Here is a 72,089-nt window from a genome sequence, read left to right as displayed (position 1 = left end):
GTGGCTTTCTATTGCGTCTATTTTTTTCCAATGTCAGCAAGGTATAAGTTAAAAAGGCTGGGAGCGAGGACGCAGCCTTGTTTAAGTCCGTCCTGTGTTTCGATTATGTTGGTCAGGCTGCTGCCATTTCCTTGTTTGACCCTGGCCCATGTCTCGCTGTATAGTTTTGATATTGCGTTTATTAGATATTCCGGCGTCCCCCACTCTCTTAACTTGCTTCCCAGCCTAGGCCTGCTTACATGGTCGAAAGCCGATTTTATGTCGACGAAACAGGCGTATAGGTTGTATTTTCTTTTTTTGGCATTGTCAGTTAGTAGTTGTCCCCATCCCCGTTCTAAATCCGATCTGAAACCTATTCATGAAACATGTTTTCAGTACAGAAATCAGTACTAATTTACATATCCACAATGTTCTATTCATTAATCTTTGGGTAAAAGTCTCCTCCCGCAGTTGCCATGTCTCTTGGGAAAGGAGTTCTCCACCATTCAGGTGGATAACTCCAGATGCTGAAGTCTCCATTTTTTGTGTAAATGTGGAGGAGTAAAAGGGGTGGCTGGAAAAAGTAGAAATCCACTATAAAATGGTAGAAATAAATATAAATCATATAAATACATAGGAAGGCATATGTAAATAGTAAAGCATACCCACAAAAAAGTATAAACTACTTGTTGTTCACAAACGTTGAAACTCACATCTACTCCGACTGTACTACTGAACAAACATGCATAGATCTAATCCAGCCAAGCCTTGAGTGAGTTATACACACACATGGCCAATCACTGGTGCTGCATCAAAAATGGCAAGTTATATTGAAATGTTGATATGTTGCATGAACTAGAACAATTTTTTTATTTATAAAAGATACACAAGCACACAATAGCAAATGTAGCTATAATCAGTAGAGAAAAGCTATTGTAACAAGGCTTCTTTCACTTCCATCACACCTGCTATTGGAAGGGGTTGGGGTCAAGAACAGTCATAACACCACAGCAACTATGAACAGGTCAAACTCACTACACCATCACCACTCTCAGATAGACTGCACCTACAAGAAGGCAACACAGAACTAAACCCGTTTTTAATAATGTTTTTGAATATCTTTATTACCATGCCACTGATTTTGAGGAACAATTAAATGTTTTCCTTTGCTGGCAAATTAAAGGCTCCATGGCAGCAGCAGAGCAGGAATCTGGCCGTGGACATTGGAACCAGCAACAAATAATTCCCAATGAGGAACCTGAATAAGCAGCAGGGCCAGCATTAAGAGGAAGACCCACCTCAAGTTTTCTGTCAGCTTCTTGATAGTACTGAAAACACAGCCCTACAAGAAGCTTGGACAGTGCTAAGGATCCTGCACTTGCTGCTCTCTGTGGCTCCTCATTGGCCTCAGGGATGCACTGATATGCACCCTGATTGCCCTAATTTAGCAGATATACCATACTGTCTGAGGTACGCACAGTATGTCTGATAAATAAAATGGATTGTGCCTCTATGGGGGGGATCATGGTTGAACTACTTTCCACCAAGAAGGCATCAATGGTGCAACGAAGCCCCTCCAAAGCCTGCAGCAGAAGGGAATCCTCACAGTTTAGAGGACCCCCTAAAGACTTATGATATCTGAAATTATATAGAGTGGTTAGTCATAGTTAATGTAGTGTGGCAATTGATGCTAGAAGAATGTGACTGGAGGCGTGAAACATATAGTAAATTGAAGGTGGTGTCTAAATTATAAATATAACTTCTAACTAGTGGTGCGTAAATTAGAAATATGTTATAACTATAACTGTATACTTTTCTCCTGTATGCACAGTTTAAGTTGGATTTGTATCCGAAGAATAAATAAAGTGTTCCTAACTATAACTTAGCTTTACCCTTTGTTTTTTTACATTAATTATTTATATATTTATATATGCATACATATATGCACACACACTACACACACATAATAAATATATATATGTATATATATATATATATACACACATATATATATATATAATAAATAAAAACAAAGTGTTAGTGCAGGTGGCAATATTTTTAAAAATATTTATAAATTCAATGAATATATTTAAAACAATTTATTGGTAGACATTTAATTTGATGATTTAACATGCTCTAACTTTTTTTATTAGTTCTAATTATAAATGAATACTTAAAATTAATTTACATTTATATTTTCGATTAACAAATTCCTAATATCTATAATCATTTTTCAATTGTTTTATTGTGGGGAGATCTTCACTACGGTAGCAGAGATCTTCACCTATTTGTGCAATGCTACTAGAAGTAACTTTACACTCCTAAATTCTGTTGTAGGAGGCTCCATCCCCTGATTTAAGGAGGTGGAGGTATGTAAATCTACACTCCGAAATAGTGAATAGCAAAAAAGTATAGAATCACACCAAGGTGTAGCAGTTAATATATACAGGAGTAAATATGCATGTGTATAATTAACTTTTATGAACAGGCCCTATATTCTAAATGAAGTCTATCATGTCAGACTAACTTCATAGACAGTGTGAAACAAATGCCTTTGACATTTTGACGAAGTAATACATATCATGTAATATACATAAAATGTACACTACAATTATCAGCCATCGCATATTCAAAATATAACCATTTATGGTGTTCCAATCGGTCATCAAGTCCTGATCTTTAAATTGTGTATTTTCAGTCTGCCATCATAAGGGGGTGTAATGGTGACATAGCTTGGCATTTCAAGGCATCCCATGTGCTATGTTGACATTTCTGTTTCTACATCATAGACAATTGTGATGCTTTATTGTGAATTAGTACATGCCTTAGCGTCACCTTTGCTAACTAGAGTCATACATTGTTAAAAGTGGCATGTGGGAATTATAACTTTTGATGACAAATGGGAGTGAGTTACATAACATCATAATTTTTTGTCTCATTTAATAATCTACTATTGAAAGGTGTACATTAAGTAGTGGGCATACACACTCATAAGTTTTTTCTTTTCTTATCTGTCCTACTCACAGACAGCTAAGGCCAAAGCAAAGACTGGTTGTACTAGAGATGATGGTGAAGAAGAACCTCAGCTGCTAGGTGGCCGCAGGAGAGGGTACCATCATGACACAGGAGGAAGCATCCACCAGCAGGTAGGGAGCCCTCATCTCCCTGAAAAGGATATCATGGTTATGTTCTTAATCTTTTCTGTGCTTGTGGAGATGCATTTAGATGTATGTGAGTGCTAAATAATCCACAGCATCCAATGCAATCTATTGCATTATTCTAATACATCCATATTCATAGCCAGGCACACACAAGAAGGCATGCATTGTGGTGGAAGGTAATGCAAGTGATATTTATAAAAGTGTTTATATCTATATCAATAATGGTGGAATAGGTTGTGATGTGTGAGAGTAAATCAACAAGCGGTAGGTAAATCTTTCTTGGTGGTCATTGGAGCTGTCCATATCAAGGGGGGGAGGTGGTGCCTGGGTACCCTGGTATGCAATTCACAGCCAACATGAGGTAGAGCCATGGATGTGGAGTAGGAGCATGTGTATTTGTGGGGGTGCAGGCGGGTTATTTGCAGAGCTTGTGGGAGAGGTAGACCTTGTAGATTTTTGTTTTTCACCAATCAACTTGGCCTTGCATGACACTGCAGCTTGACATAGGCAGCTGTGTGATATGGTCTCTATCTGCATGGCAAGGCAAGATGACTTGCATCCTCCACCCTCTACACAATGAGCTGTTGCCAGAGCAACTTCAACGTGTCTCAGAGACTTTTCTCAATATTCTTCCAAATACGAGTTTGCCTCTCAGTCAAACTTGGAAACTATTGCTAGTGCCTTTTAGTGTTGTGCAGAACCTTCTCTATTAAACAAATATCTCCTCAAAAGAGAATTTGCCAATGCCAACCCCACCCCCCACCCCCTATGTGTGTGTCAAGCAGGGCACATTACATAGAGGGTTGACACCAGAGAGGTTCTGGGAAGGAAATTGTTGAGTATGGGAGAAGTCCTTCTCACCAGGAGTTTCCTCTCACTCAAATGATTAAGAGAAGACCACAATTGCACCTGCGTTGGACTGTAGAGAAGGATAGTCAACTGAGGTAGCAATAGGCCGAGGAAAGGTTTGAAAGGAGTCCTGCGTTGGTGGAACAAGCATCCCTGGCTTTGTAACTGTTGCCTGGGGCCTTGAAATCCAGAAGCGATACCTGGGAAGGAAACTGCATGTAGGTCTTTTTCAAGATTTCTCCTGGGAGGGAACAATAATCTCCTCCTCTTTAGATGTACAGGCCACAGAAATAGCAGCTTGTCAGAATGTAGGAGTGCATGCTGTACTCCACTTGTGTATGGTATAACATCACAGTCAAGCTCTGAGTCCCTAGGTTTGACATTACAGAGTGTGTATTTTCCTAAATCAGAGATGTTGTACAACTAATAGATGACTCTCTAACAGAGATATATGATATATTAAAATATTATACAATGTTAGTTGGTCAATATTGCCTTACCTGCTACTGCCACAGATGACATTGTGGATAGACCCTAGATGTCAGCTGCGGAAAGAGTGTGGTCAACGTGGACCAACGTCAAGTTGGTGGACCTGTTCGCTGATCCATCAGATGTGACTGTGGTACTGTAGATAACTATGATTTGTGACACAAATGGCTCAAAAAAGATAGATATATGACATGTAACTTTTATTGAGAAAGTAGTCACTGGACAAATGTTTATTAGAATTGATAATGGGTTCAAATAAATTACAAATGGATTGTTATAGTAGTATATGCATTGTGGTCACAGACTTACAAAGCTGGATGAGACACACATGTGTGTGTCTGTAATTAGGCCTGGATAAAATTCAGCCTAATTTTGGGAATTATATTTTTCGCTAATTACAAGAAATTCCCAAAATTACTGCACTATGCTACTTTGCATAATTCTGCAGCGATTGCAGTAAAAATGTACTGCAAATACAGGGGAACAACATAACTTGGGTGGGCAATACATTCTGCTTCATTGGCGGAGTTTTGGCCACTCCACATTATGCATGTATTGCAGAGTTCTGGCCAAATTTCGCCAACCACTGCTTTGCAGCATTTTTCTCACGCACATCTCGCAAACTGTGGGTGCGAGCGAGATTTGGCATCCCCTAAAGTGATTTCCCTAACGCGGGCGGTTGTGACCATTTTTGGTCAAAAAGCAGCCGCTCAAATATAAAATCTACTGGATTGGCAGCAAAATCAATTTGAGAAGCAGTGCCCTCTTGCACACCAGGTGGTGCTGTTCCGGCTGATTTTTCAGCACAGAACGAGCTCCTGGCACCAAAAATCAGCATGAGCAGAGTGATGTGCCTAATTCTGCCCGTTCACAGAACTCTGCAGAATCTCGCTGTGTTTTCATGTAACTCTGAACAATCCTGCTGAGTGAAAGTTCGCGAGTTCCACCCACCCTTAAATGGAATGCGAGTGGCTGTTGCTTGCAGGGCTTTTGTTTAAATGTGTCCTTGCATCAAAAATTGATGCAAGAGCATATGTTGTGCTGAAATATAGAGTGAAATGACAGATCTGCATTTTGCGTATTTCAGTTTAATTTCCTGTAATTTTGCAAAAGCAAATTGCACCAATTTCTCACTCCACCAATTTACTTACCAGCACAACAAATGTATTTAGTGACTTAAGGACAGAGACATTAGGAAGTTTACCCATCAGAAATTGTACTACACCTCAAATTTAGGCAAATAAATCAACTCATTAAAACTTCAATCAATCAATCAATCATCGAATTTGTATAGCGCGCTACTCACCCGCTAGGGTCTCAAGGCGCTGGGGGGTGGGGGGGGAGGTGCTACTGCTCGAACAGCCAGGTCTTGAGTTGTTTCCTGAAGGAGAGATGGTCCTGGGTCCACTGTAGGTGGGTGGGTAGGGAGTTCCATGTCTTGGCCGCCAGGTAGGAGAAGGATCTTCCTCCGGCGGTTGTTCTGCGAATACGTGGGACGGTGGCAAGGGCGAGGCTGGCGGAGGGGAGCTGGCGGATGGGTGTGTAGAATGTCAGGCGGCTGTTGAGGTACTTCGGTCCCATGTCGTGGAGAGCCTTGTGTGCATGGGTGAGGAGTCTGAACGTGATCCTCTTGCTGACGGGGAGCCAGTGCAGGTCTCTCAGATGAGCAGAGATGTGGCTGTGACGGGGATGTCCAGGATGAGTCGTGCGGAAGCGTTCTGTATCCGTTGGAGTCTTTTCTGTAGTTTGGCTGTGGTTCCCGCGTAGAGGGTGTTCCCGTAATCCAGTCGGCTGGTGACGAGGGCCTGGGTGACCGTCTTCCTGGTTTCGGTAGGGATCCGCCGGAAGATCTTTCGGAGCATGCGCAGTGTGTTGAAACAGGATGATGAGACGGCGTTGACTTGCTTGGTCATCGTGAGGGAGGAGTCCAGGATGAAGCCCAGGTTGCGTGCATGGTCCGTTGGCTTGGGGGCGGCCCCCAGGGCGGGGGGCCACCAGGAGTCGTCCCAGGCCGAAGGGGATGGTCCCAGGATGAGGACTTCCATCTTGTCTGAGTTCAGTTTCAGACGGCTGACCTTTATCCATTCCGCGACGTCTTTCATTCCTTCCTGGAGGCTGGCTCTGGCGGGGTCGTTGGCGAGGGAGAAGATCAGCTGGGTGTCGTCGGCATAGGATATGATGTTTAGGTTGTGTTGGCGTGCGATGGCTGCGAGGGGGCTCATGTAGACGTTGAAGAGGGTGGGGCTGAGCGAGGAACCTTGCGGGACGCCGCAGATGACTTCGGTGGCCGCGGATCGGAACGGGGGAGGCGGACTCTCTGGGTTCTTCCGGTGAGGAACGAGATGATCCACTTCAGGGCCGTTCCTTGGAATCCGGTGTTGCTGAGGCGCTGTATTAGGGTGCGGTGGCATACGGTATCGAAGGCTGCTGAGAGGTCCAGGAGGATGAGGGCAGCTGTTTACCCATTGTCGAGCAGGGACCTGATGTCGTCGGTGGCTGTGATGAGGGCGGTCTCGTTGCTGTGGTTTGCTAGGAAACCCGACTGTGAGGGGTCGAGGGATCCGTTTGTCTCGAGGAAGGCGGAGAGTTGTTTGTTGACGGTCTTCTTGATGACTTTGGCAGGAAAAGGGAGGAGCGAGATGGGGCGGAAGTTCATGAGGTCCATGGGGTCCGCGGTGGGTTTCTTCAGGAGGGCGCTGAGCTCGGCATGTTTCCAGCTCTCCGGGAAGGTGGCGGCTGCGAAGGAGCTGTTAATGATGTCCCGGAGTTGGGGTGCGATGATGGAGTCGGCTTTGTTGAAGATGTGGTGTGGACAGGGGTCGGTAGGGGAGCCGGAGTGGATGGTGTTCATCGTGTGGGTGGTGTCTTCGGTGCTGACATGGGTCCAGGTGCAGAGGGTGGTGGTGGGGGTCGCTGGCTCGGTGGTTAGGTGCGAGGTCTGTGTGCCGAAGCTGTTGTGTATGTCGGCGATCTTGCGGTGAAAGAACGAGGCGAGAGAGTCGCAGAGGTCTTGCGAGGGTGTGATGTCATTGTTGCAGGCGCTGGGGTTGGAGAGCTCTTTAACGATGCAGAAGAGTTCCTTGCTGTTGTGGGTGTTGTTGTCTAGACGTTCTTTGAATGTTGTCCTTTTGGTGCTGCGGATCAGCTGGTGGTGTTTGCGGATGGCGTTCATGAGGGCTGTCATGTTTTCTGTTGTCTGGTCGTGGCGCCAGGCTTTCTCGAGGGTGCGGCAGGTCTTCTTGGAGTTTTTGAGGTCGTTGGTGAACCACAAGGTTTTCTTGCTGCCAGGTCTGCTGGGTGGGTTCTTTAATGGTGCAAGTTCATCGGCGCAGTTGGTGAGCCACTGAGTGAGGTTGCGGGCTGCTTCGTTGGGGTCTCTCGTGTTGGTGGGGGGGTGCTGGCTGAGGGAGGTGGTGAGTTGGTCGGTGGTGATTTTGGTCCAGCTTCTGCGGGAAACCTGTTGCGGGTGGTGGTGGGTCGTGGTTCTCCTGAAGTTGAAGTGGACGCAGCTGTGATCTGTCCAGTGAAGTCCGGTGGAGTGGCTGAAGGAGATGTGCTTGCTGGAGGAGAAGATGGGGTCTAGCATGTGGCCGGCGTAGTGGGTGGGGGTGTCCACCAGTTGCTTGAGTCCAAGGTTGGCGAGGTTGTCCAGCAGGGTGGTGGTGTTGCTGTCATTGTTGTTCTCTAGGTGGAAGTTGAGGTCCCCTTGTAGGATGTAGTCTGAGGAGGTGATGGCATGCTGGCTGACGAAGTCTGTGATGGCTTCGCTGAATTGTGTGCGTGGTCCCGGTGGTCTGTAGATGAGAGTGCCTCTGAGTATGGTCTTGGGGTCGGTGTGTATCTGGAAGTGAAGGTGCTTGGCGGCGGTGAGGGTGTCGTCGGAGTTGGTCGCGATTCGGATGGTGTTTTTGTGGACGATGGCGATGCCTTCTCCGGTCTGGATGACGCGGTCCTTCCGGGTGATCTTGTAGCCATCCGGGATGGCTATGACAATGTCGGGGGCTGAGGAGGCGTTCATCCAGGTTTCCGTGAGGAAGGCGACGTCCGGTGCTGTTGTTTTGAGGAGGTTCCAGAGTTCGACAGCGTGTCTGTGGACGGATCGGGTGTTGAGCAGGATGCACTTGAGGTGATTGTTGCTGGTGCCTGACCTGGTGGGTGCGGTGTAGGTCCGGAGGCAGGTGAATTTGCAGGCTTGGCAGGTGAAGGGTCCGTGGGTGCTTTTCGGGTTGGCTTGGTAGCAGGCGGGGTTTCGGCCGGCGTTGAGTGCGTGGAGGGTGGCGGCGTCGTAAGTCCGTCGGGTGGGTTTGCATCGGAGAGGGCCAGGGGTCCTGGCGTGGGTGCGGTCCAGGTGCGTACGGGCGCAGATGGGCTTGGGTTAGGCGTGCGGCCTCCATATGAGGCGAAGTGGGAGCGAGGAGCAGCTGGGAGGCGGGAGCGGGGTGTCCAATGGGCTGGGGTACAGAAAAAAAGGGGGCGGGCCGCGAGGGAGCAGCAGCGGGAAGCGGGGGTCAGGGGGGCACACCAGAGAGCAGGGGTACAGAAAATAAACGAGGGAAACAGTAAAACAGTAAAACACCTAATAACAAAAAGACAAAATCACAAATCAAGTCCCTAGTGGGCAGCAGTGGGGAAAAGGACAAGGAGGCGGCAGGGGGACACCGAGGCCAAGGGCGGACCTGCAGCGCTGAGGTCAGAGATGCGTTCTCAGCTGTGGAGCCGTGTGGCGTGGGGGGTGTCCTGGGTCAGGACACACTCACCTGCGCCGTGCGGCCTCCATATGAGGCCAAGTGGGAGGGAGGAGCAGCTGGGAGGCGGGAGCGGGGCGTCCAATGGGCTGGGGTACAGAAAAAAAGGGGGGGCCGCAAGGGAGCAGCGGCGGGAAGCGGGGGTAAGGGGGGGCACACCAGAGGGCAGGGGTACAGAAAATAAATGAGGGAAACAGTAAAACAGTAAAACGCCTAAAAATAGAAAGACACAATCACAAATCAAGTCCCAAGTGGGCAGCAGCTGGGAAAAGGACAAGGAGGCGGCAGGGAGACACCGAGGCCAGGGGCGGACATGCGGCGCTGAGGTCAGAGATGCGCTCTCAGCTGTGGAGCCGTGCGGCATGGGGGGTGTCCTGATTGATTGATTGATTGAAATCCCAGATTGAGTGATATTTGAAAACCCTTCACAGATAGGATCTACAGGTAAGCAACTGCTCTATTTATAAAATTAACCTGATGATGCGAGGAGAAATCTGATTATCTCAAACTCAATTCAGATATAGACTAATGTGCATAAAATCCTTAACCAAGATGGCTTTCTGCACTCATAAGCACCTATCTGGAACAAAGACAACATTTGCATAGTGGGTCAGATGATAAACTGAATACGTTGGGAACAAAAGGGAATACTTATTTTAGACCATGGGTATTCACAAAACATTTTCCCAGGGGGCACCAAGTATGGTCTGTGGTGTACCTGAGAGCCACACTGATACCAGCAGGGTGGCGGGGAAGAAAAGCATGTGCATGTAGTGGCTGAAATGCGCAATGAAAAACTAGAAAACCTGGGATCAATTTCGGCTTTCCCTACTTTACTAAATTGTGTGATCCTAGGCAATTGTTTCTTTTTCACTTCACCTTCTTTTTCTTCTCTTGTGTTTGATTTAATGAACTGTGCTGTTGTCCATTTATAATAGCAACCCAGACCACCCAGAGGGTGCACATGGCACTTGACTTGCCTCTTAGTTCAATATTGGGATTGTTGTCATAGTCGCGGAAGCATGAATGTTTCGAAATTCATTTTTTTAAGACTATCATTTTTTTTTAAAACTCTCAACGCAGTGATGTAATCAGAGGCACTAAAGTGAAAAGGTTCTGCATGTTAACGAAATAAAAGTTTTTCCATTCTTAAGAAACTTTATCATAGTTTCACACATTTGTTCACACATTTGTTGTAAAATGTCTTTAAAAAATTAAGGTGTTTTTAAAGTTAAGTGGTGCAGGACTTCCATTCTGAATGTTAGTGTTGAGTCAAAGTAAACAGCATACCAGTGCTGCTGTTCACCAAGGAGACGTTCTTCACCATGTCCTGTAATGTTCAACTATAAAGTCCTTCCAGGAATTAATCTCAGAAAATCCCTTGGATAATGCATATCACCTAAGATACCACCAAGTACGAAGTTGTCTAGTGAACACATGTAAAAAGGAGAAGTCAGCTGTAAAAGATTTTCTGATACATAACTATTTGCATAAATGGGGTAACTAAAAGAAAATAGCATCCAGGATCTGTGAAATACTGATCGAGGAAAAATTCTCCCCAAAAAATATTTCAAGTTCTTCAATTGAAATGGCAACATCATGGGCAAACTGAACTAATAGATCAGGATTGGTTGGGCCTATTATCCACTCATGATAGCATTCTCTATGAGGCAAGGTCAAAATTCAGCTACTTACGGGTATCAATGACCTGTACTGGTTGCCATATAAACTTTTCAGAGCCAAAATATCCATATATGCAATGTGTTACAGATGCTTGCAAAATGAAGGTAATACGACTCATATCCTATGGACCTCTTGAGAAATACAAGAATCTGGAGAGGAAACTTTCCCCCGCCATTACAGTCATAACATTCTTGGAATTACTAATGGCAAGTAGCGATAACTCGAGTGGTTTTAGCAATAGAAAAATTCTGCATACTACACTGTTGGAAGTCAACGTATCCACCATCTATGAAGAACTGGAAAGAGGCAATTATTGCCTCAAGTGAAAGCCTGATATACAAGTTCAATGACCAATTAGACATCTTAATGGAGGTCTGGGGCTCATTCCTTATCTAATACTAGATTTTTTTCCAGGCCCTGCCTGGTGTAGATGGTTCATTTTATTCTTTGCTTTTGTCACTGTCAGAAGCAGTCTGTAATGACTGGTAGGTACCAGCTGGATAGGATTGGAATTATCAATATCATTTTACAAAGAAGCCAAAACCTGCCTTGAGATATTACCATATGCTACAGCACAGGCCTGACATATACATGCATTTACTATCTCAAAAGTATTTGATTACTTTGAAAAATAGTCTGTTTTATTTTCTACATTTTGCTTAAAATTAAATAAAATGATTGAAATAGAAAATGTATTTGACACATGATGAGAATGAGGTGTACTGTGTTATAAAATAATATGTTAAATATTCTGACACTTATGCAGAGACAAATATGGTTTTAATCTGGCTGAAGACTTACCAGGTTATGTCATCAATCGGTTGTCTGTTACCAGTTCACATTGGTGCACTGGTTGGAGCAGGAGAGTAGGTGTGGGCAGGTGGCAGATGGGAGACAACACTGACTTTCACAGTAAAAGAAGCCTTGACATTGATGAGCACATTTGAGGCCTATTCAATTTCAACAGAAGTAAGTTTTGCTTACATTTTGTCTCAACATATATAATGAAAATTCACTAATGGCTGTGTTGAGGTACGACAAACAAAAAACATTTTCTGTAGTGCGGTTCTGACATTGATAGCAGTGTGGCATATCTGTGTAGGTGGTAGAATGCATTTAGATGCAGGATCAGGTTGTCCCCTGCCACAGTAGGGGTTACACTTACTTTATATACTAAAGGGGGGTGGTAAATATAAGAGTGAGTGACATGTGTAAGATGTGTGCCTATATGTGATGGGTAGGGCAGTGTGACGTGAAAAGAGAGAGGGGCTAAAGTTCTGATTTTGGGATATCTGAAAACAGACTGGTCAGGGTGCATGGTGGCAGTGGCGTAACAAAACCTGAGGCGGCCCTCCTGTGAAGTACATGGAGGCCACCCCTGGCCCACCACCTATCACTTTGCCCCACTGCCAAAGAATCTGGTATATTTTTAATTGAAACCTCCAACATTTAATGAAATGCCTCTATATCGTGTTGCTCAAAGTTTTAATGAGAAAGCGAGAAACACTCTTAACATATAAGCTATGCCATTTATAACATTATTGTCAGGATCAAATTATTTAACTGAGACAGCAATAAGAACAATGCCAAGGAGTGGCCCTATAGTCTCAGGAACTGTTTACCACTGAAGAACAAAGAACAACTACATAGGATCTGAATTAGAATTGACATTGATGGAAAATAACTTCAAAATTTGAAAGACAAACCCAAACCTGCATTTTCAAAGACTTGACTAACAATATACACAAGGAGTACACAAGATATAGCTCAGTATCCTCCCAGCTCCAAGAGAAAAAGACTGAGGTGAATTATCTGCAAGCCCCACACACACTCGTCTGTCAGGGGTAGTGCATGATAATAACTACTCCATAGTCTTTATCATGTCTATAGTTTAAATAATGCTAATTATAAGATGTAAGGCACACATATTACAGACAAGTGCAAACATCACCATAAATAACACATCATGTAGAATAAAAATCAAACCATATTAGCAAGTATCCTAAAACAGAACCTATAGTAATTGTAGTGGGTAAACCAACAGAAAAAGTGCAAATACTTTTTTAATGCACAATAAAATAATCACCAGTGCAGCAATATACAAACATCAAGTGTGTTCTGTAAAACAATCCCCTTTTCTTCTTGCATCAAGGTGAAAATACTTTCAAGGTACATCATAAAACCAAGTCCAACAGTATGGAATAATAAAGCAAAGTTAGTCAAACAAATACCCCTTTGATTTGTGCATGAAGGCACAAATATTTCAAAGTAACCTGTCAAACAAAAACAGGTGCGACAGCTTACAAAAATCAAACCAGGTTAATCAAACTATGGCCCTTTGGTTTGTGCTTGAAGGTGAAAATATTTCAAAGTGACTGTTAAAACAATAACAAATACAGCAGGAGGCAGCAGCATCCAAAAATAAACCCAGTTTAGTCAACCTATGCCCCTTTGGTTTGTGCATGAAGTCGCAAATATTTCAAAGTGACTGGTAACACAATAACAAGTTCAGCAACACTAAAATCAAACCCTTATACAAACAATTCCCTTTTTGAAGGCACAAATAATTCTAAGTAACTGGTGAAACAATAACGAGTTCAGCAGCATTGAAAACCAGATGTGATGAAAACTTTATTTTTTAGTTTTGTTTGCCCACATAAAAGTGGTAGATTTAAGAGAATCCGAGATGCAAGGGGCACCCAGTCAGCATATGAAAGCCAGAATAATGCACACGTTTACAAATTTAAAGGGGAGCTCCAACAATACCGTCACTCTAACATCTGAAAATATATCTTAGTGAGCATTTAATTCAAGGGCACCTCAAATACTATGAATTGTCAAAGAGTGAAAATATCACACTGCAAATCTATGGCTTGACATGTAGTAGAGCCATCCATGATAACCACTATGAAGTCATGGTTTACAAACAAACTCAGCAATGAAATAAATACAAACACATAAGTATATGTATGGTTTCAAGAAAACACTGTGAGAAAACTCTATATTGGCTCCAGGGGGAGGGTGAGTTCACAATGCAGAGGCATTAAGAAGAACAGTTTCATTGGTCTGCCAAACAACACACAGCAACAGCATTTATACCTCTACCTGCAGGTTTTACTTGTGGCAAGGCTGAACATCACAAACAGCTCCACTAAAATACATACAGAGGCAAAGAGAGAATATTCCTTATAGCCCACACACTGCATCTTTAGACAAAGATCACCCAGTGTACACCAAACGACCAAGCTACAGCACAGAAACACTTTGCACAATGAGTTAGTAGGGTGATACAGAGAGAACCTCACATAGTACTATAAATAACAAAGGCAAAATCCAATGCACTTTTTTCGAAGGCTGGGATGGGAAACCCAAAAACATGAACTGCAAAAGCATTAAATAATTTCTCCTGCTGAGCAGATACGCCCAGGTAACACCATCCTCAGCCAAGGCACAAGTTATGGACGCCATGTTCTGCCTTTAATAAGACAGACTAGATGAAGCACAATGTCTGGAGGGACATCTTCAGTATTTTGGGGGCTCTTTGCCAAATGTATTTTGGGGCCCCTGTTTGGAACAGATTTACATTTATGATACAATTTCAGCTATTTCACACCCTCTTTGGCCATGCCACAGACAGTGCACATGCACACTAGTCCAAATTCTAAATGTGTTTACATCTGATAGTCAGGATCAGTGGCCAGTGTTTTTTCAGGATTGTACCGAAGCAGTAGCTATTTAATATTACTGCAAATAATCTCTGTGACACCCATTTCACATATGCGAGGCCCTGTTTTTATCTAAAAGATTTTTTTATGGATGGTGTATGAAACATAAATACATTTCTCTGGAAAATGCCTGTAAGAGACTCTCACACTCTCCTACATTCAGAATAAATTCAAGGAAAACGGTATTTAAAACGTATTCAAGGTCATCAAGGTAAGACTCTGTGACTCTGTAGAACAGAGCTGGCTTTATTAAGGGGCCCCCTGGAAGGCTGGGCTTTGGGCTGGAGTTAACTTTGCACATGCCTGAAAATGTCTGATTGTATGTCTGCAGTATAAACTATAAGCTCCTGTACAGAAATCGGCCCAGGAAGAGGGATCGCTCCACAATCTGTTCCCCTTGTACACAGTTCCATTCAGAAACCTGATGCCTAATACAGGAGTTGAACTGACCCGAGGTATGGACGTCTCTATTCTTCAGTTGTTTGTATTCAAGTCATGACAGTTGTATCCACTCACTGCTATCTTTCATTCAGTAGCAATATTAGTATCAAGTTGTTGAAAGTTTGACCCCCTCAGTTACGAAAGAACACCGCCCACCCCCGCAAGTATCCAGAATAAAATTTAAACTGGCCTGCATAAATTTCAAACCCATGCATTTTGCACAACCTGACTACTCACACTCCACCTTGAAAATGTCAAAGGGAAGAAAGCTTCCGAAGAGCAATGACGAAGTTAGACTGGAGTCTAGAATGTTTCAAATGCGCATTCCTACTCAAGCGCATTTCCTTCCATCCCCGCCCTCATTTGTTTCCCTCTTCCACTCCCACTTCCTTTATCGTGCCTTCTCTCTGGTAATTTCACCCTGCCTGCAATCTCATTTGCCATGTATAATCCCTTGTCCATCTTCAACTTTCACTGTGCCATGCATTCTCTCATTCATCACCTTTTTGTCCCCCCCGACCCCACCAAAACGTGCATTCCCACATCCCACCAGCTTCAAAATAACCCAATTCTGCCTACGATGGTTATCACTGGCCACTCTCAGCAGTGGTAGGGCCAGGCGCAGCGTAGACGCTGGGTCAGTCCAGTCGTGCAGTTTCCAATTCCACTGAGCAGTGTGCGCATGGACAACCCTCCTGTGCCCCACCCTGAAGACCAGCGTGCGTGGTGGACACCGTGCAGCAGTGGAGTACAGATGACGCTGTGTGCATGCCTTGCACGAATGTGAACATGTGGCCCTGCTGAGTGACCTGCAGAAACTTCGTCTCCAGACCCAGGGGCATATTAAATTAATAATGGCCTGCCCACCCAGGCACTCAGCTATATGCATACAGCAAGTGCGATGCCCAGGCATGGTAGCAGGCAATTAATAAGTGCAGAGACTGCGCGCAGAGCTTCAGTTCTCATGGCAGTGCTGCTAATAATAACATTTCAACTGATTGGCCCCCGCTTCATCTGCATTGTCCCCCAACCCAGTCCCAGAATCGGAAGTTCTGATCTCAGCTCAGTCTCAGCCAGTTTGTATGTATGGTGAGGGGGGCCCCCTGGACCTCAGGGCCCTCACCTCACAGCTCTGGGGCTGCAGGGTGATTTTATGCCAGTTCATAGTGAAGCGGATAGGTTCATCGAGGAGGGAGTGAAACAGAGACGGGACCCGGATCCGCGTACAGGAAAAACGTTACTACCTGTGTCTTGAAAATAGTTTACTTCATCCCCCATGCTCAGCACCTCTACTCTCATAGCATTGATAGAGTCTGTTAGCACTTGCCACATGGCTACCTTCTTCAGTCCACTGAGTGTGTATGGAGGCCGATAGTGTAGATCCCTGTGGTGATCTACAGCAAAGGTAAATACAAGTCTGTCTCCTTGTGAGTGAAATTCCTCATCTCCATTTGTGGGTGAGCTGCATCCTAAGGCTGTGGTGGGTCTAAGGATCTCTGGAAGTCAGCAAATTCACACAGTCCCAGAGGAAAAAGCAAAACCTTGGGAGTGGCTGTATTGTTATATGCTTGGTGGTTGTAAAGCTACAAGTAGAAATGCTATGGTCATAACTTCAGTCATAGGAGTCTCTACCGCTGGTTTAAGGGGGTGATCTTTCCACTGGGAAATGGTGAATACCATGTGACAGAGATTCTGCAAAGGCATTGCTATTGTGGTCCATGACCAGAGATCTCCAAAAGTATATGTACATACTTAAAATTGTTGATTGCTACATGATTGTGAACAAATACATGGGGGAACAATACATTTCAGTACTGCAGTCCTCCCAACAAAAATTGTCATGGGCTTGCAAGCCTTATTGTTCACAGTTCTGAAGATTGCTAACACTGAAAATAGCAAAAAAGAAATACACAATGGAAAATCAATAAGTACTATTACAGTAAGCCTGCAAGTGGAAGTTTTTAGGGTTTGGGGAAGCAAGTTAAACAGCCAGGAATATAAGTCTATATTCACGTTCAACATCAGTGGTAGGTTGATGTCCTAAAATTGGGGTGTCTCACAAACGTAAGCCCCTAAAGGCTATAAATCAGTGGCTCCACACTCAAGGGGCTACCAGTATAAATGATAAGAGGGCAGATCTCAGTCTGACCAGAGGACAATGTGGGACAAAATGCACACTCTGGGGCAACTTTTTTTGACTTGCCTGCCATGCAGATTACCGGGATGAATGGCTACTGCAGCAGCCAGGTTACAGGGCAATAAACGTGATAAACACCCTTTCTGGCAGAGAGGATTCTCTCCTTTTATGTTACCACTCGTCTCCCTCCCCCTTGTCGCAACAGCATCTTGTGAAAGCCCTTATACACTCTCTGGTGGAGGTAGACAGGGGTTCAATGTGCTGTCCCCATCCCTGTAATACATAGGCTAGCGCGTGGCTTCGAAGCCAGCACTTGGTTCCAAATACTGGAAGAACAAGGAAAAGGATCCACACAGGTTCAGTTTTTTGTTTACACATCCTGCCAATTGGACTCGACCTACTGTCAACCAAATACTGCCCAAATGTATAGTTCAAAAATCTGACCAACCAGATTGGGTCCGAAATCCTCTCATCCAAGGAGCTTTTGGTAATTGGATTGGCTGCCTTCTTCCCAAACTGTACTTCACTCTGATCCAGAATGTGGCCACTACCTATGTATAAAGTGCAGGTGCTGCCTTTAGCAGGATATCATCTTTTTCCAAGTATTAATAGGTTCGGGTTGAGCTCATGATACTCATTAATTACAGTTCTGCCACTAATCCCAGAAAACCACCCCATGTGGGCACGTCTTCCATTGTTATCGATTATTATTGCTAAAGCAATTCAAACTTGTCCAATCATACAAAAAAATAGACATGAATGGGGTCTCATCTGCCACAGGCCCCTCTGAATCAAAGGCCCCCATAAACAGTTGAGAAAATCAAAGATACATGGGAACAATCAGTGACAAAGGCCAATGGCAGAGATGTCACAGCTGAACAGGTGTTCAGGGACTTTTGTTCATACCCCTGACGTGCCGCACAATGCCACATCATTCTCTCTTAGTACACATTTTGTAGGTGCATGTCTAATTGCAGTCTGTCTGGGTTCCTTTTCATTCCCTGCTGTCGCCCTTTGATGTGTCATGTTAGTGAAAACTTCTCCTAGTCTACTAGTTTGCCAACAGTTTCTACCTCTGAATAATTATTTTAAATCACATGGCTAAATTGTCTATGCCCACGTTTCTTACTTTCTCTTACTCCCTGAATTAGTCACTTGTACACGTGCAGCACTAATTAGCCGGATGCTATGTTGAGGCATATTTCTAAATTAGAGGCGGAGGCCTCTAAGTGGTTTGTCAGACACTCCCCAGATTTTTGACAAACTCCCGATTCAATTACGTGTACAGTGCACGAAGTCTTCCATACTATACGCAATAGTACTGAGTGGTCCACCACCGTATGCTAGACATTCCTATTATTCTCCTATCTCCTCATTATAACTATCTAATTTCAATGGTTCTCTAACATTGCTTTACCACTCTATCTCTTTCACTCTCTTTCTCGTTCTCTCTTGTTCTGTATTAGGTCCGAAACTACAATTTGTATGTTCTCTCTTGTTTCTTTCTTCATTTTTTCTTAGTCTTGTAATAGCCAAGACACTTTGGGGACGTTGTTGTGGCGATAGGAGCTTTGCCTTATTTACAAGGCAGCGTTAAGCCACTTAACGTGGCTTAACTCTGGCTTGTAAATAAGGCACCCTTTCACTCTACTTAGCGTGAAAGGGGAGGGCAATGGGTGTTGCTGTGGGTGTTCCACCACAACACCCATTGATTTTGGCACTGCCCAATATTCACAGGAGCAGCGTAAATAGGAGTCAGTGCCAAAATTAAGACCACCATACATAGAAGTTACAAAACGGCATTCAAAGATTGTTTATATGCAGGAAGGTGGACCTTCCTGCACAAAACAATCTTACCCTGAACACAGGCACCCTTGCACTATGATGCAAGGGTGCATGCATTGGCGCTAGGCAGCTTAATTTAGCACCAGCACAGGGGGGAAACACGGGGCAGCATCATATTCTTGTAAATATGCCCCTTTGTTTTGCAAAACTGTTCCTGAAAAATACTTAAACATATATTCATGCACATAGGGGCTTTCAGTCAGTTGTCTTCATCAATCGGTCTGTTGTAGTGTCACTCACATTGTGCTTCTGCCCACAACAGAATACAACAGGGGTTAACGAGCTAGTCCGCTTAGGCCTCTGACTCCCCTGACTATGAGTGACAACATTTGGCCTGTGCACAATGTGCACATTTGGTTCAAATGTTGTCCCTTTCAGTGCCTCAGCTGTATGCTTTTTACAAAAAACGTTTTCTTGTTTCATTAACTTTTTAAAATCTGCACTAAAGAAGGGGGGTCTTCAGCAGGGACCCCAACCCTGTTCTCTTTGTAGTGTTGTTGAAGAGGCGTGGTTAACAGGTTCAATATGCGGACACACACTACAGTGCTCTCAGTCTCGCCACCCAGCAATTCAGCTCTCTACCTACTGCATCCACTGTCACCCTGGCCCTTAGGCCAGGTGGCGGAGATCGATCAGCCAACTGAGGGGGCCCAGCTGGGTTGAGATGGGCAGGGTGTCAGAACATCCAAAGTCCATGGAGAGCAGCTGGACCTCGTGGAACTGCAGCCCTTCCATGGACTCCACTAGACTTCTGAAGTACCTCTGACCCGCAGACTGTGCCTAGGGTTATTGCAGGTGTCCCCAGAGGAGAGCCCCCCTATAATGCCTTGCCGTGGATGAAGTGCACAGATGGGCTGGGGACCAGAAGAGCGCAATGTGACTCAAGTGCCCAACACTCCTATCTTGAAATTGCCTATTCCCTGATCAGAGTCTAGCCTGCCCCTGATTGGTCCACTGGGGCCTAGAGACTTTGCAGGCATCCCAAGACACTGGGGCGGCTTGCTCAGCAGCCGGTGAGCACTTCAGGGGCCCAGGAGGTGAGTCCCGCCTCCATGGAACATCCCTGCTGAAGATTCAAAGTCTGGACATGGGAGGTATGGGGGCCTATGCTCTGAGAGCCTTCCACCCTGAGGAGCAGAAAGAACCTTCACTGCCCTGTGGCATTAGTAGCGGAGGGTGCAGTGTCCCGTGCCCACTTCCTGCTGGTCTTTGGTGGGGCTCAGGAACCAATGGAGCTGGATTGCGTGCCTCACTAGTGAAGCTCACTGGACTGGCCCTCATCATAATTGTAATGCAGATGCGAGAGGCCTGTGGATGCTCATCAATCATCTCTCTGCTTTCATCTTGTGAGATGGGAGATTTTCATTATCCCCATCCCTTCCACCTTCGTGCTTGAAGCCTTGTACCCTGGAGTCTACTCCCTGGGGTCCCAAAGTCACTAGAGTGACGTGCGCTCATTGGAGACTTTTAGAGGCATGAAGTGACCCTACTGTCAGCATGCTTTTGGTATCAATCCATCATGGTGGGTTACAACTGCACTCAGATCTGGGTATCAGCTCCACCAGTCCAAGTGAGGAAGACTTATGAGTGTGGCACAGCTCATCGTGCTATCCCTACTGAGATCACAGGTGGCGATAAGTGGGCCCAGAGTTTGGATGGAAGCACTGAGTCTTGTTATAGACATAGAAAAATGACTAACTCTGACTCTTGAATCAAAAGGAGTTAGACTGGGCCCTACCACTGCTCTGCCTTTGGCCCACTGTGCTACCCAACCGTGGTTGACTGGACTCGTGCTTGCCTCCTAAACGCAGCTCTGTTCAAGCCCTCGGGGTCATCTTTGTAGCACTGACTGTGACTCTCTCCTCTCCACCTAGAACTACTACATCTTGGGACTGCCCTTTAATCACCCAGCATAGCTGGGCTGCATGTACTACTGCCGCCGGTATCCCTGGGTTCCTGGGAGAAGCAAGTGAGTCCAGTGCCCTCCAACTCACAGCTCTTATAAAACATCATACTCCCTCTCCATTGTGGCTTTCTTATGGGCCACTTCTCTAGGGTACTACGTATGAGACAAGTTCCACCTCACCAAAGACATGAAAGGTGATGGAATGCAATAAATATAACCCGTGGCAAACACTTGGGTTAGCATTCCAACCCACCCTTCTTTTGTCCACCATGCCACCACATATTAGACACAGCCATGTGCAAATCAGTCTTGTTCCTGCTCCAATAAGAACAGTCCAGCCTGAGCTGCAAAGCAAGGTCCTCTCTGAACTGGAACATAAGTAACTCAAGGCCAGTTTTGGCTTATTTGGGCCTCTTCGGGTGTAGCTTAGTTTCAGTGGCAGAGTGAGCAAAGCACCCAAGTCACAATGGGCAGAACAAAGCAACAAAGAGGAGTTTTCAGTCATAGCGGAGTGCCCCCAAAACCTCGCAAGAAGTCCCTTCAGGTTTTGCTGAGGACAAATTGACATCATTTTGGAGGATACCTGCTCAATGCGCATCACCCAAAGTGCTAATATTGATACCATTGCAATCTATGTATGCCTTCTATAAAGTATTCAAAAATTACTCTCTGAGAGGGTCTCCTAATATGAAAAGCCAATAATGAACCTGCAACAACAGACTGTGGATCAGCAACAGCAACTTCTAGATCTGGTGAACCCTGGGCACTACCTGGAGAGTAGAGGGCACGACGCCTAGTGGCACTCCCCACAGAGAAATATGAGAACGGTCGGATTGGCGAAAGGCTCTGAGCATAACATCCTGGGTGAGTTCTTTGAAACTTGGTTACAAACTTTCACTTCTCATCGCAATCTCACCCCTTTCTTATCTGTTGAAAGACCCCATCGTGTTGCAGCATGCAGCACTCTCCCCCGGGTCCCATCCACGCCCGATGATTGCCAAACTCCTGTAGTTTAAAGACTGACATAAAATCCTCCTAACATCGTGTTAGGCAGGCTGCCTTGAACCAGACAATCACCAGGTACTCTTTTACCTAACTACATCCTAGCCGTCCAGCATAAGCGTGCTTCATTCCTGAGCATCACAAAGAAAATTGGAGAAATGGGCATCAGTGGCGTCACTAGGGTTGGTGTCACCCGGTGCGGGTTACTCATGGTGTCACCCCCTCACGACTTACTGCATGGACCTCCTCCGCTCCGAGTCCACCAGTGGACACAGATGGCAAATAATGGGACCATACAGAATCCTTAGTAACGTTTGCAAATTTAGTTCCCATATTTACAAAGGCCAAAGTGAACCACCTGCAAGTGAAGTGACGAGTTCAAGGAAAGGCCTGGCCTGCTCCCTGTCTTGAGCAATGAATCATGCAGCCGGCCGTGTGCAACTACAAGCACAATGCACCGCCCGGGTCAGGAATATCCTTGGAGGCTGGAAGGGCGGGGCCGGACAGGGTTTTCTATTTATTTATGCGTTTTTATATAGCGCAACTTTACCCAAAGGCGTCAGAGCGCTTCACAATAGGAACAGTAATGAAACATGAGGAGAAAATTACAAGTGAACAAATTACAAAAGCAAATGTTAAGTTACAAGAGGCAAAAGTGACAACTGTGAGCAAACAAAACACATGAGGTTGCACACGGTGCATTACAGGAGGAAAAAGTGACATGTGTGCAGGTTACAAGTGCTTAAAAGATAAACTATGACTGAAGGCAGGTTTTGAATTTTCCAATCCCTGAATGTAAGAGCTTCACATCCACTGTCTGAATGCCAGATGCATTATCTACACGAGTAATTAAACTAATAACAGTGTATAAAAGCAATTACTAATGCGTATTTATTACTAAAGGAACACTTTTGTGAAAAATTTGAATAATGAAATACTGAGCAGAAAGCACTGTTTCTAAACTTATACCTTGCAGTTAGCATGCAATTCCTTAAAGATGGTTCATAATTCATTAAGGTATATTACAAGGATGGTAACCTGAGACCTATCTCACTCAAGAATGTCTGCAATGAAAGCAGTATCTCGCTGAGCTTCCTACGTAAAATCCAAATCTGTGACCTGCATGGTGCATGCTTCACTTTGCAGCTGGGACATTAACTCTTTATACTTTGTATGAGTCAGGCACAGGCCTGTAACTAGACTGCACACAGGTCTCGCCAGCAAGTTTATTCACCACCAAAGTTATCTTACAATGCTTTGGAATTTGTTGGGTACACAAAGACCTCTGCACCAGGTGTCTAATCCCAATAAACTATTTTAAAGTGAAGTCTGCTCGAGAGAAAACAAAGTACAATTAGAAGAGGTATAATACTGCAATATATGGTAGACACTCAAGCACAAGAAGAAACGTTACGTAGGCAATGGTAATGGTGGCACTTGTGCAAGTATCAAAAAGCAAACAAAATGCCATTACCGTAGTCCCCAGGGCAGGCCTATCGTGACTGCCCAATAAGGAAGAAAGCTTTGTTTAGCGGGCCTGGTGCACTGACTGCACTAGTAGACCCGCCCGAAGAGGGCCGTGTTTTTGTTTGTGCGAATGTGCCTGTGCGCCCAAGAAAAAAAAAGCATGTACTACTGAATCTGATTCATTTCATTTGTGTGCCACTGCACTGCCACATTTTTTTTTAACTTACTTAGTTCATGATCATAGCTGCCAAGGTTTCGGATTGCTATGTGTGACATTGTCAAGTTTTCAGAGTAATTATGAGTGACATTACAACAACTATGAGTGACACTTTCTCGCGAGCAAAATCAAGCAATGAAGCCAAGGAAAACATTTAAATATCAGAAATTACCCCCATTTGAACAACGAGAAACCCTAAGAAGATCCTAAAACTTCTGTAAATCACCAGAAATGGAAGGGGACTAATCAGGAACACAGACTCAGCATCAGAGGGCAGGCAGGCACAGAAGCTGCTAAGAAGATGATCGCATTGATCTGCTCATTCAGGACCTGCACTAGCCTAAAAAAAAGCAAAGTTTATAGCATAGCAAGTGCAACTAGGAGCTTATACCATCACTCTGTCTCAGGCATTATTGTTTGCAAATGCAATAAGGTAAAAAAAAAATGCTCGGAGTGCCAGCATAAAACCTGGAGCTGTTTTGCTCTAAATATGCGATAGTGCAAATAAATGAATAATTACAAATTGCACAAAGGTGTAAAGCAAAGTCCTAAAAACCGTTGGACATTATAATATACTGGTTTTGCACATATTTAAAGAAAGAATGTTTTGATATATGACACGTTATGGTCATTTACGTACTGAGCCCTTTCAAAAGAGAAAACAATTCCTTTTTTTTTAAATGTAGATTTTTTTAAAGATTGGCCATATAAATCTGTCACTGCAAATGGACTAGCTGTAACCTTGATTATTTTAACAATATATAGATGCAGACTAGAATGCAAACACGGCTCGTGGATGTTACAAGGGTAATTATGCTTGTGTGTTGAAGAACTTTGTTCTTCACCACCTGTGTTGCTGGACAGCCGGAAGAAAAACAATTAACAATTCATCCTACCTCAGGCACATTATGCCAACTCCTCACCACCACACCTCCATGTCCCCGTTTCTGGAAATCAATTATTAGCATGCTGCAGAGCATCAGTTTGGACTCCAGTCTGCTATCTTTACCACGTGGTCCCAGGCCCGGCCGACTTGAGCCTCCCCAAAAAAATGTGATAGGCCCCATTCCTGGATCGCTTCTCAGCTGCATATATTACATTAAGTAGAGAGTATACAACAGTATGACTCAGCTGACTCGACCCACCACAGTACAGAAACGTGCATTTATTTTCAGGGCACACAGAGGTCAAAGCCAGGCCTGCCTGTTATTATTTCAAAAATACTAGACCAGTTTAAGCTTTACTTTCCACTTTTTAACTAACCCTAAATTAATTACATTTTGACGAGCTGAGCCTTTACTGTGGTCGTTGAATCTACAACCATGACCTCTCCCTCCTTCCTTTACTCCTAAAAACTAGATAGTTAATTCATTTCTCCTGCTTTATGCGTGTGTGTTGGGGAGATTTCTTTGGTGCAAAAGTAAACCTTTTCGTGGTAACAACAGGGCTGGTAGTACATTGACTTCATCAAAAGCTGCAGCATTATGGAGCTAGCGCAAATGGCCTCAAGGAGAGGCCAGGCTGCAAAAGGAGCACTGTTAGGGGAAAGACAGCTTTCACATGTCAAATTATCATTTTGCTTGTGGGTCTCTGAAAATCCATGCACTAGAGCTGGGTGTCAATAGCTGCAATGTCATATCCTTCCGTGAACATTGTGTGTGGGCTGGAAACCGAGTCCGATGGTGCACAGTTCTGGTGTGTGTGTGTACATGTACAAGCCAGACTATGCAGTAAACCTCTGTGCGGATTCCTCCGGCCGTGTGCTTCTGTGGATCACACCAGACGCACGGCGCAGCCAGCCTGTCAGTCACAGAGCTAGTACATGGCGACTCTGCTGTAGTGAGGCAGGCGTTCGGGTCCGAGCTGCAAGAACAGGTCTGCATTAATGAAATGCGATCTCATGAGTCTGAAACAATTAAATGAGATCTCATAATTTTATTTGCAGCGTGCGTGCGCGCCTCGTGTTAAAGTTACACAGACTTGTTACCTAAGTCGTGCCAGCAGCACAGCACCTCTGAGCCTGGCGTAAAGTAAAGTGAGAAACAGACAGTAACTAAACTTACTTGTCACTCCGACAGACTCCCTGCAGACTCCCTGCAACGCCCGCGATGCCTCTGATGCAGCGCGCCCTAGGCCATGATCATGCTGAGAGTCACTCCAACAACGCTGGGACTAGGAGTAGTGTGGGTATAATTAATTAATTATGCGCAGCAGGCCAAGGCAGAGCTGCTTGACTCGAGTTGATTAGGTTTCCCCCGCAGCTTCTCTAGTGACCTAACTTCCTCCTGCAGTGCAGGACGGGTCGCGTGAGTGAGGTCACATTCGGATATTAATTCTTCTTTATTCTACGACGCACGCACGCACTCTCGTCTCCTCCCTGGCGGGTGCGCCGTGACACGTCAGAGCAGAAGCGCACAGCTGCGTGCGGGGGCTGTCCCAGGGCCGTCATTGGTAGCGGTAAACATTGACGGCCCTGGGACCCACCGCAGTGAGTGCACAGTACAGTAGTAGCACCAGTATTTTTATTTTTTATAAGAAGGTGCGCAACTACGCACGTCGCACACAGTGGCAGCTAACTAACTACATTGGTGTCACCCCAGATGGGGTGACACCCGGTGCGGCCCGCACCCCCCGCACCCCCCTAGTGACGCCTTAGTAATCTCTACTTTTCCCAGCGAAACACAATGTATTTTTGGGCCAGGCCGCATTCATCTTCAGAGAGACAGAGCATCCTGTGGCTGGGCGGAAAAATAGGGCACCTCTTCCATGGCTGATGTGCCTCATAAGTGGGAGATACAGTAGTCCTGGTGCTGCCGGGAGAGGCCAGGGAAGGCAGACCAGTGGGCCCATAGACCACGGCTGCACATAGAGTTTTTATTAGGTCGAGCAATTTATTGCTCTGAACTATTGGGTTGAAAACAACTGTTTGACCAAGAGGATTCCAAGCCGGATTCCTCCGAATCGAATGCATGTTGTCTAATGAACCGGGACGCTTCGCCAGGCGCGGGCTTGGCCTCAGTTACACCCCATCCCCATATGCTCCTTACCTCCCTCCCACTCGCTCGCTCCCCAGCCCCCCACCAGGCTCTTGAAGCGCGACGCGACGCATCCCCAGCGCTTCCCTTCCACTCGCTCACTCCGCTTGCAACAGTTCTATAGCTAGCCTAGACTAAAGTTCTGCTTTTTACCTATGATTAAACCAGAGATTGTGCGTGGCGTTTGTGTGCGGTACGCACTATTCTGGGGCTTGCTTGCATCGATAAAAAGTATGTGGAGCTCACTGAATGTGAGTTCCTTCAACAGTTCTGTGACCTTGCCTGCTGCCACGTCTATTCTCATTCTCTGCCACCCACTCCAAATGATTGGACACTTAGAGAAGCAAAGCACGAGTTTCCATCCTCTGGTTTCACTTCTCTCTCTTGCTATGTTTATTTTCTTCCCACTATCTCTTCTCTCCTTTCTGATCTCACTATCTCTTCTCTCCTTTCTACTCTCACTCTCCTCTTCCACCTCTCTTTCGTACTTGCTGTTTGCCTCACACATTCTCCTCTTCCCCCTCCCACGGCTCGCTCTTAGTTCCACTTCTCTTTCCTTTCTTTCCTTTCTTGTTTTTTTTACAATGTTTGGGTTCTTCACTTGTGGCACAAACATCGAGTGCTTCCCCCACTTCGACAGATGCATGCAGCGTTTGGAAAACACCCCTTCACCCCCCACACCCCCTTCAAGAAGTAGAACTCCGAAGGTAGCGCGAGGTGAGCGATTTGTCTGCCTTACACCGACCTGATTTCGAAGCGTGCACTCGCTAGTGCACACGGGGCACAAGCAGGCATCCATTTCAGTATAAAATGCGTTCAGTTAAAAAACAGCCGGGGTACACGGACACCAGCATTTGCTTTTCTGTCGACAAGTTTCCCACTCTTGTTTCAGTGTTTCATTGGTGGCTAGTGTTACTTATGTGTTTTCGTTTGCAGTGGAGTGATCACACAAGGATAAAAGACATTGCCATTTGGGGGGCGTGGCTAAGGCGCCAAGGAAGATGGCCGCAATCCCGGAGAGCTCCGTTGCGACGTGAGGTGACGGGAGCTTCACCGGGCGACTTCTCCCTTCTCCGACTGCCGGACCAGCGCTAGAGAGCGTCGGAAGGTGCGCGGCGCATTTTCGTGTGTCCTCCAGTCCGCGAGCAGCTCTACTTACCGGTATTTCTCTTTCTGCAGTTCCTGACGGCTCGCTCGTCCTGCGGCCGCCATTTTGCGAGATGTACCGCGTTTGCGAGATGTGACTTCCTGCAATTCCTTGACATGTTGAATTTTTTACTATTCTGCATTGGATTTTGGAAATTGGCTACTTTTATTTGAATATTCTTCAGCTTTTGACCTCTCATGCTGATTTAATAGCATGTTTAGTTCTCCCCTCAAGTTTCGGCCGCCATTTTGTTTTTGATGTTTTCCTCACTGTGCTCTCGAGGGATTATTATGCTTCTAATGGCCTCTTCCTGTTTCCTGTAGCCCTTGGTTTTGCTCCCTGCTGCTGTAATTCAGACCCAGGCGTCCTTGTTGAGTTGCTGCTGAGTTTTCAGGACCTTTTATTGATATTTCTCCTCACTTTAGCGGCTGACTTGTGCTGGGCTCTCCTTTTCCACATAGTGCATTTTTCAATTGACTCTTCACTACAATGGCTACATCCCGCTCAAACCGTAATGCTCCTCTTCAGCAACGCTCTGTCTCTCATGCGCCTTTGGCGGATAATAATCCTTTCAATGTGTTGCAGGACTCATTTGATGATTCACACTCTGATTCCGCTAGCATCAAAGGCTCTAGTACTCTTAAGTCGCGCTCCACAAAGCCACTTTCCAAAGCTGTCTCTCCATCTTCGAATCCCAACTCAGGAAAGAGGTCTAAAGCTAATCCTCCTTCTCCTACAAGTATGTCCAGCGCAATTTCTATGGAACTTCTTTTGGAGGAGATTCGAGCCCTTCGGCCTTACATGTCAGAGACCAACTCCCGCCTCCAGAGTCTTGAGGATAATTGGTCTCACACACAGCAGAGAGTGGTGGATATTGAGGATTCCCTGGCTTCAGCTCAAACGGTCATTGTCCAGGTTCCTACTATGCAGAAAGAGATTGCTTCTCTCAAGCAGCAGGTTGAGAATTTGGAAAATAGAAATAGGCGCAATAACCTACGTATTTATGGCCTTGCCGAAAATCTTGAGGGGTCCACTCCAATTTCATTTTTTCAATCTTTTCTTCCCACTCTCCTCAATATTCCACCTTCGCCTCCTTTGAATATTCAACGTGCTCACCGTCTGGGTCCAGTCTCTCATTCAGCAAATGTCTCCACTTCCGTAAAACCTAGAGGTGTCATACTGTACTTTCTAGAATATACTGACCTCCTTCGAGTCCTTCATGCTGCCAGACAAAAAGGAAAAATGTCATACCATGGCTCTAACCTGTTCTTTGCTCAGGACTATGCTAAAGCTACTGCAGACCGTCGTAAACGATTTTTGGACATGAGACCTGCTTTACGGGCCCTCAATGCCCGCTACGGACTCTTTCATCCTTGCATCTTTAGGGTCACTTATAATAACAAGACGACATCTTATGAAGATCCTGTTCGCTTGCAGCAGTTCCTGGATTCCTGTCACGCCGAAACGATGGACATTCCGCAACCATGATTTTTGTTGCCTTTCTTGTTTTTTCCTGTGATGTTCCCTCTATTTCCTAATGTTGGTTGTTCTGTGCAATTGTCATGTAGCTAATGTGTTTTATCTCCTATTTTGTTCTCATATTTGTTATTTTTTCTCTCCCCTATTCCTTTAGTTGCTGGTCTTGTGGTCCTTACGATTTGTTATCCGTTTATTCCTCCTCATTTGCCCGGTGGTTCCTTCCCTTGCCGCGTCTCCGTGGAGTCTTCGGTCCATTGTGCTCCCTTCCTTTATGGCTCCTCCATCCCCAGTTCTCTTGTATTTGTACGGTATGTGTTTTATTATCACATTGATTATTGTTTTTATCTTCTTTTTGTACTCACTTTTTCCTCTTTTTCCTCTCCTTCTCCTCCTTTCTCCTCTTTTCTTCTCTTCATTTTCTTCTTTCTTATATCTTCATATATTGCGTCTTCCCTTTTCTCTTTTCTCAGCTTTCAGCAGTTCCTTGCACTTCTTCTCCCTTTTTTTCATTTGCTGCACTGTTACTTTTATGCATGATTATTTATATATTTCGGATGTTTTTTAGACTTTTAAATGGCAATTAATATTATCTCTTGGAATGTTAAAGGTTTGGGGTCTCCTATCAAGAGACAACGTGTTCTTTCTCACTTAGCTCATTTGAAAGCAGATATAGTGTTGTTACAAGAAATACATGTCAAAGATGTTGAAGTTTCTAAACTACGACGTAATTGGGTGGGTCATGTCTTTGCTTCTCCGGGGACGGGAAAGCGTAATGGGGTTGCTATTTTGACTCATAAACGTTTGAATGTTCAACTTGTTCAACAAGATAATGATACGGAGGGCAGATGGGTTGTTACATCATTACTGGTCAACACAATTCCTCTCACCATTTTTAATGTATATGCCCCTACCATTCCTGATAAGTTGTTCTGGCCACAAATTCTCTCCTCCACGATGCAGTATACTGATGATTATTTTATTTTCGGTGGAGATTGTAACACGATTATGGATCCTTTCCTGGATCGTAGATCCCACTCCCGATTTTCCCCGTCTCCAATCCATACTCAATTCACCTCCTTTATTGACCAACGATCCCTGGTTGATTCATGGCGACTTTGTCACCCTACCCTACAAGAATACACGTATTTTTCTCCAGTCCATTCTTCCCAATCCCGTATAGATTATCTTTTTATTTCCAAAGCTCTCTCTCAACTCATTACTCACTCAGATATAGGTTCCATTTTAATCTCCGATCATGCCCCGGTTTCCCTTCAGCTTGATTTACTTCCTCCTAGTAAGGGGACTAAGCGATGGAGATTCAACAATTCCCTACTCCTCGACAGTACATTCTCTACCTCCTACCTTCAATTTGCCTCCCTTTTCTTTAAAGAGAACGAATCCCCTCAGACCTCCCCCCAACTGGTATGGGACACATTTAAGGCTGCCTCTAGAGATTTCATCATTTCCTATGTTGCCAAGAAGAGACGTCTACACACACAGTCTATTTCTACGCTTACCGCTCGTATTAAACATTTGGAACAAGTATATTACTCCTCCAAATCTCAATTTGATCTTAATAATCTTGTCTCCGCCAAATTATCCTTCAATAAGTTATCCACCGAATCTGCGAATTTAATTTTACTTAAAGCCAGTGCTAAGTACTATTCCTCTCAGAATAAAGCTGGTAATATGTTGGCGAATTATCTTAAAGTTAAGAAAGAACGCACCAAAATTGAATCGATTGTCTCTTCCACTAATACTATTCTTCATAAGGATGACGATATTCTGGGTGCATTTTCAAATTTTTATCAGAGTCTTTACACTCCTGAGTCTCCCCCTGTCCCCTCAGTCATTGATCATTACTTGTCTTCTATTCCTTCTCCTTCCGTGTCTGATGTAGATTTCTCCTCTTTAGAAAAAGACATTACGTCTATAGATATTTTAGAAGCCATTCGTGTCCTTAAAAGGGGGAAAGCTCCAGGTCCAGATGGTTTCTCTATTGAATTTTATTCTCATTTTTCTGCTTTTCTTGTTCCTAAGTTATTTCAATTATTTTCTTTCTTTATTTCTTCCCAAAAGTCTGCAGGTTCTTTTCAGGAAGCACTGATTTGCCTTCTCCCCAAGGATAATAAGGATCATACTTTATGTAAAAATTACAGGCCTATTTCTTTGATTAAACTTGATTATAAAATTTTTGCAAAAATTTTAGCTTTACGTTTAGACAAAATTTTACCTCAACTTATTGGTAAGGAACAGTGTGGATTTATCAAAGGTCGACATCTATCAGATAACACACGGTTATTTTTTGATGTCCTTACTAAATCGCACACTTCCCCTCATTCTTTGGCTGCTATAGCTTTAGATGCTGAAAAGGCTTTTGACAGAGTTAACTGGCCCTTCCTTTTATCCTCTCTTAAATGGTTTGGTTTTGGGTCGCAGTTCCTTTCTTACGTTTCTTTGTTATATTCTTTTCCTAGGTCTTTTATTTTTGCTAATGGCCTTGTTTCCTCTTCTTTTCCTCTATTTCGTGGAGTTCGTCAAGGCTGTCCTCTTTCACCCCTTCTTTTTATTCTTGCTTTAGAACCTTTCCTAACAAAAATCCGACTCAATGCAAATATTTCAGGTTTCTCGTATGGAGATAAACAAATAAAGTTGTCCGCCTATGCTGATGACATTCTTCTTTTTATTTCTAATCCTCAAGTTTCTGTTCCTGCGTTCCTCTCTGAAGTCTCTGATTTTGCAACCGTCTCAGGGTATAAACTAAATGTCGATAAATGCGAGATTCTTCCCCTTAACAAATTCTGTTTTCATGCAGATTTTTTGATATCTTCTTTTCATTGGAATCCCTCTAAGATTAAATATTTAGGCCTTTGGTTCGCCCCATCCATTAAAGAAACAGTGGCTCTTAATATTAAACATTTACATACTACTCTCACAGATTCTACGTCACGATGGCATCCGCTATTTTTATCTTGGTGGGGAAGGTTAGACTCAATTAAAATGATGCTGGTTCCTATTATTTTATTTTTTCTTTCTAATCTCCCTGTTAATATTCCAAAATCTTGTTTTAAATCTATTTATTCTATTTTATCCTGTTTTTTATGGCAAAATAAAAGAGCTAGAATGTCGTTTTCTAAACTTCGCCGCCCCAAACATTTGGGAGGTGTTAATTTTCCCGATTTTTCCTCTTACCATACTTCCTTTTTTCTTTCTCACTCAGTTTCCTTGCTGTCTCCTACTTTACTTGATGATACTTCTCTTCCCTTGTGGGTTGATGTTGAATCCACCTTTTTTCATCCCTTTTCGTTTAAAGAGTTTATTTCTTTGCCCCGTATCCCAAAGCAGTTGTCTCTACCTACTCTTACGACCTCCAGGAAACTTTTTCTTCCATTGTTTCAGACTACCCTTGATAGCCAATCGCGTTTTTTACAATCTCCTCTTTGGTATAATCCTCTTATTAAGATCAAAAATAGGACTCTTTTCTGGAAGGCATGGTATGATCAAGGGCTTTTTTGGGTGCATCAAGTTTTTCAACATGGTGCTTGTATCCCTTTCCCTATTCTTCAGCATCGTTTCTCTCTTCCTCCTTCCTTCCTCTCCAAATTCACTCTTTTGACTGCTGCGGTTCAACTAGGTTATGACTCCCTTCCCTCCTCTAACTCTTGTTCTTCCTCTTCTTCTCCTCTTACACTCTCTTTTCTCTTATCCTCATCTTCCGCTTCGCAGATTTATAAAAAATTACATGAATCGTCTCCTACCCGAGATAAATCAACCGTTGAACTAGCATGGGAATCAGATTTAGGTGAAACGTTCTCTACCTCCTTGTGGCAAAATATATGGAATAAAATACGGAAATCCTCTAGAGCAGCCAACACTACCCAAACTTTATTTTTTCTTTATAATCGTCTTATGCTCACTCCTGCACGATTACATAAAGTGGATTCCTCTATTCCCTCTATATGCTGGTCTTGTATGGAACCAAGATCGGATCTCAAACACATGCTTTTCCTCTGCCCCCTTGTTCGTGCATTTTGGTCCAAGGTTTGGAAACAAATTAATAATATTTTTTCTACTAATTTTCCTTTTTCCTCTACAAATGTTTTCCTGGGTAGCCTTTCCGACATATGGTCCTCCTCTCCCTTCAACACCTCTATTATTGATCTCCTTCTAGCGATAGCTTTCCAACAAATCACCAAAGCGTGGAAAGATACATCATCCATATCCTATCAGGCTTGGTGGTATGGTGTTTGTTTTAACCATAGATTAGATAGAGCTTATGTTTATCCTATTATAATTGCTATCAAACGTGATTTATTGTGGTTGCCTATCACCTCTTTCTTAGACTCCTCAGCTGCATCCTCTACACTTCATTCCCCTCGTACTGAGGAAGTGCCCAAACCCCCTTGAAATGTTTCTTGCTTGCTTTTTTATTACGTTCTCAACTCGTTTCATTGTTTCCTATAGTTAAAATGGTTACGCTTATTTTATAATGATGTACTTTGAATACTGCAATTGTATTTTCTTTGCTGTCTTTTTGCCTTTTTCCCTTTTTTCCTTCCCCTTCTCCCTTCCTTTCTTTCTTTCCCTCTCCCCCTTTTTCTCTCTTTCATTCCTCTTTCTCTTATAAAATTTATCTAGCTTGCTTGAGTTGTTTCATATCACATTTGTTATTTCTTGTACGAGCTGCATTCTTATACCCAATAAAATTCTCTTTAAACTAAAAAAAAAAGACATTGCCATTTACAACGCCAATAGCATTTGCTATACGTTGTCAAACTTCCCACGAAGTTGGAGCAGTCCTGCTGCTCAGTCAGTGCTTGTTTACTTAATTTCTACTCATTCGAAATTGGTGGCTGCAAACTTTGATTTGGCATATTTACAAGAAAATTAGCATTGAGGCTTGAGTAACAGTGTTTTGCAGTCCGACATACATTACATGTTTAAGTTGGTTGTACACTCCTAATGGCTGCTTGGGGTGCGTGCCTCTCCCCTTGCGTCAGGCTACCCCTACTCCAGCCCCCCTCATTTGCCTTTCCTCAGCCTGGGAGCGCGCATAGCAGCACCAGACTTCACGTGCACTTCATGTTATTCAGTCGTGTGAGACGCGTGTAGCCTCGCACCCATTTTCTCCCAAGGAATCCCTTCCGCTACCCCCCTCTACCTCACAAACCACCATTTGTCACAAAGGATTGCTCTCCCCCGCCCCCCTCTGCGCAGCTCGTTCCCTCCCACTCGCTCCCCTGCCGCCCCTCCCCCGCCCCCACACAGCAATGCCAAGAGCTTGTTGCTTCTGTTGAATTCTACTGTTTACCTCACAGCTGCATCCCTCATCTAAGTGCGCCCCACCCCGCTTCTCTTCTCTTTCACATGTAACATTCTGATACGTACACTTATCCTTACCTTTTCTCTTCCTTATTCGTCCTTCTCCCCTCGCCCGTCTCTTCTCTTTTATCTATACTGTTGCTATCTCTCTATGTTCATACGTAAACATTCTCCTTTGACTCTGTATTGCCATGCCCCTCTTTCTCCTCTCCCAACCTCTCCTCCCTCTTTTTCTACTTTTTATTCTCTCTCCACTTGTCACCCCCACTTTCTACCCTCTTGCTGCCTCTTTAACCTGACTGTTCTCTCTGCCTTCTTCCCCCTCCCTCCCGCTGTCTCCTTCGTCCCTGTCTCTCTTTCCTTCTCTCTTGCACTCTCCCTCTCGTCGGCGCTCTGTCTCTCTCTTTATCTCTCTGTACCTTCTCCCTTCCTCTCCCTCTGTCTCCCCTTGCTTTTCCTCTCCCTTCTCTCTTGCTGCTGAACCACCCCCTCTCCTCGGTCTCTCGGCTATGCTCCGTCTCCCTGCCTCTCTTGCCCCCCTGCCTGTCTCCTCTGCAGCCCGGCTGTCTTTGGCATGTTACATGTAAGGCACTAGGGGCCATATGTATGAAGGCTTTTTTGATTCGCAAAGGCCGGAATTCGGCAAATTCCGGCCTTTGCGAATCGCAAAAGGCCGTTTTGCATTTATTGATATGTATTAAACAATCGCATCATAAGGAATCGCATAAATTTGCGATTCCTTACTTTGCTATAGCATTCAAGGAATCGCATTTTGTATGAAGCATTTTACCATAGCGAATTAAGCTTAAGAAATCGCAATTTACCACCAATTTCAATTGGTGTTAATTTGCGATTTCTTTTAAAAATGCACAAATTGGCATTTTTTAATGTGGCATGTGACGCACATACATGCCCATAGGGCATGTATGTGCGCCATATGCACACACATGCTGATTTCAGGGGTGCAGCAGGGAGTCCTTGAGACACCCCTTCACCCTTGAAATCAATCTCATTTTGCAATTAGCAAATTGCGATTCGCAAAATGAAATGCATTTCACAATCATTCCTATGGGCCTCCTGGCCCATAGGAATGAATGGGAAATTATTTCTTATTTGCGAAGTCGCACCTTGCGAATTCAAAAATAAGGAAGATTAAGGAATCGCAAAAAAAATTCGATTTTTTTACATACATAGCGTTTTGAAAATTCTAAATAGCGATTCCTTAAAAATCGCTATTTAGAATTCGCAAAACGGAACTATGATACATATGGCCCTAAGAGAGCCGGCCGCACAGATGCACACTGCAGCCCCTGCCAACCCGTGCCAGCCCCTGCAGTGCCCGCACTCCGCATCTCCTGCCCCTGCAGCCAACCCCGACGAGCACGGTTCGCTCCAGCGCTCCATGGTACTTAATAGCAACTACCCTGCAAGCCTGCTCCAGGCCGCAATAGGTTTATCAGGGTTATGTGCATTGGCGGAATGCACTGATGGCAAGGGCGTATTTTACTATTTTTACGTCTTAATTCCCATAAATTGAAATTTTTATTGCGGGGTCGTTTCTTTACAAAGCCAATCACTTTGGTTCTGTTAGGGCAGCTGAGCAGTGCCTTACCCCACAACATCCCATTGCGAGCCTGCTGCTTTCGCTAAGTGGCAAACAGCTTATCTCTGCAAACAAATACCATTCATTAACCAACCACGCACTAATTCCCCCACCAAAAAATTAGTGCATAACTAGCCTCAAAATCTTATTGCACGCTATCACACGTCGGGCATGTTATCCTTACCCGTTGCCTCATGCACAACCTGGAACACTTATTTGTTTGACTCCTCCCCCACTTCTTCAAACATATGTAAATGTTTCTTCTTTGGCTTTAAATGTTTACAAATCCTGGCATAATGCCCCCTCTTCTTACATTTTCTGCATACAATAGAACACTCAACGCCACAGCATCCCTAAACGCCACAGCATCCCTCAACGCCACAGCATTACTCAATGCCACAGCATCACTCAACGCCACAGCATCACTCAGCACCACTCAACCCCACAGCACCACTCAACGCCACAGAACCACTCAACACCACAGCACCACTCAACGCCACAGCACCACTCAGTGCCACAGCATCACTCAGCGCCACAGAATTACTCGGCACCACTGAATGCGACAGCACCCGTCAACGCCACAGCACCCATCAACGCCACAGCAACCCTCAATGCCACAGCACCACTCAACGCCACAGCATTACTCAATGCCACAGCATCACTCAATGCCACAGCATCACTCAATACCTCAGCACCACTCAACGCCACAGCACCATTCAATGCCACAGCGCCACTCAATGCCACAGCACCACTCAACACCACAGCACCTCTCAACACCACAGCACCACTCAACACCACAGCACCACTCAACACCACAGCATCACTCAACACCACAGCATCACTCAGCTCCACAGAATCACTCAGCACCACTGAATGCCAAAGCAACCCTCACCGCCACAGCACCCCTCAACGCCACAGCACCCCTCAACGCCACAGCACCACTCAATGCAACAGCACCACTCAATGCCACAACACCACTGAACGCCACAGCATCACTCAGCGCACAGCATCCCTCAATGCCACAGCATCACTCAGCACCACTCTACGCCACAGCATCACTCAACGCCACAGCATCACTCAATGCGACAGCATCACTCAACGCCACAACATCACTGAGCACCACTCAACCCCACAGCACTACTCAACGCCACAGCACCACTCAACGCAACAGCACCTCTCAACACCACAGCACCACTCAACGCAACAGCATCACTCAGTGCCACAGCATCACTCAGCGCCACAGAATCACTCAGCACCGTTGAATGCCACAGCACCCCTCAATGCCACAGCATCACTCAACGCCACAGCATCACTCAACGCCACAGCATTACTCAATGCCACAGCATCACTCAATGCCACAGCATCACTCAACGCCACAGCATCACTCAATGCCACAGCACCACTCAATGCCACAGCACCACTCAGCGCCACAGATTCACTCAGCACCTCTGAATGCCACAGCACCCCTTAACGCCACAGCACCACTCAACACCACAGCACCACTCAACACCACAGCACCACTCAAAGCCACAGCATTACTCAATGCCACAGCATCACTCAATGCCACAGCATCACTTAACGCCACAGCATCACTCAGCACCATGCAACGCCACAGCACCACTCAACGCCACAGAACCACTCAACACCACAGCACCACTCAACACCACAGCACCACTCAACACCACAGCACCACTCAATGCCACAGCATCACTCAATGCCACAGTATCACTCAGCGCCACAGAATCACTCAGCACCACTCAATGCCACAGCACCCCTCAATGCCACAGCACCCCTCAATGCCACAGCACCACTCAATGCCACAACACCACTCAACACCACAGCACCACTCAGCGCACAGCGCCACAGCATCACTCAACTCCACAGCATTACTCAATGCCACAGCATCACTCAATGCCACAGCATCACTCAACGTCACAGCATCACTCAACGTCACAGAATTACTCAACGCCACAGCATCACTCAATGCCACAGCATCACTCAGCACCACAGCACCACTGAATGCCACAGCATCACTCAGCACCACTGAAGGCCACAGCATCACTCAGCACCACTGAAGGCCACAGCATCACTCAGCACCACTGAACGTCACAGCATCACTCTGTGCAACCATTCAACAACTGGTTCTAATATGTTCTCTCAATGTTTCAAGCTTTATTACAAATGTCACAAAAAGATGTTAATATTTCACTGCTGTTCACAATAAAATACAATGAACATAATCTTCCCAAAAGTTATTTACAAAAGTTTAAGCTATTGCCATTGTAAATTACACAGCACCCTTCAACGCCACAGCACCACTCAACACCACAGCACCACTCAACACCACAGCACCACTCAACGCCACAGCATTACTCAACGCCACAGCATCACTCAATGCCACAGCATCACTTAACGCCACAGCATCACTCAGCACCATGCAACGGCACAGCACCACTCAACGCCACAGCACCACTCAATGCCACAGCACCACTCAACGCCACAGCACCACAGCACCACTCAACACCACAGCACCACTCAACACCACAGCACCACTCAACGCCACTGCATCACTCAACGCCACAGCATCACTCAGCACCACAGAATCACTCAGCACCACTGAATGCCACAGCACCCCTCAACGCCATAGCACCACTCAATGCCACAGCACCACTCAATGCCACAGCATTACTCAATGCCACAGCATCACTCAATGCCACAGCATCACTCAACGCCACAGCATCACTCAGCACCACTCAACGCCACAACACCACTCAATGCCACAGCACCACTCAACACCACAGCACCACTCAACACCACAGCACCAATCAACACCACAACACCACTCAACGCCACAGCATCACTCAACATCACAGCAGCACTCAACGTCACAGCATTACTCAACGCCACAGCATCACTCAATGCCACAGCATCACTCAGCACCACTCAACGCCACAGCACCACTGAATGCCACAGCATCACTCAGCACCACTGAATGTCACAGCATCACTCAGCACCACTGGAGGCCACAGCATCACTCAGCACCACTGAAGGCCACAGCATCACTCAGCACCACTGAAGGCCACAGCATCACTCAGCACCACTTAACGCAACAGCATCACTCTGGGCAACCATTCAACAACTGGTTCTAATATGTTCTCTCAATGTTTCAAGCTTTATTACAAATGTCACAAAAATATGTTAATATTTCACTGCTGTTCTTGGATTTTCATCACAATAAAATACAATGAACATAATCTTCCCAAAAGTTATTTACAAAAGTTTAAGCTATTGCCATTGTAAATTACAATAACTTTTCTGTAAGTATTAATTATTAAAAAAATAAAAGACATTGTTCTTTGTAATATTAATACATCTAAGTCATGTAAATACAACACATATTGCATTACAAATGCTATAGGTGTCACGTTTGCGAGTGTTAAAACTATTGGCATTGCAAATGACAAAGCTATTAATTTCGCTATTTTAAAAACCAACACATAAATAAAATATTTGTCATTTACAATACCAATAGATCAAACTTTCCTAATGCGAGACCTATTACATTGCAAATGCTTGTTTTCTTTGCCTTCTGTGCTGCTGTGCAACATGGCACTAAAAAATAATTGACAAAGCCAAGCAGCTTTTGCAAATGTGAGAGAAGTTTGGCGTTGACAATGCTTTTTGTTTGTGGCGTGGTGGGATTGGAGGTGCAAGCAATGTGGGACTGGCCGAAATGGAGTAGGATAGGTCCAGCAAAATGACTGACAGCAGGAGTAGAGACGGCAGGATGGGAGGTGCATCAATGCGGGATTGTGCTGGAGGAAGCGTGATGGGGCACAGAGCAACAGACAACAAGAGGAGTGCGGGATGGGCAACAACAAGAGGGAGTGAGGAGAATTGCAAGCAAGACCACAGATGGTGGGAGGAGGGAGGAAAAACAAGATACACAACCGTCGGCGGATGGAGGAAGGGAGTGAGCAAGTAAAAGCATGGACAGCAAGAGAAAGGTTGGAGGGGGGCAGGGGACGGGACAAGCACCAATGGGGGGGCAAGCCACACCACAGAGAGAGGGCAGAGGGCAACGGGGCAAGCAAAGATGCAGAGCAGGGCAACGGACTGCAAACACATGCACTCGCATGAAGTGCCATAAACAAAAAAATAAAATGACCTGCAGAAGAGCGTGGCTGGAGGAAGGACTCTGGCTGCAGACCAGAAGTTGTACTTGGTCCATGCCCCACAGAACAGACAAACATAGGAAGAAAAATGGAAAATAAGAGGCGTTGACAAATGAGAAGCAAGGAAATGAGAGTGAAGTTGAATCAACCAATGGTAAGAAATGCAGCAACAAGACATGCGCTGTCTCAGGTGAGACCTAAAAAGAACAAACTGCACCATCACTTCTATTTCATTAAAGAGCCCAATCCAAGATGGCCACCCTAGTCAAGTAATTTTTATCTCAAGGATCTTTAGTTTTCCGGTTGCTTAAATAACTGCTTAACACGTGAACGCTTTTGCAAAGCTACACGTTGAATGGCTCAGAAATGTTCTAATTAAGGGGTGCTAATCCAGTGCCTGGCTCTTGAGCACATTCTTTTTGTTTTTACAAAACGGCGTGTAACGTGAATCATAGATATTGTTTTTAAAGAGTAATAATTGGTTTCATAATTATTTCTATTTTGGGGGCATCTTCATCCTAGAGACTTTGCATTTTCCTCTCTATTCTGTTTCCTCGGAGAGCCTGCCTCAGGCTTGAGAAATCTGCCTGTCCGAAACCTATTGTCAAATTGTTAGATCCATCTGCATTGAAAGTGATTACTTACAGAACATGGATGCTACTGTGAAACTAAAGGCTCTTTGAATTACAGTGTTCATGCACACTGAAAGAAAGTTTGCTTCAGAACTATTTTGACAAGAAAATGGGTAAGTGGAAGATTTAAAGCTTTCTAGTCATTTTAGTCACATAAGTTGTTAAAAAGTTCTCAAGCGACAAAAATAGAGCAAGAAACTCATGTTTATACTTCTGCCTCAGTTTTAGTAAATGTGTATTTTTTAATACATTTTTGTACTTTGCTGGGAATATAGGTATGTGTCAACCACCAGTATTGTGACCCCACATTTTAGGCTTTTAAAAAATGTTAAAATTTGTAACTGAAATCTGAAACTGCGTGCTCGGGAAGTCATTCAATTCTTAAGAAAGCTACTGAAAGGTGCATTCGTACCCCAAATAGGTGTCCCAGTGGTAATTGCATACCATAGCATAACGTTATATGTAGAGCATTAGTTGGAGGCAGCAGGTGGGTCTTTTGGCGTAGCTCATTTCAGTGTTAGCCTATTTCTTGGTGTTACAGTCATTACATTGCAGGAGATGGAATTCAAGCTAGTGCCCGAGTACAGCCTGGCTATCGGCAAAGTTGCATTATTTTGTTATCCTAACTTATGTGAATTTATATTGATTCAGGCCTATGGTTCCTAGTAAATTTTGGTGAAACTTTGTTCCCACTTCCAGGGGGGTTGAAAGCAGTGGTGACTAGAATCTGGCACACTGTTAATTTAAGTGAAAGGTTCTATTAATTTATGGTACTCCATATTACTCCATTGTATTACAGCTTAAATTCGAAAGTGGAGACTGAGATGTCAAAAAAGTGATGTGCGAGAAGGCATGAAAATGTAATCAATAAAATGTTTGCTCTTTCCAGCTTATTAAAGCATGTTGAGTGAAAAAATATTTATATATTCTTGAAGCTCCTTGGCTATGGTTGCTTTAGTTACCATACCGCTTATTTAAAAAGGTCAACAGTAAAAATGACTCATAGTACATGATGATTTTCATCTCTTGCCTTTTTAAAATAAATTGAAATGGACACTGATGTACTTTACACAAACAGGTTGGGTGGGGAAATATTGTACAGCAATGGCCTGACAGGTCTCGTTATTTATAAACTGGGATATTGCTCTTATTTCTGGTAGAAGGTCTAAGGTATTGATTACCGTAGCATGAAAAACGTGCATTTACAGTGTATATGTGTACGCGTCCTTTCGCACATAGATTGGTGATGCAGTGGTGTGATATTGCCTCACCATGTTGTAGTAGCTGTACATTCATCTTCATTTCACAGGGACACTCCTAGTTTGCGACTATGAGATTGGCAAATCCCCAGGCTCCTGTCCCCGGAGTCTGCAAGTCCCCCTCTTGTACTACTTCAATTGAGTGGCCAACATTAGCCTTCTGGCACTGCCCTGTCATTGCTGAAGTTGGCAAATATAGATGTAACTGTACGCATTCACGTCTTGTAGGCTAATGGGCTAGGAGAAATGAACGTATATTCCTCGTCTCCTAGCCCATTTTCCCTTAAAGATGTTATGGTAAAAAGGAAAGTGTCAGCTGGCCTAGCCCTAAGGCAATCAACACTTCATCAGTTGCACATAATAATGTTAGGGAAATGTAAATTAGGTATTTGCATGTCTGCCTTTGTCATTCATACCACATGCTTTAAACATGCCCTAGACTTGCTAATGCTGATTTATTTTTGTTCTATTCAAATAAAAGCTGCATATGGAATCTATAGGCTTCTCTTATTTTCCACTTTCCCAAGCAAAATTTGTATCTGAAAGTGCTTCTTAGTTGACTGGTGGGTTTGTGTGTCTGCATGCATTAATGAATGCATGGATGAAGGAGTGTAAGGATGGCGGAATGGATCATCTAGGCATACAAAATAGCAAATGAGTGCACTCAAAAAAAGGCTAATGTTTATGAAATGAAGATGAGTAGGCTTTCAAGACTCAATTAGCGCTTTCCTTTTGGATTTTCACTCGGCACAAGAATGTTTTCAATATTTTTCACTAGTACGCCGCCGACAATGTCGATATGTGCCTGAATAGTGTGCAACCTTTGTATAGTGCCTCGTTGCAAGCAACATGCAAATGTCAATGGTATTAGTTTTGCCAATGCTTGTTTCAATTTTAGCAGGCATGGCAACTCTTTAGACATTGCTACCGAGCCTTTGCTGCCACTTGCCCCCATTCAGTGTGTGCATTGCAAGCAGAAATCCCCTTCAAAACTTTATAATACATGCAATGCCAATGCCAATAACTCTGGCCTGTTCAAATTTATAATTATTTTTTTAGTTGCTGTTTTTTGCAAAAATACTCTACATATACTATGGACACCAAAAATAAAAAAAGTTACAATTATTCTGTCAAAAGGTGGCATGCGTATGTTTTCAGCAAAAATGGTAATACATGAATCATTGCAAAAGAAGAATACAAATGTACATGAATGCAGACATAAAAGCAGAGATTGACTTATCAGTCCTGGCTCTGAAGTGTACTACATTTTAGGGCTGTGCCCCCTGAATATCGAATCAACAATAACGATGGGACAAATATTGAGGACATATGGAAAATAAAATGTATCTAACTCCACATATATGTACCTACGTGGTACATATATTTACAACGTACGTAGGTGCGGAGTTCGGAATATTACATTTGTACTTCCCTATATGCACTTAACTTTTGACATTCTGGCGGGAATCGAGGAGCCCGTCAGCCGGTCAAAGGGCCACAAAATCCTGTGAGAAGGCGTTTCCACCTTTCTGAGAGCAAATCCATGTCAGCCTTTCAGACAGGGATTTTCTGTTGGAAATTACCTTAGGAAGCCCCTAGCAGGGCCCGCTTCCCTATGGCCCTCCGGTTGGGAGCCTGGGGGACACCTATTGTGCCCCCCTGTAAAGGTGCTTGCCACACAGTGCATGGATTTATCAAGGCTCCCATTTCTCTTTGGGAGCTTGTGCTACAGTCGGTATACAGCCACAGCACAAGCTCCCATAGAGAAATGGGAGAATGTAACCGCATCATGTCCGGTTGCATTGTTATTGCAGTGTCTGGACCGCCGACAGGAGGTCGCTCGGTCCCGAGACTGCAACAGTGTCGGGCGTACATAAGTCCACCCAGCATCATAATCATGCTCATAGGGGCTGATTCACAAAACTAATGTGAGACAAAATCCTAAACTTACTACTTTTGGTATTCACAGAAGACATTTTGTAGTAGTAAAGTTAGGATTTTGTCTCAAGTTAGGATTTTGTCGTAAATTAGGATTTTGTCTTAAATTAAACTTAAGTTTGTCTTAAGTTTTGATCTTAAGACAAAATCCTAACTTAAGACAAAATCCTAACTTTACTACTACTAAATCCTTTCTGTGAATATCAAAAGTAAGGGCATATTATCAAGGAAATGCGATAATGATCGCATTTCCTGCTTAGCGCGACTTTGCACAATGCCGGCTATCGCTGGATTCAATCGCCGAGATATCGCGTTATTATCAACGCATATCTCCATGGCGATCAAAAATCCGGCGATAGCGGCGAAATACAGGTTTATCGCTGGGAATTCAGCGAATCATGAACAGCGTAAGGGGAATCCTTGTTAATAGGAAGATGTGGATTGAGCCGTACAACCCACCTCCCATGTAACACATAGGCAAGTCAGGATTTTCTTAATCGTTAATTCCTGGCGATAACTGCGGTTAGCGCAGCTTTTTGTAACGCTACATGTGTACTGGACGGTCTTGTAAATACGGGGAAGGACAGTTAACAATATTTTCCTTTTAGTTTTGGCAGGGAATGCCTACTTTGCTTCTCATTAGAGATGCAATTCGAGGCATGTGGAATACAGCTGCTAACATGCACTAATGCATGTTAGCAGCCGCATTGGTAATGGGGCGATATTGTTATCTCCGCTTTTTTGGCTTTTAAAGCCAAAAAAGCAGAGATATGGCCCTTGTCAATATGCCCCGTAGTAAGTTTAGGATTTTGTCTCAGATTAGTTCTGTGAATCGGCCCCTAAGTGATTTGCCCAGAATCACAGGGTGTCGCGCGTCCCTACTGAGACTCAAAACCGATTCCCCAGCTTCAAGGTCGACAATCTAGCCATTAGGCCAAATATGCATGCCACTTTGACATGGCGTGTGTTTACTTTTCTTTACTTTTAATTATAGTGTATAATTAACTATATGGCAGCATTTTCTTTAAAGGCTCTCTTGAGGGAAGAAGCCTCATACTACCTGACTGGTTTGGGGTAATATGGATCTTGTTAGAAATTTGATTTCCAGACTAATTTTAACTATCAAGTCCTGTTCTACGATACATAAAAAATTGTTCAAAAGGTGACCAAGCCACAACAAAGTAAATTATATCTTAGAATTTTTTTTTAGAATCTCCATGTATTACAGTCACAACGCTTGGATCAGTGTTGCTTACTATCAGCTAGATGCATCAAACAAAAATCCGCTCGCAAAGCTGCCCCTTTGCGACCGGTATTTTTGCATTTGGGATGCATCATCCCGAATGCAGAAATCGCAAATAGAGAAATCGCTAAATTGCGATTATTTACATTTAAGGAATCTCAAATTGAGATTCCTTAAATGCAATGCATGAAAGTTTTAAAAATAGCGAATTCGCTAATAGGGCACGCAAATTACCATGAAGTACACCTTCATGAGTAATTTGCAAAAACTTTGAAAAATGCACTACAGTGGATTTTTCAAAGTTTCATGTTGCGCACACATATGCCCTAAGGGCATGTGTGTGCGCAACATATGTGCACAGATCAATTTCAAGGGTGCAACAGGGTGTCCTTTGGACACCCCTGCACCCTTGAAATCGCAATCTCAATTTGCGATTCGCTAATTGTGAATCGCAAATTGAGATTGTCTTCCCATTCATTCCTATGGGCCTCTAGGCCCATAGGAATGAATGGGGAGGTATTCCTTAATTACGACTCGTAATTTGCGAGTCGCAATTGAGGATTTCTAAGAAATAGCTATTTTTTAATGATTTCTTGATGCATTCTATTTTGCTATTCCTTAATAGCGAATCTGTATTTTTCGCTATTAAGGAATCGCAAATTGGGTTGTTGATGCATCTGGGGGTTAGTTACCTACCAGTTGAAAGTTTTCTAGTTGTAGTGTACTACTTTCACTTCAAGAGCCTTCTCAATGTGGACCACTTTATTTTGCATTTTTATGGGAAAATTCCAATCATTTGTTTTCTTAAGCGAGTTAACCATATTTCCCAAATGACAGAAGCACATTGTTGTCCACGCAGACTGTATACTCTCAATCCATCGGGCGCAGTTGTGAAACAAGGTTTCTTTGGAATAACCCTACCTATATTGCAGCTTTTTCAACACCCGCCTGTATGCAGTAAATAGGCCAGTGGCTGGGTGTTGTAGAAATTCCTTTGCCATATGGCCATGAATGTGTAGGAATGTAATGAAGGAACAGCATAGATACTCCCCAGTTGATCTTCATTACAGATAATCATACGATAAGAAGTAGAACAACATTAAAGGAATCTGAATAAACACCCAGGGAACCTAAGCTGGAAAAACTAAATAGGGAACAAGCTTATGACAGTACAGAGCAGTCTTTGTAGGCAAACTAAAGTTCATGAGTTTTGGTATGGTAAGATACCTGGATACCCAAAGGTTTATCCTGCCGGTCTGATGTCAGCACATGCAATGTTGAGTCAGTAGGTTAAAAGCTCATCAATCAAGACATTTTGGTCAGAGTCAGAAACAAAAGTTATTAATAGGTAGTCTAATAAGGTCAAGCCAGAGTCTCAGCCAAAACGTTCTAAGGGATTGAGTAGAACAGTGATTCCTAAACTTTTAACTTCTGTGACCGCTACTTAATCATTACTGGAACCTGGGGACCTGACTGAATCATTTTTAGAAATCCGGGACCCTCGCCTAAGCATTTTCGATCATTTGATCCGCAAAACAACAATACAGAAAAAATACAGAAACAAACATTACTCAAATAAATATACAAATGATGAAATATTTAATTTAATTCACAAACAAATATAAAATAATCTAAATTTTATTTTTAATGGGAAGGTTGAATCTTTTCTGAATTCAATTAAGGCCACTAGTCATCCATACTGTATTTTTCTTAAAGCACTTGCACGGCTCCCATAAATCAATCTGTGGGTACTAACTTAATTTGTACCCTCCAATTTAAAATGCCTTGACATTGACATAAAGTTTTAAAAATGTCAGTTGTACATTTTGATTCTTTATTTCTATGCACTTTATTGATCTGTTAAGATTGTGTAATTCTCTCAGCAGTCATGGACCCCATGAGTAGACTTTGCAGATCCTCAGGGGTCCCTGCCCACAGGTTGGGAACACTGGAGTAGTGGCTATGGCCTTCCTATATCATCACAAACAGAATGTTGGCAGCCTAGATGATTCTAGTGTAAAGAAAGTGACCCCCTGCAAACAACTATGAGTACATTGGGAAGGGAAAATATATAAATATAGGACAACCTAGGGCTACTCTTGAGTATATAATGGCGGTTAAACACTCCAAACAATGAAAAATATATGAGAAATTGAATTGACAGAACTAGGCACAAAATATATGTGAAAAAAGGAGCATTGAAAATGTATTCAAAGATGATATTATTTTATTTATTATTATATAAATATATCAAAGAGCATTTATTTAGATATAAATTCATAGTTATAAAAACATGTTTAAGTTATATAAGTGATATCGTTAGACAAACCGCCCATGGCTTTACATGCATCCATCATTCACATCAACAGTTGAAACGACACATACACACAGAGGGCAAACTTGATCGAAATTGTCATGAAACAATATTGTGCATATAATATCAACAGTGTACAATAATTAATATTGGTACAGTCATGTTGGTAAGATTAGAATTTGGTTGTGGCTAGTAGAAATATTTCTTCCAGGTCCGGCCTATATGATTCTGAGACGTGTTTGTGTACAGTTTTAAATGTCTGTGTTGATTTGGGTTTTTTGAATATATGTAAAAGATTAATTTCTCTTCAATTACTCCTTCACAGGTGCAGTGTTTGAGTGGATGACTCCATGTGCAATCAATCAATCAGCATTTGTAGATTGTGGCACTGTCACCCCGTGGATATCTGGGGTGCGAGGTCTCAGTCAAAAAGCCAGGTCTTGAGGAAGAGGGAAGAAACGAGCAGAAAAGGCATAACAGAGGGCAGAGAGATGAGCGAGCAGAAAAGGCAAAGCAGAGGGCAGAAAAATTAGCAGAAAAGGCAAAACAGAGGGTAGAAAAACAAGCAGAAAAAAGCAAAACAGATCAGAAGAGGGAAAAACAGAGAGCAGAAAAACAAGTAGAACTGGCCAAACAGAAAGCAGAAAATGAGCAGGAAAACTCTAAACAGAGGTCAGAAAAAGGCAAAACAGAGCAGAAGAGGGCAAAGAAGAGCAGAAAACGAGCAGTTAAGGCAAAACAGAGGACAGAAAAACAAGCAGAAAAACGCAAAACAGAGGGTAGAAAAACAAGCAGAAAACAAAGCAAGAGGCACAAACAGAGGGCAGCAAGTAGACAATCAGTGTGCAGCTTTAGTACATGGTACACACTCACAGTGGCCTGGTGCCCCAACGTGCGCAGGTTGCATCAGCTCCTCTGACTACGCTAAGCACAGTAGCACTTTTGTGTATGTTTTTTATTACTGAGGCCATTATGTCTTTTAGTTGCAACCAGTGGCTGGTAAAGAGTTGTTATTGTCACCACCACCATGGTCTAATGATCCAAACCTGGTACTTCCGCAGGCCACTAATAACTCAAAGAGCCCACAACTACTAATATTGCATAGCTGCTTTTTGATACTTAAATCCACTTAAATTCCTGAATATTGACAAATATTATTTTGTCTGTTCTTATAGTATGGTACTACTGTAAAACATTTAAGGCAGCCTAAACAGGACCTTTTATATGATGAGTCAGTGGTTGTTTCAAGGGAAGGAAAGATGCACAGGTGACCCTACCAAATGAGCCAAAGCCTTGTGCCAGGGTAGAAAATATATGGAAATCTTGGCACAAATATTCTTAAAGTTGTATTTAGAGTTTCAAGATCTCTGTACCAGTGTCTATATTCTCAAGAGCATGTAATGCCACCTCTAGCATTTGCATTTATGAGTTACTAATGTAAGCAGTAAAAGGAATATGTATCCTCAGTAGAAGTGGTGGAAGTGCTAGACCTAGAGGAGAAGCCAATACCACCATAAAATCCCTTTAGTGGAAAAAGTCCCACAAGAGGTATCTCCTTTAGTTTCGGCATTTCCTTCAGACATTTAAGAATTTTCAATTCTGATCCAACCAGAAATCATGCCCTAAGGTTTTTACACCTAGTATAAAATATTTTCTGCAACAGATGAGGCTTTCATTATCCAGAATTGGTGCTAGCAAAAGCTAGGAATTCAGACAAATCAATGTTAAGTGCCAACCTGACATGCTACTTATAATACCTAAGAAAATAAACTAAATAAGGGTTGCGGCATGGGTCTACTTCCAAAAAGGTCAGTCACGCCAACGTTCGCACTGACTTGTGTATACTTTAAATATTCGGTACTTAGAAGTCAAACAACAACTCGCGGCAGTGTTAGTAACATTTGACGGACAGGGTGGAGTAAATGCAATTAGTTTTTGTTTGTTTAGCTCAAGTGGGTAGGCCACATTCTTGCCAGTTACCTGCTGCTAAGTCACCATATAATTAATATTCCACATTTCTATGATATCATCTGCAAGTATTGGGTAAGTGAGAAGTACTGAATAAGAATAGAAAAGTAGGTCAACTGTGGGAGTGCTGAATACAAATAGAAAAGTAGGTCAACCGCAAAGTAGAACATGTTGCAACAACCTTCCATCACCTGATGTTTGGAAATACATTCCAGTTTTGTCACTTTTCCAGACACTGCAGAGCAGGAGCAGGGAATAGTTATTATGAAAGATTATGATTAATAATGAAGTAATTCCGGTAGTAACTCTCCCTAAAATGTTGTCTTGCAGGACATGGTCCTCTTCTTTAGACTACCACCATCACTACTTTCTAGACCTACACCCTCTGAATGCTGTGACCAGATACAACATCCCACATTGTGTATGTTCACCTGCAACCTTGGAATACGCTGCCCTTAGCAGCCTGCCTTCAGCATTCTACCATAATATTGATGTTTTAATTTGGATCGCCAATTACATTGACTTGACATTATCAGCTTGCTAAAAGCTGGCCTAAAAGTTAGAGCGTTCAACCTGGAAGCTGGGGAACCAGGTTCAAGTCTCGGCAGGGATGCTCAACATCTGGGCAAATCACTTAGGTCCTTATTACGATGTTGGGCGGACGCACCGTGTTGGCATGGGAACCGCCTGACCATTGGTCACCGGATCCACAATCCTAATTACAAGGTGACCGCACATGGTGCAGTTGCAATTTCCCATTTGCCTATGGGAGCTTGTGCTGAGGTAGCACACGCTCCCATAGAGAAATGGGAGTTTGTGTGAATTCCTGCACTGTGTGGCAGGCACTAGATTGTGCCTGCTACACGGTGCAGGGATTCACAGGAAGGCACTATAGGTGCCCCCTTGGCCCCCAACTGGAGATCGCAGGTTTGCTTTCTGACAGGTTTTCCATGTGGGAAAGCCCGACATGAAAAGCCTGTCGAAAACCGACATCGAAATCCCAATGGTGGAAACACAGTCCATTGGGATTATGTACTGATCTACGACTGCCAGACAGGCTCCATGAGCCCATCGGAATCCAGCCGGAATGACCGACCGGTTTCAGTTTTGACCACCTGCATCATAGTGCAGTGGTCGAAACTGAAACTGCGATGAGGTTTGAAAAGCCTTCAACCTGCGGCTGAAGGCTTTCTGCCCCTCATCGTAATCAGGCCCTTTATCTCCCCGTGCCTACCAAAATGTTTGTGTCCATCTTCAGCATAACTGGTGCTCATGTAAAGTCCTCTGATACCTTCGGGTAGAGGTCATGCTATATAAAACTCTCAACAACAAAAAAAGTAGATGAGAGTTAAGTATAGTAAATCTATACTTCCCTATATATGTTTACCTTGATGGTATGTTGGTAGTCAATATATTTGCAGGGGGATATTTTTAAACTCTGTATTATGGCATACAACCCTGACCTCACCTTGATGCCTACTGCTGCCTCACAAACCCCACTACGCAATGTTCACACGCTAGGGCTGACTACAACTAGAGGACCTGCAAAATACCCTTCTGAGTTCACCACCAAATTTACCAGTAGACTTTGTAATCTCTGGAATGGCATCCTCTGAAACTGCTGCCTTCGGTGACATCTCCGGCCCTGGCACAGTTGCAGACATAGAGAACTGCAAAAACAACACACAGACCCACTGTTTTGTCATGACATTATCAGATTTCAACATATCACAATAGGATGTTGCCTAAAAGCTAGAGTAGTCAAGTTAGAAGCTGTGGAACCGAGTTCGAGTCTCGGCGGGGGCGCTCAACATCTGGGCAAATCACTTAGGGCCTTATTATGATGTTGGGCGGACGCACTGTATTGGCATGGGAACGGCCTGACCATTGGTTGCCGGTTCCACTATTCTAATTACAATTCCAGAAAGGGGTGGTATTGATTGTTGCTTCTATGATTACTCTGAGTCTAAAGTTCACCATACAAATGTACAACAAATGAACGGTGAAGCTAAAAGGAAATAACTACAAACTTCAATCATGTCTTATACAGGCATGTAGCTACTTACCAAACCACGCATGTATACCAACGACACTCAGATACACCTCAACCATAGGAATACTTTGGAAGCCACCAGCAGGATTAGCTAAGCCATACAAATAACCACATGCAAGGTTTACTTCTTCAAAAACTGAAATAATACTGCTTTGTTCAATGGATTCTTTCCCAAGTTAGAGAAGTCCCTGTCCATGGGTCTTCAACCCCCGAAATCTTATCTACTGAAGGTCTAAATTTTTATTCTGAACTATTTTTTATCCATTAAAAATAGAATCATTCACCCCATTATGCTACTCCAGGATCCTTTAATTGCTATATGTTCTAGAGAACATTGATATTGTCCCAACACAACACCTTGTCTTTGAAAATGCAACTATGTGGGCTTACACATCAGTGTCGTCTTCAATCTGCAAAATGCCCAAAGCTATGTCACCCACAATAAATCAAATCTGGGCTAAAGTACTCTGTTTGCATCTCAGCAAACATTATATTCCCAAAAGAAGCTGCCTAAAGAGTCTGCCAGCTAAAAGCCAGGGACACTGCAGTTTATATTCATGTATTGTTTAGATGTTCCATAAAAGCATCAAATTGTATTCTTACATCCACTTCGGGTGCTTTGGTATTTAGACTGCAAAGCCTTTAATAGGAATGTCACAATCACCTCTTAAATGTGTCCCAGTTCTAAAACAATCCAAGAAGAGTGTTTGTTTCCACACTCATGTGTTCCCTCTCCCCTCATACCGAAGGTCTATTCAGTTCTTTCAGAAAACTAACTTAGTTTTCACTGGATGGGATCAGTCATTTTCAAATGAATGACAACAGCATTCAGTCAATCTTGAAAATATATTAATTGTATTCTTTCCATAAAATTAATTGCAACTGAGGCATCTTCATTACATTTCAACACAATTGCTAGTCTAATCCTTTAATCAATTGAAAAGATCTTCTGCTTTCAAGATCAGTGCATTGCCACAATTTCTTGATCAGCGAGTAACAGACATTTTAAACAATTAATACTATTGGGATAGAGCGGCATCTCTGTTACAGTGTTCTCTCAAAAGTAGACTTAATCAACTCAAATCTTACATTAACAAGGTTCAAATAATAAACATTGCAACATCATTAAATTCATTTGTTCATTTAACCTCCATTCCGTCCTTTGTTATCGAGTCCCATTCTCTACGATGACGATCGACTTTTGCAGTTTACTCGTCTGAAATTCTGTGACAGGACGGGAGGCTCAGATTATGCTTTACATTATTTTCTGAAAATTCACAGCAGCAATTAAAAGCGACAATATCCAACAATAAAGCAACATAGTAACAACAAACAGGGAGAGGAGTTGGCCTAACGGCTAGGGCGCTAGACCTCGGACCTGGGGATCTGGGTTCGAGTCTCGGTAACGACGCCAAAACCTCCTGTGATTCTGGGCAAATCACTTAATCTCCCCGTGCCTAAAATGAATGTGTGTCCGTCCTCTTGTAACGTAACTGGTGCTATGATACCTGACTCGGTTCGGGTCTAGTTCGCACTATATAAAACTCTGCCAAAAAAAACACATTAACTAATCACATTCAACATGTGATAAGCATATTCTCCACATTCACTCGTCCTCTTTCTTTGCTGCTTTTCACAGCTGAAAGAAATGCCTTTCCATTATTTTGTAATTTTAATATTATTATATTAAATATCTCCTACTTATTATTGACTTTGCCGGCTGGATATGAAAAACATTTGGGTACGAGTGGCATCTTTCTTGCTGCAGAGCCCAGCTGTGAGCAGACGCGCCGTGTACAAAGAACCTGAGGTACGACCGCTACCACAGTATTTGTACGCAACACACACAACAGATAGAGGCGCAGATTTACGTTTCCTGGTGCATCTCTGCAAATCAGCAGGGATGCACCAGGAAAGATGTGTGACGCAAGTTTACCCTTGCGCCACCACAGATGCGCCGCATTTACAATGCGGCTCATTATGGTGCAAGGATAAACAGATGCGTGTTGCATCTGCCGGAGTAAGGTTGGCGCAGTGCTGGAGTTGTGTCGTGGGCGCCACGCAACTCCAGCACTGTTCCAACCCTGCCTATGTACAACATTGTGCGTCAAACCTTCCGTCTGCTTCAAACAGGCGTAAGGTTTTGAAGTAGCGGCGTCCGAAAAGTGACTGAGTGAAATCTTGTAGATTGACGCAGGTTTCATGTGGGCAAGGCTTTACAACGTGACGCATCTCCCTAGATGCGTCACGTTGTAAATAGGGCGCAACATGGCACATGGTTTACGCCACAGGTGCGTCACAGAAATGACGCAACAGCGGCGCAAATGAGGCGCAAGAGGCTTGTAAATCTGCCCCAGAGTGAGGGGCTGCACCAGTCTGACAGATGTGGCTCCTCCCACAAAAACAATCCCTCTCCATAGAAAGTGGCTGGGGCACCACACCCTGAGGGCAACCATTGCCGCCTGAGAGAAGAAACACACACCTGAGAGCAGTCCCCTTTACACCTATGCTTCAATCTGATTGTGCGTCGGACATTTTAGGAACTTGCATTTCAAACACGTGAGAATTTCGTAAAGTCCCAAATGCCTGGCTCCATTTTCTGGAGTCCAAGACTGTTTTCTACTCAATCACTGGCTTGTCTACCTTTGACCCTAATATCGTCTGTCCTTATTTTCCAATGAACCTGTCAAAGTTCCTTATTATCTCTATTTGAAGGTCAGATAGTGGATATAACGTAAACAATTTTGTCTGAATTGACATACCTTAGTCCTGCTGGTTTATACTGGTCCATGTTAAGACTATCATATGGTGCATGCAGTTTACGTATGGAATGCAATGGAAAATTTCCAAAATTCCCCATGTAAGGTAAACATTGGTGGCCAATACTATAAAAAACTCCATGAAACATGCAATGAGGCAGAGAGGCCCTGTGACCCAGATTATTGCATGAGATCCTGCAAGAGATCCTGACCAGGAATGCCACTCTGCGGTACTGCCACAACATCCATTCCTATGCTGAGAGCTGATACCAAGTCGATTCCAAGAGGAGAGGAGGTGAGCCCAGCTGATGGTTGTTTTCCTTTAGAGGGAACACTCTCTCCCAGCCTTCTGATAACTACAGCTTCTTGCTGTTAACAGTTATCAATCAATCAATCACATAGTAATTGTATAGGGCAGCATGTTACCCGAGAGGGTATCAAGGCACTGGACTGTGGGCTTCACTCGAAAATCCAGGTCTTAAGCTTCTTCCTGAAGTCTGTCGGTGAGACTGTCAGCTAGGAACAGTGTGCTGAATCCCAAGGAACTCTAGAATTCCAAGATACTCTACATGCAAGTTAAGCTATTCCTTGCTGTCATAGTCTATTGCATAGAAGGAGTCTTTAGGTTGTTAGGTTGCCAAATGACAATCCAAATAGTGTTAGAGCAACTTTAGCTTCCTCAAACTAGATGGGCCAACGATGCCTGTTTATCCTGTTGGGCGTTTTTAAGTCAGCTCAAAGAGAAAATATACTCCACTGTTCACAATAGCATGGAGGTTCAGTCGAAGAACCAGGTCTTGAGATCTTTCATGAATTGGGTCAACGACTGGCATTGCCTGAGGTGGAGAGGCAGGGTGTTCTGGGTCTTGGTGGCGAGGTAGGAGAAGGATCTTCCTCTGGTTCTGGTCTTGTGAATCCGTGGAACGGTGTCAAGGGCAAGTTGAGCTGTTTCTGGGTAACCCCAGCGTAGAGTGTGTTGCCATAATCTAGTCTGCTGTTCTTGAGTGTGTGGGTGACCATCTTTCTGGATTCTGTGGGGATCCATCTGAATGTCTTTCAATTCAGGCGGGGCATGTGGAAGCAGGATGAGGATACAGCATTGATTTGGCAGTTAATTGTGAGTGAGGAGTGCAGAATGATGCCAAGGTTACATGCATGGTCTGTGGGGGTGGGAGGGGTTCCCAGTGCGTCAGCTCACCAGGAGTCATCACAGGCTGAGGGAGCAGTCCCATGATGAGTACTTTGGTCTTGTTCAAGTTGAGCTTGAGGCATCTATCTTTCATCCAGGTGGCAACGGCCTTTATCCTGCTGTGAAAGTTGGTTCTAGGGGCTGTAGGTTCGTTGGTGAGGGAGAGGATCAGCTGGGTGTCATTAGCATAGGAGACAATGTTGAGTTAGTGCTTCTGACAATGGCTGTGAGGGGGACCATGTAGATGTTAGAGAGGGTGGACTCAGGGAGGAGCCCTGGGGCACTCCACAGCTGATCTCTGTAGGTTCTGAGTGGAACAAGGGTAGTCTGACTCACTGTGTTCGGCCAGTAAGTAAGGTGGGAGACGGTATCGAAGGCAGCTGAGAGATCCAGTAGGATGAGGGTTGAGGTTTTGCTGTGGTCAAGGAGTCAAGGAGGGTGTGGATGTCGTCAGTGGTGGCATGGAATGCGGTCTCTGTGCTCTGGTTACTTCAAAAGCAGGATTGGGAGATGTCCAGGGCGTGGTTTTCTTCAATGAACTTGGTGAATTGGGCGTTGATGGCCTTCTCGATGACCTTGGCTGGACAGAAGAAGATGGGTCTGCTGGGTCAGTGGTTGGGTTCTTCATCAGGGTATTGATCTCGGTGTGTTCACAGTCATCGGGGAAGGGGTTGGTTTCGATGGAGCAGTTGATGGTGCAGCGAAGCTCTGGGGCGATGAGGTGGCTGCTCTATCTAAGATGTGATACGGGCAAGAGTCCGATGGGGCTCCGGAGTGGATCCTCTTCATGTTCTTGAGTGTGTTGTCTGTGGAAAACGGAGTCTAGTTTACCAGGCTCTGTTGGGGTGCGGCGTGGTTGCATGCATTGGTGATGGGCATTGTGGCAGGGTCTTGCATGTCGAAGCTGTTGTAAGTTTGGCTGATCTTGAGGTGGAAGTATGTGCTGAATTTTTTACAGCATTCTTGGGAAGGTGGGATGTCTGTGGTCTCGCTGTTGGGCCCTGGGAACTCCTTGCAGATGGCAAAGAGTTCTTTGATGTTGTGCACAGTTGGTGAACAATTGCTGAAGGTTGCTTGCTGAGGTGTTGGCATCTGTTGATGTGAGCGGTGTGGTAGTGTAGGAAGGTGATGTTCTTAGGTGGCCTTGTTCCAGCTATGATGGATCACTGACAGAATATCGACAGTCAAAATATCGAGATGACAAAATATCGAGGTAAAAATATAGACTGCAAGAATATCGACTTCGTATCTTCAAACAGGTAGGTACAAAAATATCGACTCCAAAATATCGAGTGTAAAAAATATAGACTGTCAAAATATCGAATTTTTTAAATGTCTTAAAAGTAATTTAAAAGTAATATAATAATAAATAAAATTCATTTTAACTTATTTAAAATACTTAAATAAACATAAAATTAAGAAATAATTAATGTAACTTAAAAAAAATATATTTTTTTAATACATATATATATATATATATATATACATATTATTAACAAAACATATACAATATTTTTACCGTAGGATAGTGAGAGGTTTAAATTTACTGTAACGACTCCAGTGAGTGCAACAGTAGGGAAAGCATTGGATAGCGTAGAGGTAAAAATTACTAATTCTAATTACTATTCCAACTCCAGAGAGCACAACAGTAGGGAAAACATTGGATAGCGTAGGGGTAAAAATTACTATTCCCACTCCATTAGTAGGGAAAGCGTTGGATAGCGTAGGGGTAAAAATTACTATTCCTACTCCAGAGAGTGCAACAGTAGAGAAAGCGTTGGCTAGCGTAGGGATAACATTTACTATTCCCACTCCAGTGAGTGCAACAGTAGGGAAAGCGTTGGATAGCGTAGGGGTTCAAATTACTATTCCAACTCCAGAGTGTGCAACAGTAGAAAAAGTGTTGGATAGCGTAGGGGTAAAAATTACTATTCCAACTCCAGAGAGTGCAACAGTAGGGAAACCGTTGGATAGCATAGGGGTAAAAATTACTATTTCAACTCCAGAGAGTGGAACAGTAGGGAAAGCGTTGGATAACGTAGAGGTAAAAATGACTATTCCCACTCCAGAGAGTGCAACAGTAGGGAAAGCGTTGGATAGCGTAGGGGTAAAAATTACTATTCCCACTCCAGCGAGTGCAACAGTAGGGAAAGTGTTGGATAGCGTAGGGGTAAAAATTACTATTCCCACTCCAGAGAGTGCAACAGTAGGGAAAGCGTTGCATAGCGTAGGGGTAAAAATTACTATTCCCACTCCAGAGAGTGCAACAGTAGGGAACGCGTTGGATAGCGTAGGGGTAAAAATTACTATTCCCATTCTAGAGAGTGCAACAGTAGGGAAAGCGTTGGATAGCATCGGGGTAAAAATTACTATTCCCACTCCAGAGAGTGCAACAGTAGGGAAAGCATTGGATAGCGTAGGAGTAAAAAATACTATTCCTACTCCAAAGAGTGCAACAGTAGAGAAAGCGTTGGATAGCGTAGGGATAAAAAATACTATTCGCACTCCAGTGAGTGCAACACTAGGGAAAGCGCTGGATAGCGTAGGGGTAAAAAATACTATTCCTACTCCAAAGAGTGCAACAGTAGAGAAAGCGTTGGATAGCGTAGGGATAAAAATTACTATTCCCACTCCAGTGAGTGCAACAGTAGGGAAAGCGTTGGATAGCGTAGGGGTTAAAATTACTATTCCAACTCCAGTGAGTGCAACAGTAGGGAAAGCGTTGGATAGCGTAGGGGTAAAAATTACTATTCCAACTCCAGAGAGTGCAACAGTAGGGAAAACGTTGGATAGCATAGGGGTAAAAATTACTATTCCAACTCCAGTGAGTGCAATAGTAGGGAAAGTAAATACTTCATATATAAATATAAATAACATAAATAGTAATACCAATTACAAATTAATTAAAATATTTTACAATGGTATAAAATATATTAAATAATCAATTTAATAATAAAAATTACCTACTAATACTAATTATTTACCTATTAACAATAAATTAATTCACAATTTAAAAATATTTAAAAAAATTAACTCAATACATTTTTTACAAAAATGTAATTACTTACAATTAAATTACTTCACAAGCTATTACCCTATAAACACACAACCCACTAAAGAAAATAAATTACTAAAATTAACAGATTTATCAATTAATCAATTACATTTAATTACCAACTATATTTTAATTAATTACCAATTAATAATTAATTAACAATTAATTCTTAATAAATACCAATAAATTAAATAACATATTTAATTAATTATTATAAAATTACTTCCCACCCTATTCCCCTATAAACCCACAACCCGCTACAGAAAATAAATTAATAAAATTAACATATTTATCAGTTAATCAATTTAAAATAATTACCAATTATATTTTAATTAATTACCCATTAATATTTAATTAACAATTAATTCGAAATAAATAACAATAAATAAAATAACATATTTAATTAATTATAATTAAATTACTTCCCACCCTATTCCTCTATAAACCCACAACCCGCTACAGAAAATAAATTAATAAAATTAACATATTTATCAGTTAATCAATTAAAAATAATTACCAATTATATTTAGATTAATTACCAATTAATAGTTAATTAACAATTAATTCTAAATAAATACCAATAAATAAAATAACATATTTAATTAATTATAATTAAATTACTTCCCACCCTATTCCCCGATAAACCCACAACCCGCCGCAGAAAATAAATTACTAAAAATACAATATTTATAAATAATTCAATTAAAATGAATTACCAATTGTATTTTAATTAATTACCAATTAATAATTATTTAACAATTAATTATAAATAAATACCAATAAATAAAATAACATATTTAATTAATTATAATTATAATTATATTACTTCCCACCCTATTCCCCTATAAACCCACAACCCGCTACAGAATTATATTACACAAAAATTAATCATTAATATTAACTTACCTTAAATTCGATATTTTTGTTGTCTATATTCTGTCTAGTCGATATTATGTCCATTCTATATTTTTGATTCGATATTATTGCTATTCTATTCGATATTCATTTTTTCTAGTCGATATTTTTGTAGTCTATATTATGTCTACTCGATATTATGTCTATTCTATATTTTTTACTCAATATTATGTCTAGTCGAAATTAAAAACTCGATATTTTGACTATTTACCAGCTATGATAGGAGGCGGTGAGGTCGGTGGTGAACGGTGGCAGTGGTGAAGTGCATGCAGTGGTAGTCGGTCCAGAGGAATTCAGTGGTGTGGCTATAGGTGATGTTCCCGCTGGTGGAGAAGACGGGTCCAGTAGGTGTTCGGCTGTGTGGGCCGGAGCGGTGACTAGCTTTTTGAGTCCAAAGCAGGCGAGGTTCTCCAGAAGGGATGCTGTGTTCTAGCAACTGGGGTTGTTCAGGTGGAAGTTGAGGTTGCCGAGTAGGATGTAGTCGGTGGATGCCAGAGCCTGGGGTGTGATAAAGTCTACAATGGCGTCGGTGAAGGGCGGTCGGGGCCGAGAGGCCTTTAGACGAGTTGCCTCGGAGGGTGGTGTTGGGGTTGGTCTGAATCTGGAAATGGAGGTGTTCTATGGTTGTAATTGGGACGCTCGAATGAGTGGTTTGATGGTGGGTTTTCTTGTGGGCGATGGCGATGCCTCCTCCTGGTTGGCCAGTGCGGTCCTTGCGGTTGATTTTGTAGCCGTTGGGGATGGCAGTGGCAATGTCAAGACCAGAGCTGGGGTTGGTCCAGGTTTCTGTGAAGAAGGCAATGTCGGGAGAGGCGGTATCAAGGAGGTCCCAGAATTCTGTGGAGTATTTGTGGAGGGAGCATGTGTTTAGGAGGATGCAGTTGGGCCGGTTGGGTGTGTTGCTGGACCGCTGGGCAGGGAGAGGGGCTGGCGTGTTAGGGTGGGCAAGGGTGGGGATGCAGTTCTGGCAGGAGAAGGGCCCTTCGGTGTCCTTTGGTGAGGCGAGGTGGCAGGCGGGGTGGCGTTCTGCATTGAGGGGGAAGGGTCCTGGTGTCGTATTGTTGAAATGTCTAAGAACCAGGGTCCCTGGCATTGGGCACGGTTCATGCGCGGACGGGCTTGTCTTTGGTGCGCCAGCGGCGGGGCTGCAGAGTGGCCACCATTAAGTTGTTGGCAGAGGGGCTGGAGAGCTGAGAGGCTGGAAAGAGAGGGAGCAGGAAGGGTAACTAGAGGGGGGCATAGGTACAGGGATTGCACTGGCAAGGGCAGTGAAAAGTGCAAAGAAGTGTGGCTCAATGGTTAGAGCGGCAGACCCTGATGCAGAGGTCTGGCCCGGGACCAGGGTTCAATTCCTGCCTTGGCTGGTCTCAGCGGATCTTGGGCTCATAATTCCTTGGACCTGATTTCTCGCCTCGGTGCCTACTCTAAGCATGGGTCACACGCTGCAACTCTGGGCAATAGCTTCCTTAGTCTCCACAACGGCCCCCTACAGCGCTAGGGATGCCTGGTTGCACCCTGGGGATGCCCAGGAGTGGACATTTCATGGGGAAAAACCAGGAAGGGTTCCCTAGGGGTATGAGTACAGCGCCAGGACACTCAGGAGTATCAGTGCGCTTTACAAGTACGGCTACATTTACATTTACAAAAAGCAGGAAAAACGCAAAAAGCAGAAAATAGGCAGAAGCAGAAACAAGGCAAAAGAGGCAGAGAAAAGCAGAAGAGAGACAGAAGGGCTGTCCAACAGCAGAGCAGTGACGCTCTACCACTAGAGCACCAGGGATGAGTGAGGCATGTAGGCATGAAAGGCTTTGTAGGAAGTAAGGGATGACCAATTTGCCAGAATGGCTAGACCTAGCATTGTCTATCACCTAGCAGAGACTCAAATCAAAATCAGCTCTTCAACCAGTATATGGGGACACTGATGCTATGACATCCGATAACTCAGACAAGGGGTCCAAAAGATTGGAGGTGAAGAACCAGCTATGGGTGGAATGCCTGCAACCTTCCATAGAAAGTAAAGTGCAAGCCACACATGAGCTTGACAATACATTGGTGACGTTCCTAGGCAAGCTGATTAAACATTCTAAAAGAAGGATAGATCATAGGGCTCCTGTTAGGACTATGTTGGACATCGCATGGTCCGAGCGAACATTTGGGAGATGGCAGAAGTGGCCAAGGGATCTGTAGCGGAATCGACCCGCAAATCCTTTCAGGTTGGGCCAGCCCATGAGCTGCATGCTGGGCAATGCAAACTGTGCCTTGTTCATAGATCACAGATGCTTCATCCTCCTGAGACTTGAGAAAAGGTTAGGAGAATTACTCTCCTTGGAGGTAGGAGGTAAAGCAAAAGGTAACTTATGTGGCGAAGCCTGTCTTAACAACATATCAAAATTCATCCATGCCTTTACAGCACTTGAAAGGGGTGTTCACCCTGAAGGGTTTCGAATGACAGGGATCAAATCAAATCAAGTCCCCAGAAAAGTAGACTGGCAAGACGAACAAGGGTTCACCCAATTCTTCCCCTCAAGGACTAAGTTCCACAGGAGCTTGCAAACGTGTCGTCAGAGGAATGTTTAACCCTTATGGTTAGATTTCAATATTCTTCCGTAGAAGAACTGGGGGATCAAAATAAATAATTCTTTCACAGATGGCAGGAGATTTCATCAGAAGCATAAATCCTTTCAAGCTGTGAAGTAGTTCAAAATATAAGTTTGGAGTACCCTTTTCTGGCAGTACTTCTGAACCCAATACTTTTCTACGATAAGATGGAGAAACTGATGGATCAGGAAATACTAAACCTAGAGGCCAAGGGGGCAATCAAAAGGTCTTTACTTCACCTGAGAGGGTTCCTAAGCAATACCTTTTTGGTGAAGAAAAAAAGGCGAGGAAGTTAGACTAGAAACTGCAACACCACGCTGTTATTTTGAAGCCGTTAGTCAGACATGTACATCAGAACATGCAAGTATTCGGACCCACACGGAGGCCTGGTTTTAAACTATGCTTGTTGGAATGATCTTCGGCGTTTTGCGCTTTTCAAACAAATGACAGAGGGGCGTATACCCACAAAATAAATGGTCCCATGTGCATCTTTATCCTCATTTTGGGTATCATGAAGAGGATTTCCCGTTTTCCTATAGTGACCCATAGAATGATTAGAGCGACAAGCTAGGATTGGACAAACGTTTTGTCAGAGACCCCTGCTCCTATTTTTAATATGATAACTGTACAATCTAAATATTGTTCCTGATGAAGGTGGTGAAAAGAATGGGTGTCCCACCGAAACGTACGTCGACCACTGACCTTTGGGAATCTGTCCAGTGATATATATAGGAAAAGAGACAGATGTGTTGTTCTCATACAACATTGAAATGACACAGTGATTTCTCGAAACTGTTGGGATGTCTCTATATAACAAATGAAATGATTTATTGATCTTACACACTGTCGGATCCCATTTATACTTTTAACTCACATGTTGTATGTCAGGTTGAATGATTGGTATTATATGGAGTGTGTATGCTGTTTTTGCACGAGTAGGCTGGTGTAGGGTAGCTACAAATAATTGACATGTTTTTGATCTCAAATGTGTATATATTTTTGTAAAATTTTGTTGAAATACTTTTATTATGTAATTTTGTGATTTGCGAACTCAGTACTTTTATAAATGAATTCTCACTTTTTGAAAAGGAAAACCAAAACATAAAAAATAATGTTTTTCAATAAAAATTGCTATTTCTAAATGATTTCTTTGCAGATTGAAAAGGCTGTTTTTTTTGGGGGGTGGCGTGTATAAGCTACAGGTTATTCTTAAAAGAAATATACGTCTGTTAGAGGTCTTTCATCGTTTTTGGCTGTTTCTATCCCCTTCCTCTTGGACCTAAAATTAAACTAGGGGGTACCTTTTTGTCACAATTGAGAAAGTTAGACCAGTCCTTGATTTAAGAGAATTCAATGGGTGGCTGGTATACAGACATTACAAGATGAAGGGTATCCATCTTCTAAGGGATCTCCTCAGACAAGATGATTGGATGATTTGCCTCGACCTGAAGGAAGCCTTCTTGTCAGTCCCTATTTTTTCTCTACTCTGATGTTTCCTTCAGTTGGATTGGTGAAACCAAGTATGGGAGTACACAGTACTTCTGTTTGGTCTCTTCTACCCTAAATTGATTTTGAGAGCTTCACAGACTGGTAGCAGTCTGGTTGCAGGTGGTGACACTCAGCCACTATTCTTTGTTTTGCATAAGGTACACTAATCTGCACATCATATGTACAAATATAAAAAGTGTGATGTTCATCTTGAGTTAGCCAAAGTTAATGTAGGTCTCAGTTTAAATGACTCATGCTAACATGAAAATATACTTTTGGCTACTGTGTTCTTTCTACCTTTTTTATGTTTTAGGACCCTAACTGGAGCAGTTCACACTAATTAGACTGTTGCAAATTGTTTTGGTTTCTGTGAGAACTGAATATCTGTATGCATGCCATAGAGAGTGAATACTGAATTTCCACAACTATACCTAGGGCAAGCCGACTGGGATGTATCATCCTGCTATGAGATACCTCTTGAGGTTCATGTAGCAGAAACCTTCCAGAGTGTGAAGGCTGGGAAGAGGGTTGATACATATATATTGTGAAATGTTTAATCCCGATTGGTCTCCTATCCCTTAGAACCACCGGGATTGTTGCATACTGTGAAGAAATGCTTTAATTGTGCATTGTTGATAAGTTATGTTTGGAACCCCCCTTCCATGCTCCTGAGGTCAGATGCCTTATTTGCTCCTGCTCAAAGAGTTAGACGCCTCAGCAAATCAATTCTCATTCATCTGATTGAATGTTTATTTAATTCTGTCTTTAGAGGTTTTATTCGCTGACACCTTCTACACTATTTCATCCATTCATTTGACTTCTTAGTTTAGCATAGGAAGGAACTTCCCTTTTTGGGAAAGTGAGTTTGCTCAATTTTCTAATGAGAACTGTAAACAGGTTGTCTTTGTATTTGCTATTTTGAATCACTTTGAGTTATACTGACCAATGTAGTTATATGATTATGATCACTGGTTTATGACTAATTTTAATGATATGAGTTGCAACATTACTAACTTGCTGATAAACTTTCATGGTTTGCAAATCTACTATTTTCTGTCATTCTTGTGGGGCCCTATGTGCTTTACTGTCATTGATGTATTGTTGAATTGTTGATGTTAAACTTCAGCCTGGGACTAAAGGTCAATCTGCTCAAGTGCAGTTAGCACTTAAATTTGCTCCAACAATTTACATGGTGCAAATCCCAAATCTACTGCAACATAGGTGACAGGCTACAGGTTAACCATTTACATGGACACCTCATCTTCATGGCTCAGCACAGGAAAACTTTGCTGAAACAGGTCCAGATGGCCATCTCGTTCTGAAAGTTCGAATTATCCTGATCAATCAGGGTAAGTCAGATATGTTTCCCGAAAGAGGATGGGCTTCCTTAGTTTCATAATAGATTCGAGAGAGCCATCATGTAACTGTGCCTCAACAAGAAAAAGACTATAAAGAGGGAACTGAAGAAAGTGCTTTCAATGGAAAGCTATCCTTACGAGCCCTGGCAAGAAAAATGGGCCTTGTATTATTTTCTATCCAGTAATCTTTTCAATCCAATTGCGCTATAGAGCTCTTTAGAGTTTCAAGAGTAAACATCTACTAGATGGACTGTCTTACATAGAAGGAATCCATCTATTGAAGGAAGCCAAGACATACATAGCAAGGTGGCTGGACCTCAAGGAGACATAAAACTGTTGCGTGACCTTTGAATCTGTGTCAGAGGCTGTGATGGAATCAAATTCCAGATGTTGGGGCAGAGGAGCTCTTTGCAGAGAAATATCTACGGGGGCGATGGCATCCATACAAACAACCTGGAGATCTTTGTAGAATACATTGTAATACGCACCATGGCGGAGGGCAAGGCTCATTGTTGTATTCTCCTGAGAATGGACATCATATAAGCAATTCAGTAAGTCAACAAGTTTGGGGTACCAGTTCGAAGATATTGACAGACATTGCCAAACATAACTGGCACATAAAGCTGCGCCATCTCCCATGTGGGTCAGATGGGTGATGCAAGAAGGGGGATTTATATTTCCTCATGTGGTTCTCATTCTTTCAGAGGTGCTATGGCATCTAAGACATTTATAGTGGGTTCTAGATTGGAGGCTATCATTACAACGAGAGGCTGTTACTGGGGCTCCACTTTTAAGAAGTTTAACTTGAAACCAATCTCAGATTTTGTGGTGTTGGTAATAAGTAAGCTTTAAAGAAGCATAATCTGTGCCTCAGGTCAGGTCATAGAATTAAACCTTTCCTAGCAAGCATTAAGGAAAGTTTCAATTCTATCAAGGACACAGAGGCGAAGATTATCCCGACTGCAATTGTGAGGATTACTGCCATCCTGTCAATGGTATTATATGATGTTTCTGAAGAGTTTATTATATACATTTGCCTTCTTCTGTATCGTATGATGTAGTACTCACTTATAATAATGCATATTTATTATTGTTGTGGGTCTTATGATGCATTACATGCGTTATTGATTAGAAAAACGGATAGTTAATTGTTTGTTTTTCTCCTACAGTGTCGGAAAACAAATAAGGTGGGTTGGAAGTTGTATCAAGAAGAACAGACGGGTTTCATGTTTAAAGAAATAGGGCTAGTGGATGAGGCAAATGCTCTTGTATATTCCAATGTGGACTGTGATAGTTTAACTAGATCTCATGCTTGCTGTTACTATTATGCTTGATTGTTAGGTACTGCAATTTTCACTTGACTGATGTGTATTTTCAGTAAAGGAAGTAAAGCATTATCTTCCCCTCTGTGACCTTAATAGAATTGAAACTTTAGTACACACTGACTCACTTTCATATTCCATGGCTCCCTTCTACATCTTAACAACATAAACTTGTGATCTGCATCTGCGTCTTAGATTTTCACTAGGGGGCAGATGCATCAAAGCAATTTTTAGTCGCAAACATTGTGATTTGCAAAAAAGCATTGTTTGCGACAAAAAATTCTCAAAACTGTATGTATGATGGAAATCGCATAGCAAAATTAATTTTGCGTAAGCATTTAAGGAATCGCAAATTGCGATTCCTTAAATGCTATGCATCAAGCATTCAGTTTTTGCGATTTCTCCTTAAGAAATCGCAAATTACCACCAACTTCAAGTTGGTGGTAATTTGCGATTTCTTTCACAAATGCACTTTGGCATTTATGAAGGTGCCATATGGTGCACATGCATGTCCTTAGGGCATGTATGTGCGCCATATACGCACACATGTAAATTTCAGGGGTGCATCAGGGTGTCCTTATGCGAATCGCAAATTGAGAATAACTTCCCATTCATTCCAATGGGCCTCCTGGCCCATAGAAATGAATGGGAAAGTATTCCTTAATTGCAATTAGCAAATTGCGAATCGCAATTAAGGAATACTTTCCCATTCATTTCTATGGGCCAGGAGGCCCATAGGAATGAATGGGAAGTTATTCTCAATTTCGCTACAAAATTCCGATTTTTTACATACATCCCTATTTGCAATTCTCAAATAGTGATATCTAAAAAATCGCTATTTGAGAATCGCAAAGTGGGATTTTCATACATATGCCCCTAGCTCTTATCATGTATCCCTTAGCATCAAACTTGTTCACTGCTATTCCAGTGTTTAGTGCAGGACCGGTAAGAAGTATTTCTAAAACCAACCAGCTGACTATGAGTGTTTTCCCTAAATCTGCTGTCAATCTAAAAACTGGATCTACAGACTTCTTCTATACCTCCTTTAAATAATTCTTCACACTTTCAAGACATCCTTAAATAACTAAATCGAAGAACAAAAAATGAAGATTTTTTAGTGGGGTTGTACGATGTGCGCATGATGGCAAGTTGTTTGCTGAGGTACTCGGTACTCCAAGTTTCTGTGATGGATATTTGCGAGATACTCTCAGTCCCATATATTTTGCTACTGTAAGTTTGTAGGGCCTTTTCAGTTGATCCATCTTCTTTCTGCTGAATCAAAATGATCTTATTTTCTTTCTCCTTTCTTTACTTCAGCTGATTTGAAACTATGCAGTTTTGCCAAATCAGAGTGGCTTTACCAGGATGAGGAGCAATCTACTAAATTATTCGACTGGAAAATCTGTCTGCTAAAATCACCTTGGGCAAGGGCTGAGGTGCAGCCCAACCCATTCCCTTGCTCCCATCGATCAAAAAAGGCACACGGGAGCAAATCAGTGGAGGCTCGCAGGGGGAGTGCTGAGGGTTGGTGGGGCCGGGCGGGGCAGGGTGGGGGGTAATGGAGTCGGACATACGACGGCAAGGAGTAAAGTAAGTAAATAAATAAATAAAACTATTTACCAACTCTGCGATGCAGCGAGCGCAAGGTAAATAGTTTCATATATTTATTTACTTACTTTACTCCTTGCCGTTGTATGTCTGACTCCACTACCCCCGACCCTGCCCCTACCCCACCCCACCGCCCGCAGCACTCCTTCTGAGAGACACCACTGGAGCAAATAATGCTTCCCTCTACCAGCCAGCATTGTCCCTTTCTTTTTTTTAAGTTCAAAGAAATTTTTTATTGAAAGAAATGCATGGTAAAGGAACAGAATATGAACAAGTAGTGTAGGGAAAATAAAAAGGGGGTAAAAAGGGAAGGGGAAATATACGATGACGGATTAATAAAAAGATATAGGAGCAATATAATTGGAAATAAACAATTCATAATATAAAAACGAATCATGGAAAAGCAAGAATACAAAATACAGTAAATATGCAATAGAATAAAATGCAAATATAACTATGCAGTAAAATGGATTATGTGAACATGAAGAAATGTAAAGGGTATCAAGGGGGTTTAGGAACTTCCTGCTGAGCAGGTCGAGGACGAAAGGAACGGGTTGTACAATTGTCTAGATATGAGGTGATAGGAAGCCATAACTCAGCACGTTTAGGTGCCATCTGTGGAGGAAAAACAAAAGCAGTATCTAGTCTATGGTTGTGACACACATTATACCACCAAGCCTTAAATGTAATACTCGACGTAGATTTCCAATTAATCGTGATTTGTTGAAAGGCTACTGCGATTAACAGATCAACTATACGAACATTAAAATCAATGTGGTCCCAACAAGGAGAGAGGCTACCTAGAAAAATATGGGCGTGTGAAAATGGAATAGTAGTAGAAAAAATGACATTGAGTTGAGCCCATACTTGTAACCAAAAGGCATGAACATTCTTGCAAAGGAACAACATGTGAAACAAGGTAGCATTTGGGGAAGCACATGACCAACATGTATCTGGTGTGGTGGGAAAACGTTTATGAAGGGTGGAAGGAGTATGAAGTAGACGGTTATAAATAAAAATAAGGGATTGCGTTAAGGAGGCAGCTCTGGAGGATTTGCGAATTTTCAACCAAATCTTATCCCAAGTGGAAGTGGGCCAGGATAAGGAAAGGTCAGTCTCCCACTGCTCCTCTACTTTGCTTTTGAGTCTAGGGAGAGTGCGTGTATGAAAATGTTTGTATAGGAGTGCAGCTTTTGGAAAGGTAAGTAGAGTAGAATGAAGTTGAGTGATAGGATCAGGAGTGGATGTAGGACGAGAGTGGGGAAGGTTATTGTATGTGTCCAGAACTGATGCTTTAAGTAGAAGATATTGGGGAAGAGAAGAGAGAGGTAGGTGAAAAGTGAGACGAAGAGTGTGAAAAGGTAGGAAGACGGAGTTGGAAAACAGTTGAGAGATCCAAAGCAGCCCTTTGGTTCTCCAAGATTTCCAAAGAATGGGTCTACCTCGAATTAAAAGATGCTTATTATGCCAAATAGTGGAAGAGAGGAAGTCAGCAACGCATGCAGGAGGCGGGGGTTTGGAGGCTAGGAGGAGTTTACGGGTGAACTTATGTATAGGAGTGAGAGTTGAGGCAGGTTTGCGTGAAAAGGAGATACACTCGGCAAAAGAGAAAGGTGAGAGAAACAGGCGCTCTACCTTGGTCCACAAAGGGCAGGGAGAGTCAGGATCTTGTAACCAGAAAGAGGATTGACGTAGCAGAAAAGCCTTGTGATAGGCATAAAAATCCGGAAAATTAACTCCACCTTCAGAAATTGGACGAATGAGTCGGGCCAGAGACATCCTGGGTTTACGCTTACTCCAAAGAAAAGAAGATAGAATTGAATTAATCTTTTTTACGAATTTAGCTGGAATAGCAACGGGGATATTAGATAGGGTATAAAGAATAACAGGGGAAAGCATCATTTTGATTGTATCTAGGCGACCCCACCAGGACAAATAAAGAGGATGCCACCTAGCAGTGAGATCAGACAATTTCTGGATGCACTTGGTTAAACAAAGGGAAACTGTGTCCGGGATCGAGGGGGTAATATGCAAACCTAAGTATTTAATATTAGAAGGACTCCAGGTAAAGTTTGAGGCACTAAAATCATTCTTAAAAGTGAATTTTGTCAAAGGTAAAATTTCGCATTTATCATTATTAAGTTTGTAACCAGAGATTGAGGAGTAATGGTGAACCTCCTCTAAAAAAGCGGGAATAGAGACAGTAGGGTTAGAGATAAATAGTAAAATGTCATCTGCATAAGCAGCCAATTTTATGGAAAGATCATTAGCGTGAAAGCCGTGGATATCGGGGTTTTGACGGAGTTTAGATAAAAAAGGTTCTAAGGCCAGGTTAAAGAGAAAGGGCGAAAGAGGACAGCCTTGACGAACACCTCTACCAAGAGCAAAATATGGAGAGACTTGGCCGTTAGCAAAAACTGCAGCACGTGGACGAGAGTATAACAGCGAAATTAGGGACATAAATTTAGGGCCAAATCCAAACCAATTAAGGGTGTGAAAGAGGTAAGGCCACTCTACCCTGTCGAATGCCTTTTCTGCGTCCAAGGCAATTGCAGCAAGAGGAGATTGAAGATGTGAAGATTTTGTCAAGATGTTGAACAAGAGTCTGGTATTGTCAGTTATATAACGGCCTTTGACAAAACCTGATTGTTCATCTCCAAGGAGATCAGGGAGCAGATGGTCCAATCTGAGTGCTAGTAATTTGGCAAAAATTTTGTAATCTATATTAACTAGGGAAATGGGTCTATAATTTTTACAATATTGGACATCCTTTCCTGGTTTGGGAATTAAACAAATATGGGGATCGGAAAAGGTGCCAGAAGAAGTGCCTAATTCAGTAAAAGAGTGTATAAGAGAGTGAAGTTTTGGAAGAAGAAGCTTCGAAAAATGAAGATAAAACTCAACTGTGAATCCGTCAGGGCCAGGCGCTTTGTTCAATTTTAAACGATTAAGGGCGTTAAGCAGTTCTTTGTGCGAGATATCAGATTCTAAGGAGGAGAGGTCGAGAGGGAAAGAAGGAGGGGCTTGAATGGTAGAAAAAAAATGAGTGAGAGTCTGAGGGGAAGAAGGTGTGTCTGAAGTGTATAAGGACTTATAGAAATGTGAAAAAGTAGCAAGAATGTCAGCATCTTTGTGATGTAAATGGGCATCATCATCGTATATCGATTCAATGGTTATTTTATTTTGTTTGACTTTCAAGTAGTTAGCAAGAATCTTCCCGGCTTTGTTCCGACCACCATAAAACTTGGCACTAGATTTAAGCAAATATAAAGAAGCATCTTCAGTAGACTTCTCGTTAAACTTAAGTTTGGCAGCAACCAGAGATGTCAGACTATCTGAAGAATGCGAGGTAAAATAGGCGTGTTCCAATCTCTTAATGTCCTGAAGAAGGTGTTTGGTAAAGTGACGAGCAGATCTACGTTTTTTAGCAACATAGTTAATAATGAAATCACGGGCAGCTGCCTTAAAGGCATCCCAGAGAGTATGTTTCGAAATAGGTGGGATATCATTAAAAAGGAAAAATTCATCAAAAAAGGCAGAAAAAGAAGTAGAAAAATTAGGGTCCATAAGGAGAGCATTATTGAAACGCCATCTCTTGGGACCCTCAGTCTTGGGTAAAACGCAAGACTAACCAAGACAGGGGCATGATCCGAAAGTAATATTGGACCAATTTCTGCCGCCTGTAGAGTTTGAGAAAGAGCGTGTGAAACAAAGATATAATCGAGGCGTGATTGAGAGCGGTGGTGAGGGGAGTAAAAAGTAAATTCTTGCAGAGTTGGGTTACATAAACGCCAGGAATCAACAAGCTTATGTTGCGAAATAGCTTGTGTAAACAATTTGTGAGGCCTTGTGGGAATGTAAGTAGCATCGGATTTCCTATCCAAAAAAGGATCAAGAGGGTGATTGCAGTCTCCCGCAAGGATGAAGTTATCATCCATGAATTGAGTGATACGGGGAGAAAGGTCAGCCCAAAAAAGGGGGTC

The sequence above is a fragment of the Lissotriton helveticus genome, chromosome 9 (assembly GCF_964261635.1).
Source record: "Lissotriton helveticus chromosome 9, aLisHel1.1, whole genome shotgun sequence".
In the NCBI taxonomy this organism is placed as follows: domain Eukaryota; kingdom Metazoa; phylum Chordata; class Amphibia; order Caudata; family Salamandridae; genus Lissotriton; species Lissotriton helveticus.
This window is presented reverse-complemented; position numbering follows the sequence as displayed.